Below are 72,089 nucleotides of genomic sequence, written 5' to 3'. Positions count from 1 at the left end.
AACAAGATATAAGATGTTATTATGTTATACAAATTTACATTTAATTAAAACAAAATCATTTACATTTTCAAGTTTTTTATAAAAAAACATATTATCAACAATAAATAAATATGCAGCATTTTAAGAATGCTCCAATTCTATTATATCCTATACATGTTATGATTCTTGCATAACCCCAAAAATATCTTCTAAACTACAAATTCTTCAACTGAAAAAACTACATTTATTATTACCTAGATATAGAAACAGATAGCTTGTACTAAACTTAGTAGTCAAAAAAAAAAAATATATTGAACTTAGTAGTCAAAAAAACAAAAAGCTTGAGGTATGAATGACCTTGCTTATATAAAAGGTTTATTGGAACCAAATGTTGCATAGAACCTCCATATCCATGGTTAATCTCCAGCCTCGTACCTACACAAAAAAGAAAAACATTTTCCTGCATGTTGTTGATAACAAGTGATCCTGTAATTCTATGTGGGTCAATATTTAATACAAATTTTTTATCTGTCTCTAGAATTATCTAATACTTATCAAACATTTATTAGGGCATAAGGATACACTTTTTTTAGTCAAAAAATATCACTACAAAAGGAAGTCATATTTACACATTTTCTGGGGATAGGTTTTATATATTAAAAATAAATTGTCTTTGACTTAATGTGTACCTTAAAGTAAAGATCACTGAATAGATTAAAAAAAGGAAACAGAAAGAGCATCAACACAGGTTCTGTAGAAGACAAATATAGAAAAATTAAACTTGAATAGGCCATAAAAAACAACAAATCATCAAATTGCATGTATATAAGCCTAATAACTAAACTTTGAAAAGACACCAATCCATCCATTTCATGCTGCAGTGTAGAGAAATTGCATGTCCTCCAAAATGTTCACTTAGCCAATAAAGACATTTTATTTGCTTGGTTGTGTTAACAATAAAGAGCATGCCACTCCAAAATCCACACTGATAGCTACACAACTCTATGGCGAAAGAATATGTCAGATACTTTTTCTTCTCTTTTCAAATTTTTTTTCATCTTTCTCTCTTCCCGGTATTAGTATTTAATTTTTGACGGAATTTACCTCTAACAATTGCTTGTATTGCAAAGTTTTTTAGGTGCAGCTTTCAGCTTTGTGTTGTAGGAGTAAATTATACCTTCATATTTTTATGAGTTAAGTTTAAAACTCCAAAAAATATAGTTTTTTTTGTGTTTGATTATTTTTCTGATATTGTTCCTTTAATTTATTTATTGTTGATAAAAAAATTAATTTTTAACCTCTCTGTATCTTATGTGGTGGCTGAGTACGTTTGAATACAAAGCTTTAAAAGATGATTTTAGAAAACTTGAGAGTTATTTTTTTATAAAAAATCTATATTTAATGTTTAAAAACTCACTCAATCAATTAATTTTGACTTGTATCTAAATGGGGTAACACTAAGAATGACATAAGTTTGTTATATTTGTCAATAATTAATTTATTAATATTTTTATTGGTAATTATTTTATTAAAATTTTATTGCCTCTGTGGGGGAAGTTGTTTCGTTTAAACAGTGGTATCCGACCCACAGAAAACATCTTGGGAAGCCTTTTGTCTTGAGAAAGAGGAGAATGTTACATAACAACAAATAAACGATGAGAAATGTTGAAATTATTATGATAGTTTTAAGTGACTTCGGTGTATCCGCACACATCAAATTCATATATCCACATAAATTCTTTATTTGTAAAAATATGAAGAGATAGTCTATTGCATAAAAAAATTATGCAAATCATATATATAATTTTTTCTTTCACCTCTTTCTTTATTGGTGTATCTAAACTACTAGATAACATGGAGGACTCAATCAAGCATTGTTCTGCAGATTTTTTGATATTTCTCAAAATCAAAGAGATCTCTCATGTTGCTTTTTTTCCGATACCATGTTCCTCTTTTTCTTCCACTGCCAAACTAAGTCCAGTGGCAACTTCTGCCAGCAGATGAACTCCAATATTGTCACAATCTGCTTCAAAGTCTTTCACATTTGCATATCCAGAAGCACCTGCATTCTCATCCTGAAACCACTACTTAAACTTTAAGTTTCTGATCAAGAGCAAAGCGTTTTATATCCAGTTACTGAAACACTTACCCATGATTTTTCTTCAGGATTTTGCTTGTTAATATAAACACAGGCAGCAGCAGCCTGTGAATTATCAAGAACAAAAAGAAAAAGAGTACCAAATTAAATATCATAATTAATAAAAGAAATCATTACAAGAAACTTTATCATAATTCATATACCCTTACCCTTAACACTTTCATATTTTCTTGCCAAGATTTAGTCTGCACCAAACATGGCCTTTTAGACCTTGTTCTTCTCCTGCACAATACATATATGAGTTAAATCAGTTTTTTTTTTCTCACTTTCCAAGTCTATAAAATCCATCAACTGTCTCATTGAAGATTATACTTCGTATCAATACTTTTTCATCACCTCACGGATTAGGATTTTCCTAACAGGCAAATATTCCTAATTGAAACTAAAGTTCAATTAGCCAATTCATGAAAACAAACAAAATCTGCTAAATAAAGACTTGTTCATACTCCATTAGGCTGATGCAATATACTACTACTCACATTGTCCTCTTCTTCTTGACTCCACCATCCTTACCACATGCTTTCTCTGGGTTTTCAATTTTTGCCTCGGCATGCTTCTCTTCCTGCAAGAACCATGAAATAATTACACAATAAAATTCCTTACCAAAAGGGGGAAAAGGCAAATATCGATCACATCTTTCTATTGATTTATTAAATTCTGCTGTGACTCTTACAGAAGCAAAAATTGTTATTTGGCAATCTCCTGACCATAATTCATCTCTGTAACAAGCTAAATAATATAATAAAAAAATATTCTTCAAAATTAATCAGCCCCTGTGTGAATGAATTCCAAATGAGTGAGTCAAAGAAATAGACTTATAATTAGATGCATGCAATTACACAAAATTAAGATGAAAGCAGCAATGAATTTTTAGAAATTGAAAATTTGGAACAATTAGCTTATACATCTACCATGTGGAGAGTTTGGTGGAGAGAACTGTTCCTTCCTAGAGGAGAAGGAGGCAGGCGTCTGCTGCATGCCATAGTAATGGAGTACAACAGCTACTTTAGAAGAGGTATGCTGGAAAAAAGAATATGTATTCCTATAGATTAAAGAATGTCAGAGGGAACCATAGATATAGTTATAAAAAGTTTAGCATTATTCAGACAAAAAATAAGTAATGAGAAATAGAAATATAATAAGTAATGAGATAAGATAAGAAAATAAATAAATAAAAGTTGAAAAATGAAATATATTAATATATTTACTCAGATAATTAATATAATTTCAGTTACATTGTTATTACAATTCATAGCTTTAAATGAAAAAGAAAATTAATTTATATCTTCTCTTTCCTCATTGAATTCTCCATTATATTTATTTATTTATTCTAATATCTCTTCCCTCATGTTTAACTTTATACTAGATATTGAGATGTTCTTCAGATTTTTAAACTTCATATAGGTGCCAAACTCATCAGTAGTTCAATTTTTTTGTATCTTTTCTTCTGTCAACATACTAATGTTCTTCTCCCTTCCTTTGATCAAATATACATATAAAATGAGTATATATAAATTAATGTATCAGTGTAAACTAATTTAGAGTTAAATTTCTTCACTATATCTAAGGAAGTGGTCTGGCATGGAAAAAAAATCTTTTTAATTGGGAGAAAAAATCTTTTTAATTGGGAGAAGGACCAGGTTTGTCAACTTTTCGAGATAGTGTATGACTCGTGTCCGGTCTTGGAGAAAGTTGATAGGTGGATTTGGAAAATTAATAAAATTCAAGAATTCTCAGTTAACTCGGTTTATGGAATTCTTAGAGAATGTTTAATTGGTTTTGGAAGATTAAGGCCAGGTTATGGCTTGGAGGGTTCTGGAAAATATAATTGCTACTAAGGTCGAATTACATAGACATGGGATTGCGGTCGAAAGTGTTTTGTGTTGCTTCTATGGGACTAAAGAAGAGGAGGTAAGTCATTTGTTTTTTGAATGTAGAATTTTATGGATGGTGTGGAATCTTTGTTATGGTTGGCTAGGCATCTCTTCGGTAGCCCCCATTCAGGCTCACTCCCATTTTTTGCAATTTTGGTTGCATAATGCTTCCGAGTCGATCTTATTAAGGATGAGGAATATTTGAATTGCGATGATTAGTGAGATTTTGAGTCACAGGAATAAGATTAATTTTAAAGACGGAGTTCTAGATTATTCTGAGATTTTCTCTTTGGCTCAATTGAATGTTTAGTCTTGGATATCTACTAAATATTCTTCTGTTTGTTTTTCTTTTTCTGACTGGTGTATTGATCCTTTAGTTTGTTTTTATCCTCTCTAATTGCACTGGTTTTTGTTTTATGACAATGATAGTTTTTGAGTATTAATGTGACAGACGTTTTGAGGTTAGATTATAATGGTTTTCACTAGGTTATCTTTGTCTATGTAAATGGGTTGGATCACCCTTAAAGTGATATTATATATATATATATATATATATTATTTTATTGTTGATAAAAAAAATTCTCATTGAATAATTAAAAAAAAAGTAAGGTGTTTAGTATTAAGATTAATAATTTTTATATTTTTTTATAAAAAATAAATAAAAATATAAAAGAGATGCTCGAACCTTTGAAAAAAAGTTTGAGACACGAGAACCTCGAATACAAACCACATTTAATCTAGTATTAGTACAAAAACATTCTCATAAAAACCACGATCAGACAAAACAGCGGCAAAGAAAAAAAAATATTACATGCAAAAAGGAAGTCCTTCAGAGTATTTCTAACATCACAACACCCAATTTTGGTGATTTGATGAGCACATGAAAGATTGGTTCCTCCCATTAACAAGTCTGAAATCAAATCCAACATTGGTAGAATACAAGTACAGACACACAATAGCAAGCATTGTCATGAAGTAGATAAAAGGGAATGACTCTTTTAATATAAACTTGCAAACTAAATTGCACATTGAGTAATTTGAGGATGATGATAATTCAATCTCTTGACTAAGATTAATATGTCCTAATTCAAAGATTAAGAGATAAAACCTAATTAACCACTATAAACACAAATAAGAGCATTGGACATGCGCTAATTCTAGTAAAGAAAAAAAGTCCAATAAATATAAGGTAATTCTAGTAAAGAAAAAAGTCCAATAGATATAAGCTAATTCTAGTAAAGAAAAAAGTCCAATAGATATAAATAAAAGAGGTTGTCGATTGATTTTTTTTTTTTTTATCAGCAAAGTAATGACTGTTTTAATTCTAAACTTACAAACTAAATAACACATCGATTAACTTGAATTTTAGAATATTTTTACATGTATATTCAATTTTAAAGTGAGATTAGTCACATAAATTTGTTTGCATTAGATTATTGTGTAGGATAATATAAGATATAATTTTTCATTTGATTAAAAAAAATATGCATTGTCAAATTCTTACATAGTGATGTCTTTTATATATTGTCAACTAAATATCTTCTAACATTGTAATAGTGGTGAGAATTTACTTGTACTAGAAATTTAATTTTTAATTAATATTGGATTTTTTTTTTGCTAAAGATATTATAAAATAAAGTGTCAGATACAATAACACTGCTGATAGAGAATATATTTTGAAAATATTATTTATTTATATATTCTTATTCATCTGTAATTATGTTTTTAGCTCTGTCTTTATTAGATCTGTTTGCATCTATAATAGCTTAAGAAAAAAACAAAGTTTTTGTTGTATTTCTCATTGTTTACTTTATTAGAATATATTTTCTTATTGGTAATTACTTTATTAATATTTTACTTCAATTCTAGATGTTCTCCAATGTTGCTAAATAAAAAGTATTCTAAACAAAATCAAGATCTAGAATTTCAAGTTATTTACAAAATATGTGGACAATAGACAAAATTTCAAAGTGAATGGTAAGAAAGAAATAAAGTATATCATATGGAAAAATTGGTTCCTCACACAAATTAGTTATTTTGGTGTTCTACCATCATTTAAACTCTCAATATATAAATCACTCTCTTTTTATGTAAGTATTGTCTATATAATCTTCTTGTTTTCTCAATTATTCATCACCACCTATACATGTCTCATTCCATATTTAGATATTGGATTTTTATAAATCTCTTTATTTGTTCATCTTCAGCCATCTCATTAGTTTTTCATTCCAGATTACTTATTGTTAATGGAATCCATTCTACTTTAAATACCCACTCTGGAAATCAATATAAGGAAGATTAAATAGATTGAGACAAAATAATCTACAATATTAGAAGTCTTAACTTACAAGAAGTTAATTTAGAATTAAAATGTTACACTATATAATCAAATCTTGGAAGTTCACCTAATCTACAAATATGAAAAATCAAACTACTAGATTTTAAAGGTAAAACAATCTCAAAATATAACTTTACAAGGTAAAACAATCTCAAAATAAATATAACTTTACAAAGATAAGTCAAAGACTAATGTATTTGGTTTCCATTTCAGTATTATAGAATAGAAATATGACTGAAAAATATAATAATATAACATTTAGTTTGAGTTAAAAAAAATTACACTCCTGTCCTGTCGTTAAATAAGCTAACATTTTTAGGTTTATGATAATAGTGAAATTTTTTATATGTCATAATTGAACTATTTTGCACACAATTTATAAAATATAGTTTTTTATTACAATTTTCTAAAATTGTTATTATTAAATTAATGAAGTGATCTCTTATCTTCTCAAGAGTTGGGACTCATCCAGGTATCATGTTCCATTTATAATGTTATTATTCATTTCAAAATATATTTTAATATAAATTTATATATTTTATAGAAATGTGGATGTTAACATGAAAACATTATATTAAATAATCAAGTCGATTTAATTTTTCCTTTTTAACTTAGAATAGTATCAGGTTAGTGATGTTTAAATACTTGACTAAAATAAAATATAGTTGAATAAATATTATAATAAATATATTTTAACAAATTGTGTGTTCCCTTATAAAGTTAATATATTACTTAATTAGATGAAAAAATGATAAAATATTTATTTATAATATTAAGTGCATTTGTGTGCATGTGTATTAATTGAAGAATTCTAATAGGAATTATGAGATAAATAATAATCCAGTTATTTCTTTAACAAAACAAAATAGATATAGTTTTTTTTTCATTTTTTTTCTTTAAAGAGATGATAACAAACAAAATACTGTAGTTTAAAATCATTATATTCTTTTATGGCATAAAACTTAAATGTAATATAACAAATGTTGTTTGATCATAAATAACTTTCATTCATCTACCAACAAAAGAAGTCTTTTAGGAAAAAGGGAAGAAGAAATAATTTGACAAAGATAAGATTTCAAATATGAATCCATCAAAGTTAAAATCTATATGTGCCAATAGAATTATAACATTTAACATTTAACATGGAAAAGCTCTCTCTAGCATTATTTCTCAACACAAGAGATCAGATTGATCTTTTTCACACCTGATTTCACTTTTTTATCATTAGTCCTCTTCAGTTCAGTGGCAACTGCTGCCAGCAGTTGCACTCCATTGTCATTTTCTGCTTCCTCCCTCACATTTGCAGATCCAGGAACACCTACGCTATTCACTTCCTGAAACCACATTTATAAAAACAATTCAGCCAGTACTTTAACTTGAAGTTTCTCCAATCAAAAGCATTTCTCTTTTAAATATTGAAACACTTACCGAGGATTTCTCTGCAGGATTTTGCTCGTTAATATAAACACGAGCAGCAGCAGCCTACGAATCATTATGAATCCAAAACAAGTATGAAGTTATATACCATAATTAATAACAAAAATCAAACTATCATCATTTACATCCTTACCCTTAACAGGTCCAGTTTTTCTTGACTAATTGGTTTGACCTGCATGAAATCAGGCTTTTTAAACCTTGCTGGTCTTCTGCTTAATACCATTGATGAATTTCTTTTAGGAAATGTTTGAAGGAGAAAATGTTAGACAAGACAACAATGCTGTAGACAGTGAAGTATATATAAGTATAAGAATGAGGTATATATATATATATATATATATATATATATATATATATATATATAAATATTCTGGTCAGGTTCAGTTTAGAAACACAAGTGTGTGTAAGCATATTCGTCGCAGCATATCACTTTATCAGACTTATACAGTTCCCAGTGGAATCGACACACATGAATAGAGTGGTTTCACACGATGGCCCAGATTTCAAGGAATAGTAACGTTAAAGCTATTGCTTGTAAAAATAAGCTATACCCTCAGCCTAGATGTCATGTCATGGTGATTAATTTTTTTTAACAGTAGCTTCTACTCTCTGGTTGACTGCATTCTTACAGAGTAAACATTGGTGGAATACTAATAATTACATATATAATTACAAATAAACTATAAAAAAACAAAAATAAATTCTGATCATTAAAGACATTAAATGAATTATTGATTACATATAAAAACAAAAAAGAACGCGTGAAGAAATGAGGTGTAAAGAGGGAGAGCCTAGGAAAACAAAGAAACACTCTTTTCTAGTAAGGTGAAGAGTAGCCGTCATTCATGATGTACTTGTCTTCTGAGTATCTTCTTTGGCCCCTGAATATAAGATAACTGATAACTCTAGCTTAGCTGGTAAAGGTTCACGCAGATTAACCAGTGTTGCTCACCTTCAACTGTACCTGCATGTAACCCTGTGCTTATACCTAATACCTAGCCAGGTCAGTATATTAAAAAATATATTTAACCTTTTGCAGGTCCACCAATTTGTACATAAAGAAATTGTGTATTCCAACACCACTCTATTTTTTGTATCGAAAAGTTACGTTAATGTAAGTCAAATTTTATCTGACACGGCGAAACAAACTTCAGCAGCAGTTTCTGGACATATATGTTTTGTCTGTTTTATATTTAATTATTTTCTCTGGACGCATGCAAAAGATAAAAAAATTTAATTTTTTTCTAATTATCGATTAGGTGTTTCCGTTTCAATTTATAAAATTAAGAGAAAATAATTAATTCTTTTCTAAGTTAAATTTCTTTTCAATATTATTAGTTATCATTTTTGTTTAGATTCTCTAAGAAGATCTCCAGATCATTCACTCCAACTAAACTATTTTTTATTTTGGATTTAATTGTAATGTACTATAATTCACCTACTTTTATCGGTCAATATCATTCTCTTAACTATGATATAAGTTAAAGTAAGAATCTCTGTTATAAGAGTCATAATGTGTTTATGACCTCACCAGTATACATGTATGGTAGTTCAAAATCTTATATCAAAAGAATAAAATTTCAGTTTTGAAAACATATATTACTGTCACTTAGTAAATAAAAGATTTATTAAGTTTGAAACTCATGTGAATTAAAAATATTATAAAAAGGTTGGAAATGTTATAATATTATGTATCTCCAACCCTTTTATATATATATATAACTGAAGGTTGTGAGATTTTCTCTCAACTCAACTCAAGCACCATTGTCTTCAGAACTAAATTGTGAAGAAGTATTAGTCTTCTCCTAGAAACATAATAATGATTTTTTCTAAAGGACTTGATCTCAAAATGACTTAACAAGAGTCTGTTGTAGTGCTACAGTTGAATTGCCACCCTTATCTAGTGATTTGCTGGATGAAGCATTGATGGGAAAGAGAAATACAATCATCCTCGTTATTTAACTAGAATATTCCTCTTTTAAGTTCTTGCACATCAAGAAAAGAAAAACATTTACATCATGCATGTTTTTTTCTTGAGATTCAAGTTTAAGAAATTTTAAGTTACAATTTTCAGTTCTATATAAAAAACTCACTTCACACTACCATGAATGATTTTTTATAGGTATTGTTTCGATATAATTAATAGTTTAAAAGATTAGATGTGACATCAATTACTTCAAAATACTTATAAAAAACTATTTTTCTTTGTCTTATTTTATTTACTCTTAATCTAATTATCTTAATAAATAATTAATCTTTTTATTAGTTATTCTAAACCTACCCTTGTAAAATCTTTTTCATTATACTCATAGAAATATATTTTTCAAAAGAAGATCATTCTTTTGACATTGGAAACGAGTATAACATCATGCAATCCACTTTAAAACCGATTCAACTTCTTCCTTTGTGAATTGTGATATTAAAAAAACAGAAACTGTTGTAAATTAGTTGGGACTTGAGAGCCACTTCTTTCTTTTTCATGTGTTCCTTTTGGCAGCTAAAATTTACAATTGAACATTTAGATTGCTTATATAAATTAAGCTTTGTATTATGCATTATTCCAGCAGTTCAGTCCTTGTTGAGATGTGTTTCTTCCATATATCAAAATTTTCTAAGAGATGTATAGCCCCTTCTTAATAATATATGGAGTGAAGGTTATTGTGATTTTTTTTTTCCACAACTATCTTCATATCATATCCCTCTGCACCTATGGATTTAGTTTTCACTATACTCGCCACAAACCTTATTTAATGCAATATTATACTCCCTTGGGAATGATAATAATTTATAAATTTTTGAAATTTGACTTTAGTAGTAGAGCTTTCAAATTGAATACTACTGCATAGAAAAATTTACTGCATTTATGGTATTATCAGTGATTAAAGAGCCTTTAATGCTTGCTGAGGAAGAACTGGGTAAATTTTAATCTAAGACTGAAATAGAGATCATAAAGTGATACAGAAGAAGTCAAATGGGAAATTTATTTAGTTCAGAACAACAAGACAATAACATTCTCAACTGAAGGAAATGAACTGTTTCATAATTTAAACCACAACAGCAAAAACACTAAACCAAAGAAACACACAGACATAAGCACACTCCTCAGACTTCAGATTTCCAACACCATCACAGAATAATGCTTCACTCGTTGTCATCACAGTCGGACACGACAACATCCTTTTTCACCTGCCTTGAGCTTGTTTCCACCGGCATCAAACCCTAATACCAAAAAAAAAACACAATGAACACATAATTAGCTTCCAACATTTTACCTTAATTTCGCTTTTCCATCAAAGTTAACTAGTAGCAGTATTTACAATTATAACAATCATATAAAGCTAATTAAGAATCGGTCATTCACTAGCACAGTGCTTGTTACACAGATCCTTAAGAGTAAATAGATCTGCATGTACCCCATAAAAAGAAAAGTTCTGATGATCTGCTGAAATAAAAGTAAATCATTATTACCAAATCTAAGAAATCATTTCAATTACCGTCAGGAATATTTTCAGAGCTTCCTCCTTAGTGTGGGAATTGAGGATTTTGAGGGCTGCCTCCTAGAATTTTAAGAATAAAGAAAAAATGGAAGAAATTAATTGGATTTTGGAGCAGTACAGAGAAAGATTAAAGTACAATTATAATAATAATAATTATTATTATTATAACAAAGAGAATGATCAAACCCTGGCATTGTCCATTTCCTCCTGAAGTAAAGTTTTAGGTTCAGCCTCAATGGAATTTTTCCTTTCAAGCTTGGGAGGAGGAGTCAGTGGTGTTAATGGTTTCTCGATCTTGTCACTCTTCTCCACTGGCGGTGCTGCTGCTGCTGCTGCGTGACGCTTCATCTTTAGGCTTTGCACAAAGAACACACAACCTCACTAGAAGTCTTGGAAATTTAATAGAATGAAAGAGATACTTAATTGTGCCTGTTTTTTTCCAATTTGTAACCGATGGGTGCAGAAAATTGGCATCTTTGACTGTCATTATGAAGAGGGTGTGAGGGGCACAGCTGTGGTCTCTACAGATGAATTAACGTGGCAGCCATGGCGAGGAACAAACAGAAATGCACATACAAATGGCAAGGTAAGATGAATATAGGTTTCTTAGGCTCTAGTAACGCATGAAAAACCAAGCTCGGTACAAGCCAAAATCTTTGTTTCTCTTCCTCTCTCTCAGCTTGGAGCTTTACTATGTCACCAGCGGAAAGCAGGCATGTGATCCCTGTCTTTTTAAAAATCATCTCTTTTTTCTAATTTCATAACCCAAATTTAAAAGATAGAGAACATAGGAACTTCAAAATAAAATAAAGGATTTAAAATACCAAAATAAGATATGTTTATATATCATGAACCCAGCCAGTATTTAATTTCATATTGATTAAGACTTTGAAGTTAATTATGTTTCATTTAGTTTCACTTAATAAGTGAAATTTGATTATTTGTTTCATTTATGACTATATTTATTAGATTATTTAATACAAGCCTTTATTCCTTATTGAATGCCCTAATTCTTTAGGTAAATTCAAAGAGAAACAAGGTTCAGGGACTAACATTCGTTCAGAAAAAGCAAGTGTTCAATAACTAAACTGTTCATAACTCAAGGAATACAGAGTCTCAGACCCCAGACCCCAAACCACACTTATTCATTAAACTTTCATCAAACACACTTAAATAAAAAATCATTCCAAAAGGCCAAATCTTACAACACATTAAGAACAAGATGTGGAGAATACTGCTGATAAAAGAAAAAGATGCCAATAATACAAGAAGCAAAAAGAAGCAGACTTTATAAATAAACCAGATGAAGAATATTCGAAACAATTTGAAAATAGGACTGCTTGAGCTCAAGGTCACTGCTTGATACTCTATTATCAGACTGCCACCACCATTGTATTGGCTGTTCAGATGGCAAAACCAAATTCTTTATTTTAATGCTACAAGACATGACATACTCTCTTACAGATAATATTAAGTAAAATAATTCAAATGGATGATAAAATTATATTAAAAACGTTAAAATATCAGGAAATTATCATTTTTAGCTCACTTTTTAAATGCTGGTCGTTAACAAAACTCTATATGCTGTAGTGTTAGAGGAATGTATGCTAGTGGACGTTTTTGGTACTTGTTTTAAGATTGTAACATAACTAATTAATGAAAGGAAATTAAAGAGATGCAGAAGCATATGAAAGGAAAATAGTTACTTCCATCCCAAAAGTATCCATATAAATCAATTCTATATTATAAATCAGAATAATTATTTTTAAACAAAAATATTTTATCCATATTAAGTTATATAACTTTGACACGCCATATCGATAAAGATGAGATGTTAACAGTGGTTTATTGGAAGCAATGAGATTTTACAGTTAACAATGCAGTGCAGTTATGAATCCTGGACACCTAGAAGAGAGGGACAATACATCTTGGCTTCTCTCATTTCTAGTCCTGTGACAATATCTTGGCTTGACATTGATTTGGATGTTCCTCTCACCTTGCTCATCCACTATCCCCACAGAATCCATCACCATATCCTTCCTTGGATTAACCACTGCTGCATTACAATTGTTTGGACCATTATAACTGTAAAAAACTAAACTTTACATTAGTTACCACTGATAAAATAATTGGTCACATTATTACAAATTGGTGAGAATGGGTGAAAAGATTATGTAAAAAACTCGCTCGAATATAGATCTATTAAATTTTTCATTTTTTTTTTCAAAATTTGTAATATTTTATTATTATTATTTCATTTAATCAAAATTGTCTTCCAGATAAAGTGAAATACATGCTCAGAACACACAAATGCACAATATGTATTGAATATAGATATATCATACCATTATTATATTATTTTTGAAGGTTGAAGTTCAAAATTGGGACCTAACCCACTTAGGATGTTAGATGGTAGGTTAGAAGACAAAAATTTCAAAGATATGGTCAAGAAGGGGGAGAGAAAATTAATATTCAAGAGACAATAAGATTTATTCGGAAGGAGAAATTGAAGGGATTAAAAAGAAAGTTGAAGCAGTGGAATAATTAGAGTTTTGGTAATATAGTACATAACCAGTATAAGGAACAGTGGAAATTAGGAAGGAGGAGATACAAAGCTTAACTGAGGAGGATATATAGAACAAAAAGAAGTTGTGTAAGAGATTTTGGCATGTCCCTGTGTACAGGGAATCTCTTAATAGAAAACAAAATATAGACTTAAAGTGGGGGAATTGACTGATCTCCTCACACAACAATTAATTGGAAAAGGAACAACAATTCCTAAAATATTGTTTTATTTTAGTCTTTCAGAAATGTCATGTTGCTTCTAATTCATAAATTAATAATTTTCACTAAACACAACAATCTCATTGAATCATTGCGTAATTAACTTCGTCTATTATATCTTACCACATTCATTAATCGAGATATGTAAATGGAAAAAATTATTTGAGAGCATCATTGTTTGACCGTCCTAAAATAGTCTTATTTAATTTCATTGTTATTTGTTCAAAAAAACCACATTCATTCATCTTTTGTATATGCAGAAACTAATTGAATCCTTCTATTACACCATCTTTTGTATATGCAGAAACTAATTGAATCCTTCTATTACACCTTTTTTTTTCTCATTCAATCTTATCTTATATTTTACTGTGCACTGGTTTTCAGTGAACCAAACTTTGGTTAAGAGAAAGATTTTGATTTTGAAAAGATTGGGCAGAGTTGAAATACGTTCAGGTGTTTTGGAATAACTGAATCAATATCTAAAGGTTTTGATTTTGAGGTTCTTACTGCAATAAGTAATTTGGTATGGAGAACTTAAAACTAACGAGGGTTTCCAACTTTATTTGATGTCAAATATTCGTGTTTAACTATTTCTATGAGCTCTTTGTATCTAGAAATTAAATAAAATGTTATATATATATATATATATATATATATATATTAGGACCAAATTAAGAACAAGTAATATATGTAGAGACTAAATTATACCCTTGTATTTCTACTGATATGTCTCATCTCATTGGTTGGTAGTAATTTGGGTCTGTTATGTGCCTTTGATGATGCTAAGAGTTTAAATCTCGATGATTGGAAATAGAATATCACTTCGAGTACAGAAAAAAATAAACCATGTCTTGGGTGTGTTTAAGATATCTGATTGTGTTTAGTTTGATCTTTTGAAATATTCATGTTCCAGATGTAAAAAAATGGTGGTCATTAAAAGTAGTTTTAGCTTGATTGTGGATTACAAATTTGTGTTTAACTTGACTTAATGCAAAACCATAAGAAACTGATTTTATCAGTAAATACTAATAATGGATATTTTAGTTATATGATTATTAATGAGTAGGAATAAATAACATAATAACTAGTTTGTCATTTTTTATCCACAATAAATAGATAAATTACTATAGACATTTAAGGATGTCTCAGTCCAAATAAAAAAAATAACAAAATTAGATAACCTCGATAAATTAATTCTTTAAAAAAAAATAGTGATACCAAGTTCGTCATATTTATTAATCATTTGTAATTTTTATTTAAATGATTTTTAAAATTATAACAAAGTAAAAATTATTGGTAAGAAATAATTGAGAAATTATTTATAATTTAATTACATTAATGCCATTGCTTGAAATTCATTAGTTACTTAATCGTAAGAGATCTAAATATTAACATTAATAAGTGGTATAACAATACAAACTACTCACAAAATTAATGTGGAACCTTTCCAGAGTGAATCTGTTGAACCTCTCTATTGTGGTATCATCGGAACAAATTCTTGTTCTATGAACTCATCCATGTTTATCCTGTCATTCTGAACTCCTATTTTCACATGAGCATGGTACAGATGCAGCAGTTGCTCCAGATCAGGTAGTATTTTTTTTTTTATAAAGATTTTAGGCAGCAATATGATAGATGGTTTAAAAGATCTTTTGGCTTAGACATCTTTCTGTTTTTTATAACCTTGACTAATACTTGAGCTTAACACTTATTCTATATTTAATTATATTTTTAGATTTCTACTATAGATTTTGCTGGATTCATTTTAAGATTAATTATATGTAAGAAATTTTTTTGCTGAATTCATTTTAAGATTATATGTAAGAGAAATTTTTGTTGGACTACTTCATATAACTTTTTGTATAATTGTTAGAATATCTTTTAAATACTATTATTTATTAATTTTTTATTTCTGATAAAAAAAATGAAAATAACTTACCCCTACATCAGATTATTTTAAGGATATCAGATATCCAAAACATATGTACTAATGTTTCCCTACATTCTTTCAACCAGAACTTATTCACAACTTTTAGACCCTGTTGTGGCTATAAGCTTGTCAGTTTCCCATGATGATATTAGCGTATAAGAAGAATAATATCATATGATGTGTGCTATAAAAATTTAAGAACAACATCGAATGTTTTCTTAGTAGATTTCTTCTTTTTTATCAGAAAAAAATAAATCTTAGTAGATTTCATTCTACGTCTTTATTCACTCTGGATTTTGGGCCCTTTGGGCCCTATGTTATCTAATATCTTAACTGTTACAACCCGCCTAGATGTGTGGTGTCAGATAGGTACATTTTATTACACTGCTAAAAAAGTTGTACCAACTATTCCACCAACATGACATAATATAAAACATACCAAATAAGGAGATCTGGAGCTAATGTTCCTAACATTCATAGTTTTATACAATCAATATATGCAATTTGAGACCATTAACTTTCCTTAACAAGAGATATTTAAAACCTACACTTTGAAGGGAAGTTTATTATCAAAATAAATCCTTTTATAACATTTAATTAGTGAAGTATATTATCCTAACTAGTCAGACTATTAAAGGATATGGTATCAGAGTCATTTTGAACCTATCATAACGAGTGTTTGTTAGATTTATCAAGTCACCTGCAATTGGACCATTATCGGACCACTCATAATATGTTATATGGATACCGAAATTAATAGAAGGATCCTTCTATAACTCCGGTATCTATATCCTTTAATACAGACAGTTCTAAGATTTCCATTATGAAATGAATGAAATCAAGCTATAATACTATTTCTTTTTCATTTTAGTTGGTGTAGTTCTTTTGTTTTTCATTTTAGTTGTTGTAGTTCTTTTGAAAACTTGAGAACTAGTAATTACTTTTTGGTTATTTAATTATTATTTTTTATCCTAAATGTAGGTGAAAAAATTGATAGAAAATATCTCCTTGTTTGTGTGGATGAAAAGCATGTCTAACCGTGAAAAACAAAGGCTATGTAGAAGTGCAGAAAACAAAATAAGATTAGAGGTTTTGGAATTATCACATATATCTTATGCTTTGAAAGTTCTCACACAAAATACCTAGAAGAGAAAAAAAAGATATGAAGAGCATGATGAAGGTATAGGCCCAAAGAATTAGAAGAGTTTTAATATTTAAGTGAATAAGATGAAAAAAATAGTAAAAAAGTTATATAATGAGACTCTTAAAATATATAAATGTTTATATTTAGTTTAATTAAACAATATAATCTAATGCATGTTGATAATATAACTAGTGTTTCATTTGTGTTTCTTTCAAAATGTGATTATTTACTTTTATATTTTATAGATAACAAGACCATTAAAATTAAATTCTAATGTTAAGCAACTTAAAACAAGTATATGTATTTGTATACCATGTTTTTTTTAAATTAAATAAATCATTATTAAAATTGATATTGATTTATTTACCTAATTTAATTTATATATACTAGCGGGAACACAGGCGCTCACGCGCCAGTGTATCCGCATTTCTTATTTTTTCATTTTTATATATATATATATATATATATATATATATATATTTATGTTTAATATTAAAATTTGAATAAATAATATTATTATTTGCACATTTATCTTAACAATATAAATTTATAGTATATTATAAATAAAAAATAACATTATCATTATTATGTAAAATTATTATACTTTGTGAATTGGTTTAACCAATGCGAGTAATTGATCATCATTCTAAGTGTTTTATTCTTTACAAATTTTATTTCCAAAGAATGTCACACACATTAACCACTTTTGCAATTCAAAACCGTTCATCTTCTCCAGTATTTCCACTAATATTTTTCTTTCTCTCAAATTTGAAGAGACATTCTTCTTTCTATGCAACTGTTTGAAAAGTAACAACTTTTTCAATTCAAAACCGTCTCGAACCTCTATTTCAATTTAAAATTGTTCCTCCACATATATTACATATTTTAGAGAAAATAAGAAATGACAATGTCCATAATATAATCAAATATTTATATAAGAATAAAATAGGGAAAAAATTAAGAGCGGTTAAAAAGGAGAATCCCCTTTATATATAAATAAATAGAAGAAGAAGATATAAATATATATATATATTTTTAATTAAATATGTTTAAAATAATTAAATAATTATATTTTTTTATCACAATAAATCAAATGTAATATTATTTTAATAATGTGATTTGTAACATCCTTAATTTTACCCATATATAATGTAATAAAAGTAAAACAAGCAATATCTAATTACAAATAATATATACTACTTTCTCATATGTGTATCTCAAAAGAAATATCCCTCTTCATAGGGATTTAATATATATACATCAAAAGTTTTAACAACAAAACAAAACATTTAAATAAAATTATCTCATTCTCCAGCTAAGGAGCTCTATCACCTGAAATCTCTGCTCCCATGTAAAACACGATCATCACAGATAAAGAAACAAACACAAACAAATAACAGGGTAAGCTATCTATATAAAAAGTTTTGATATAATTTAAATTTCAAATTAATAAGCATAATTCATCAATTCTCATATGATTTCTCAAACCATAGTCTATTACATTCATAAAATTCATCTTTCATATGTCAGACTTTTACTGACTCACAACACATAGACACTTGACTCTACTTCCGGAAGACTCGTGTATTGAAATTAGCATCCAGAGACCTGCACCTGTCATACTACTGCTGTGAAACCCACACAGCCGTGCACATAATTATCTCAATATCTCATCATCTTCATATGACAGGGTAAATCCATTTGATATGCTCTGATCAGTTCTTTCAAACCTCAGAATCAGCCAAATGGACCTCCTTCGACTCTCACCAACTGAATAACTTCATCTATTTGATTCCATTATATCAGTAGAGTCAGGATCGTCTCATTCACAGGACACTCACAAATCAATACACCCTAATAACAATCTCAACATGGTATTTCCTTTCCTGAACATACTACGTCTTGATCACACTTTAACCTCATTACATACATCATTTAACATATCAATGCACCACTCAATCACTTCATATATATATAAACTTTCTAAACAATCCAAATATATCTCAAACTTTACTTAAAACACATAATTAATTCCAAATATATGCTCTTTAAATCAATCATCATCTGAAATCACACAACCACTTCTCATCAAACATCTCACTTAAGTAATTCAACCAAAATATTCAAAAAAGAATAGTTCAACTCATTTATATTATCATTCAAACACTTTCAATTCTCAATCACAAACAGTTTCAACAAATTATTCCCATAACAGATTCAAAATCAACCATTCCAGTCAATATATTACTTTACTCTTCAAGAGAGACAATCCTGCAAGCAAAAACAATTGGAATTGGTGACCACGTCACCTCCACATCCAGAATCTTCTAACCTAGGTTTTATTGAAAATAATAAGACTAGCTTCCCTTACCTGAACTCTAGTTGATGCTCACTGAGAGCTCCAAATCTACCCAAAAGCTTAAAGTAATTAACCTGCACCACAGAGTCCTAATCAAAATCTAACTATATAACTAGGACCTTAAGTTAACAGAGATTAACCCTAAAGCTAAAAGAGTCACATGTAAAACTCATGTAGACAACCTATCAAGTTCAAAATTTGACTCAAAGAAAAGGGTCAAAAATGAACTTACTCTATTTAGGATTTTGATCGGGCAATCTTGTAGAGTTCATTGGCAGGAGTTCAATGCCAGACTCTGATCGTCAAACTGATAACTGAGGATGTCAGAATCATAGAGAGAAGGAGAGGAAAGGAAAAGGGTACAAAAATAAACTTACTCTATCAGATATTTTGATCGGGCAGTCTTGTAGTCTTGGCTGCCAGGAGTCTAATGGCGTACTCTGATCGTCAAACAGATGAACGAGGAGGTCAGAATCTTAGAGAGAAGGGAGAGAAAGGAAAAGGGAAACTTTTAGAGAGATGGTGGTTATTTTAAAATGAAACCTGAATAACTGAATTTTCTATTTATATGTCATTTTCATTTTAATAATAAAATATTCAGGTATCATTTAAAATATACCACTTCTGGTTATTTTCTAGATCCTTACATGATTCTTAATGAGTAAAGAAATTGAAGTTATTAATTTATAAAATAAACTAAACTTCTCTATTGGAAAAAATAAAATAAAATGTATACATTAAAGAAATAGGAAAAGCAAAATAAGATAAATAAAAGAGATGAAATATGAAGAAAATTAGCAATACACATTTCAGAATCTAAAAATTAGAGTTTTTGAAGCATTGAGGAGACAGAATACATAGTGAAGTGGCTGTGATGAAATGTGAAGAGGAACAGTAATACACTGTTTCAGAATCTCAAAATTAGAATTTTGAGGAGGCGGGAGGCATAGTGGCAACCAAGGAAGACTGTGTGTGCTTGCATTTAGATGTTGGAAGGGTCAACAATAAAAGTGTTTGCTCACGCTGAGCATCACAACTTGGAACTTCTCGATTTCTTCTCTATCTCCCTTCTTCCTCTTGTGCTTGAGAAATATGAAAGAAAACACACAAAAATTGAATTTGTTGAAAGAATACCAAAATTGAATTTGCGCGCACTTGGGACTTTGTAGAAAGAATATCAAATAGCATCAGACAATAGTTTTTAAGATGTTTCTATATTTTTCCTCTCTCATAGTTTTCTTATATATAATTTTTTTTGCCTAAAAAAAGTAACCGTGCATAAACCCATATTTCACCCCTCTCTCTCCACTCTTCTCTAATAAAACGTATCAATCTCTCCACTCTCTTGCCCATTAGTGAGAACAAATAAAATAAAATTAAAAAATTAAAAAACGCTTATTTAATAAAGAAGAATATTAGTTTTGAAACAGAAAAGTAACAAATTTCTCCACTCACCTGCCCATGAGAACAAATAAAATAAAATTTTAAAATTAAAAAACGTTTATTTAATAAAGAAGAATATTAGTTTAAAACAAAAAAGTAACACATTTCTCCACTCTCCTGTGAGTTAAGTAGTGAGAAAAAATAAAATAAAATAAAATTAAAAAACTGTTTTATTAACTTCTAAAATTATAAAATGTCCAAATAACCAAAATAAATTGATAAAACAAAATATTAAATAAGGATAAAATAGGAAAACAATTTAGAGCAGTTAAAGTGGAGAATCCAAAATGTCCAAATAACCAAAATAAATTGATAAAACAAAATATTAAGCAAGGATAAAGTAGGAAAACAATTTAGAGCAGTTAAAGTGGGGAATCCCTTTATATATAGGTATAGACCAGTGGGAACACAGGCACTGTGTATCCGCATTTTTTATTTTTGTTTCTTTAGTATTTTTTTATTTTTCAAAAACAATTTCTCTTAATAAAATTAAAATGAGAAGTTAAAGAGTATACAATTAAAGAGTAGTGTGTATTCGCATTTTTTATTTCTCTTTTTTTAGTATCTTTTTATTCTTCAAAAACAATTTCTCTTAATAACATCAAAATGAGAAGTTAAAGAGTATACTGTTAAAGAGTAAGTTAATAAAATAGTGAGAGCGGTAAGAGAATGAATGAATTTATTTATTTACATGAAAAGTATGGTAAAAAAAAGAATGTGTTGGAGAGAGAAAGTGGGGAGTAGGTACCTATACATGAGAGAGAAAGTGGGAAGTAGGATACATGGGTTATGTGTAGTGGAGAATCATAAAATCCGTTTCTTAAATCAATTTTAAAATTCTACAATTTTAATAAAAGAGAATATCAGTTTAAATCAAAAAAAGTAACGTAAGAAATCTCCACTCTCCAGTTAAATATATTTAATTTTTTATTTAATAGAGAAGAAGATACTAATCATTCTCTCCACTCTCCAGTTAAATAATAACAAATAAAATAAATTTTAAAATTATTTTATTAATTTTTGAAATTATAAAATGTCCAAATAACCAAAATAAATTAATACAATAAATTATTAAGTAAGGATAAAATGGAAAAAAAATTAAGAGCTGATAAGAAATGACACAATGACCATAATACAATAATAAAATTAAATATTAATATAAGGATAAAATAGGAAAAAAAATTAAGAGCAGTTAAGAGGGGAATCCCCTTTATATATATATATATATATATATATATATTTAAGAAGTCAGGTGGACATGCCATTAATGCAAAACTTCCAAAGAAAAGAACAAAACTTAATAGCAATGGGAAAAACATTTGACATCCAATTTTTTCTTCTTTATTTTAAGCATTGTGAAAAACATGCAAAATATTTCAAGGCTGAAGCAACTGTGTATAGGTCAAAAAGCTCATTCACAAGTTAAAACTTGGAAAGAGATATCTGAAGATGATTTAACTGTAATGTAAGAACATATGAAGGTGATTGTAACTTTATTCATGTAAGTGTACTCAAATAATTTTTATTTATATATTTAATGTATTTTGACAATATTCTATTTAATACTTTTTTTAACTTCATGACTTTAGGATGCATTATGTTTGATTGAAGAAGATTAAGAACATGCAATGAAAGAGTTGCAAAACCAATATAGAAATGAACATCGTCATTTGTATCAAACGCACATCCAAAATAAAGGTAGATCAAATTATGTATGTCCCAAAGACTGGAACTGGCATAGATAAAACTTATATTTTTTTTCCTTGTTAAAGTTTTACTATTTCAGTAGAATAGAATTTTTAAGTTGAAATATGTAAATAAGATTACATATGAAAATACTTAGAGATATCAAAAGTGATTTTACAGTTTCTTTCATATGTTGACATTTTGAATATCATGTATTACTATTAAATTTACTTTATATTTGAAATCTTTCTTTATTTGATCTAATCATATTTATATCATATTTAATTTAATATTTTGAAATATTCTAAATATTAATTATTTTTTGTTAACATGTGGGTGAAGTGTATGGAGAATAAATTTAAAAAGTACATGCGCCTTTAGTTAAACATTTTTCATTTATACAAGGAACAAAATCAAATCACTCACAAAGTATATAGGAAGTGCATCCATGACAGAAAAAAAATATAAAGAGACAATTTGTTCAAAGTCAAGTGGAGAATGCACAAAAGAACAAATGATGTAGAGTTAGAATAGAAAGATTTGACTAACATTATCCAAAAACAAGAAAAGGCTAACATTCAACTTCAAAGTGAATTGTAATCTCAATGTTAATTAATCGAATATCAACAATATGAAAACTCTACATTATCAAATGAAGCAATAGATTGAAAGGGAAATGAAATGTCAAATGACTACTTTACTAGGAGGTTTATCATTTAGCAATTCAAATGTTCCATCAGATACAATAAGTTGTGTTATTATTTAAATTGTTTCATTAATATATCTATAAGATCTTTACATTTCTAAAAGTATTATTAATTAATTTTTATTGATTTTTTTTATCAATAAGTAAAAAATGAATAAATATAAATCACTTTAGGGGTGACTCAACCCTTATACATGAATATAACACAACAATATCCACATAACCTCTTCCAAACAACCTAATCCTTACAAAACTAAAAACAACAAACAACCTAGCCAAAGGAAGAAACCTTGCAAAAGCTCACTTAATCAAAAACATACAAGCCATACGATCGAAGCACCACTCGAAAAATATAAAGTGAGCAGAAACAGATTTAGATGTTACCCAAGACCAAACCTTTAATTGAGTAAAGGTGAACATTTCTGAATGATCAATCACTCCACCTTTGAAAATATGTTTATTCTTATGCTTCCAGATTTCACTAACAATTGCAATCCAAATACTACCCCAAACAACATTTACCTAGACAGGAGCATTTAACAAATTAAAATGCAAGAAGTGTGAAACAAGATCAAAATGATCTACCAACGTTATCCCCAGCCTTGCATAACATTGTTTCCAAACTAGCCAAGCAATCCTGCATTCAAAAAACAAATGACTTGTTGACTCCACTTTGATCATGCAAAAACAACAAAGGTTGCTAACAACCGAGACCCCGCGTCTTTCCAATTTATCTTTAGTGGCAACCAAATTAAGCAACACCCTTCAAGAAGTAAACTGGGTTGAGGGCAAAGCAAAAGTCTTCCATAGAGAAACAAACAGACTATATCCCTCGTAAGGGCCTCTTAAATTAACATAGGCAAACTTTACCGAAAATCCACTATCCTTACCAACCTTCCAAACCCAACTATCTTCATAATTCAAGACAAGAGCCTTTCCATGCACCTTTTGTAACAGCTGGACTTTCTGATTTTTCTCCCAATCAAATAGACATTTCCTTCAGACTAACTTCCACTCCCAACTATCATTAAACCACTCCCCACAAGACTCTAAATTACCTTCTTTATTACCACACAAAGAAAAAAGTCTTGGAAAATTGCTTTTCAAATCTTCGTTGCCCACCCAAACATTTTTCCTTTTTCCCACTCTCTACTCAAAACAGTTCTCAAAGTTTCTACCTCATTCCTCCATCCCCCAAACCCCCTTCAAATCTCTCCACCAGCTAGAATCCTTAGTATTGATCCTTTGCTCTTCCAATTCTCCAACCTCTGTATTTAGACTCGAGAATTTCCTTCCATAAACCACCATTCTCGGTACCCAGACGCCAAATTCACTTTCCCAGCAGAACCGCATTGAAAAGCCTTAAGTTCAAAATACCAAGATTGCCAGTTTTAGCACAGTAGAAGGCAACTTATACATAGATATATAGAACAACGGAATAGAAGAAAGAACCGACTTAATTAGACAAACCCTCTCGACCAATGAAAGAAATCTACCTTTCCATCTACCTAATATGCTCTTAACTTTTTCTAACACTCTGTCCCAAAATGAGACTCTCTTGTGTTTTTCTCTCAATCTGGCATACTAGGATTGAGCTTCTAGCCCTCTATTTATCCTAGTTTTCTAAGGTTATGTCGCTTCCTGTGTCGCGCTAATGGGCTAAGTGATAAAACATAAAAAAAGTCTCAATCTTTTTCTGCATCTTTTTCCATTATGGGACCTTCCAGCTTTCTCTTTTAGCTCAAAATATTCTCCTTTACTCAAAATCTCCAATTCTCCCTAAAAATCCGCAATTAATACCAAATTTGGGAATACAATGCTCTTATTCAAATAAAGCTCATAAAAATGTAAGAAGGTATTGTTAGGTTTAAACCATCTTCAACAGGTATAAATTCATAAATTAGGGATTATTTTACATGTAAATTAGCAATAAATATTCATAGGTGCTTATATTTTAATATGAAATATTACTGAAATTAAACACTTATCAGTATAAGAGAGTTGGCAATTTGAACTGTTTATTTTACACCCAATGATGCTAGTGTCTAATATTATGCATTTATAATAAAATGTTGCATCACAACAGGTGTAAAAGGGTAATTTGGGTGTGTTATGGTGTGTTAAGAAGTAGTTGTAAAGGATAATCATGATGATGTTGGGGATGTCAGAGTGGTTTGCTATAGTACTAAATGTTTGGTGAAAGTCAAACTAGTGGAAGACATCACATGGAAAAGGAACAAAGAAGGTAAAGAATCATTGATATTTTTATCAAACTCTAAATGTAGTGTAACAACAAATTTATTATGTATGAATCTATTTGGTAGTAACAACAAAGAAGACAAAGAATCTCCCAAAGAAATTTTGGGTGGAAGCAGCAAACACTGTTGCGCTTTTACAAAATCGAATTCCAATAAAGGCAATGAAAGATCAGACACCATTTGAAGTTTGGTATGGATACAGACCATCTCTAAAATTTTTGAAAGTGTTTGGTTTCCTGTGTTTCACTTTTATTCCACGGATCAAATGTGACAAGCTTGACAAGAAGGCAACAACTACATTTTTATTGGATATAGTATTGGTTCCAAGGCTTACAGGGTGTTTCAACCAGAAATTGCACGTATTATTGTGAGCAGAGATGTTTATTTTGTGGAAGATGAACAATAGAGTTGGAAAGACTCAAATAGGGCAAATTAGATTCCAAGTAAATCAAGGCATTTATCCATTGTTAACACTCTAAAGGAACATGTAAATGAAGAATGGTAGAATGAACTAACTTAGAGGTACAAGATTACTCTCTGATATATATATCAAAGATGCAATGTGGTTGTTTGTGAACTTGCTGGATATCATGATGCAAAACATAATAAACATTTGATGTCTACAATGAAGAGGAGTTGTCAATAATTGAGAAAGAAAAAACTTGGGAGCTGGTTGAAAAACCACATGACAGAAAAATAATAGGAGTGGAGTGGGTGATAGTTGTTGTTTTGTTTTCAAATTAAGATGATCTTAATGTAGATTTGTCTAACACTAGAGAGATGATAGTATAGAAGCGGTTAGATAACCTCAAGTTTGGTAAATCAATGTTTAGAATCTTACAAGCAATAAAAGTTAGCAATAATAAAAATAAAAGGGGGTTGAGATAGTTATGCATAAAATATAAAAGAGATTAAAATAGCAATTAAAAAGCGGTTGATCCACAAGTTCTTCCACCATTGAATTCTTCACATGTTCTCTAAAGATTAATCATTTCTCAATCCTCCTACAGAGCTAAACCAGATTGAACATGCGTCAATCTGATTCAACTAACACTCACCAATAAAGCATGTGTTTACTGGTTTAATCAATACCCACTTTGTTCCATGCGTATACTCCATGGGAATGCTTATCTCCTCTCTCTTGAATTATACGCCCAAAAAAATAATTAGAACAATGTCAACTAACTAAGAAACCAAAGTTTAAGATAAGGAAGACTTTCAATTATGTATTCAAGTACAACATCTCACAAAAACCAGTTTTCCAGAAGATTAGAATATTAAAACAACTACTATAAAGAATTAAAAATCGAAACTTTTATTGATCAAAACCTCATAACTAAATGGGAAATTGCAAAGGAAACAACCAAAAAGGTTTAGCCTTCCATGCGGAAACAAAACAAAAGAAAAGAAACTAAGAAAACCCTATGAAGCTCCCCCCTTTCTCCTTGATGCTTGTGTCCTTTTATAGGTTTTTCTGCTCCAAGAATTTTGGAAAAATATTGTAGTTTAAATTTTCTTAATAGTTTCTAAGTTTCCAACTTTCTAGAATTTTTGTATTTTGCAGAAGATTTGCTTCCAATTCTGTTTCTGGGATATTGTAGATTTTATTTTCTCTTTCTTCTCTAGAGAATTTGTTTTCTATTTTGATTCAAGAAGAAACTTGGATTTTTGCATATTTGACCCATTCACAAAGGTAGACACTTCTTTCAGATCATTTACTTTAAAAACACAAAATTAACAAAAATAATAGTTAAGGCCCAAATAAACCCAATTATATGAATATTAATTAAAAAATGGATTTATTTATTATTAAAGTTATTGAATGTGAATAAATATATGTTCACCAGTGGGTATTTAAGACTAAGTTAAATCCCAATGGCTCAGTCAACAAGCTTAAAGCAAGGCTAGTAGTTTAAGTGTTTGGAGTTGATTATTCAAACACATTTGCACCTGTTGCTAGGCTTGACAGAATCAAATTGCTTTTTGCTCTCGCTGCTCAAAATAATTGGAAAGTGTTTCAGTTGGATGTCAAATTAGTATTCCTAAATGGATTTTTAAAGAAGAAAATTGTGTTGAGCAACCTAAAGAATTTGCGGACAAAGAAAATGAAGACAATGTGTACTTACTGAAGAAGGCACTATATGACCTAAAACAAGTTCCAAGGGCTTGATACAGTAGAATAGATTATCACTTTATTAGTTTAGGTTTGAGAAAAGTTTATTTGAACTTACTCTATATGTCAAGCATGATGGTGCAAATATTCTAATCATCTCTCTTTATGTATATGATTTGTTAGTCACTGGAAATAATCTTGATCAGGTCGATCAGTTCAAGTTAAACATGAAGAAGGTCTTTGAAATGACAGACCTTAGCCTAATGACTTACTTTCTTGGAATGGAAATTAAGCAAAGTCAGGATAAAGTATTTATCTGTCAGAAGAAGTATGCAAAAAAATACTTAAAAAGTTTCAAATGTAAGATTGCAAGGCAATGGGCACTCCCATGAATCAAAAGGAGAAGTTGGTCAAAGAAGATGGATCTGCCAAAGTCGATGAAGCTAAATTCAAAAGCTTGATAGGATGTCTAATGTATTTAACAACAACCAAACTTGGCATTCTAAATGCAGTAAGTGTTTTATCCAAATTCATGCATTTCCCATATGAGACTCACATGAGGGCCGCAAAAAAAGTCATCAAATACATCAAGGGTACTTAGAACTTTGGAGTTAAGTTATTGAAGCATAGGAAGAAACTTGGAGTTTGCAGCATTTAAACAAGCAAGAGTGTTAAGTCACGTGTTTAAGAATGTTGTCACTTTTTTTTTCTATTTTGTTAATGTTTAACTTATTCAAAGTAGTACTCCTTGATTTTAGGAGTTAGTTATTTCCTTTCCTTGATCATGTATCTGATTTCTTTGCTTATTTTTAGAATCCAATCATTTTTTCAGTTATGATTAAGGATCATGGATATTAGTATTTAAGTTTCAAAGTATTTTAAATAAATTGATTTCTTCTAGAGTTCAAGTGTGCATTCTACTGTAAAACACCAACAAATAAGCCAAATAATACTATTACATAAGGCACGACAGAAAAAACAACTCAATTACCTTTGCTAATGTATCTCATACATTCCAAAGGTTCCAATCACCAATCTGAATAAGAAAAAACGATTACATGTTCCTTTTTCAGTAACCACGACCAAACCTTCATTTGTGCAAAAGTGAAAACTTCCTCATGATCAACTCTATCATTTTTAAAAATACAACCATTCCTATGTTTCCAAACCTCCCCAATTATTTCTATCCAAATACTCCCTCAAATTCTATTGCTCTTAGCATTCAAAAAAGGAAATTTGTTATGCATGAAATGTGATTTCGCATCATAATGATTAATTGTCGACACCCCTTACCAATTATAACACATTCCCCAAATAAGTCAATCAATTTTACAATTAAAAAACAAATGATTTATAGACTCTTCTTCCACACCACATAAAACACAAATTATTTAATAAAACAACACCATGTCTAGACAAATTATCCTTTGTTGCTAAAGCCTTTTGTAACACTCTCCAAGCAGTTTTTGTGCAGTGGGATAGACTTTATCTTCCAAAATTGTTCAAAGATTAAACTATCTTCGCCTTGTAATTCTCTCCTTAAAATTACATAAGCATACTTAACCGTATACCTCCTAGAATCCCCCTCCTTCCAAATCCAATTATCAACTTTTTCACAATCAGTAGCTTCCTTGACCACTTCCTTATTGACTAACATAGACAACAATTGATCTACTTAATCTGACTCCTAAACAACAAGTTCCTTCTTCATTCCAACTTCCAACTCCAACTAACACCGGACCACTCCCTAACTTGATTCAACGTATTATCTTTATTTAATGATAGACCATACAACCTTGGAAATTCCTTCCTTAGCTCTACTCTCTCCAACCACTTATCTTTCCAAAATCTTACATTTTTTCCCATACCCAAATCCCACGTGCCATTGTCGTCAAAATCGTTTTCCCATTCTTCTAAATTCCAAATCTTTTTCAAATCTCTCCACCACAAATCCTTATTTCTAATTCTATTCTCCTTTAGATCTCTCCAACCCCTGTATTTAGACTCAAAAATATCTTTCTATAAACCTCTTTCCTCTGACTTAAGCCTCTAAATCCATTTACCTAATAAAGCATAGTTAAAATGCTTGTTATCTATTCCACCAAATTCTCTGCCAGTACATTTTTTTCCCAAGACACCCAAGCTATTTTCCTCCCCTCCGAACCTCAGCCTCAAAGAAACAATGACTGAACCTTTTTTAGTTCTTTCATCACTGCCACAGGAACAAGAAACATTCAACAAATAAAATAAAGGTAAGGAGGTTAATACAAATTTTATCATACAAATCCCACCAGCCATATATAAGTCATTCCATTTCCACTTGTCCAATCTTTTTCATACCTTTCCTAACACACATTCCCAAGAATTACATCTCTTATAATTTTCTCCCACCACCATTCTCAAATAAGTAAAGGGAATTTTCATCAAACCACAATTGAGGATTGAAGAAAAACTATTTCAACTACTCAGATTAACACCTTCCCCTCCAATTCTACTCTTAGAATTATTCACTTTCAGACTAGAAGTCAGCTCAAAACAATATAGAATTGACTTTATGATAAATAAACTCTGAAAATTGTCATTACAACAAAACAGAGTATCATCTGCGTAATGCAATATACTTACTTTGACCTTTCTCTCACCTATTTCAATACTTTTCAATAACTGTTTTCCTTTTGCTTGAGTGAGGCATGTAATATCATAACTCACCCCTTAGGTGTTGCAAGTGGTATCCTTGCTTGAGTATATGTCACAGCTTGAGCAATGTCAATCCTGAAAATAACATTTTTAAAGAAAAAATAAACCATTTACAAAAATCATATACCAATACTATGAATGAATAATTTCTAAATCACTAACTACCTTAATAAAAGTATCTTACTAACCAATACTTTCACATAATAGTTACATTATTCCAACATTTTCGTATAAAGATAAAGGTATACATTTCACATGCATATTAATTCAATAATAATCATACATTTAAATAATCATTTTATTGAATAGGTGTCAATATTAACTCATTCTCTAAGAAAATATATATTTTCTAACTTTTAAGAAAATATATATTTTCTAACTTCTAGGCATTAGTATAAAAATGCACTTCGACAGTGGTGTTTTAGGACCTTAGATGCGCTGGTTATAAAATTGTAATTTATGAGCAAGTCATTTATAGTCTTGACTTATAGATTTAAAACCGTAGTATATTAAGTCACTATAGACGCCAATTGTTTTAGTAACCGACGCCTATTTTTTACATAATATAATATTTTAATATACTTATATAAAGATATAAACGACGATTATTATAAGAACTAACGTCTATATCCTTCTCTAGGTTAATCCCTCTTCTTGTACGATCTTTCATAGACTCTTTTTTAGTCAAAATCATAATCTTTGAACCATTATAGACGATAATTTTGTCTAAAAATCTTATCAAACTAATGAAAGTCTCTATTATCCAATCTGACACCAACAAAATTAACCCTCACAAAACACCTAAAAACAAAAAAGATAAAATTCTTAATAGAAAATAACTGACTTATCTCCTCCTCATATATGTAATCAGATAACACAACAAACACTTAGATTTAATCTTAAAGAATCTCATATAATCAAAATTTGAGATAAAATTATAAGGAAATAAGAAGTGATTGCTTATATTGTTTTTTTATTTTTTTTATTTTTTTATTTTTTTATTTAATTAAAAATTATCTTTTAAACTCATGTGTTACATTTATTGATACTAAAATTCCAAATTAATGATCAAACATACATTTAAATAATAAATTATATATGTATATATCATTTTTCATTATTTTTAATTTATTTTTATTAAAATCATAAATATGTTAATAAATGATATTGTAATAAAATTACAATTTTAATAATAATAATAATATAGTATTGATTTTTTCTTGATATTTTAGTTCAAATATACTTTATTTTATTATTTTATTTTCATTTAAGTATTAAATATTTTACAGATGTATATAAATTTATAAAAACTGTGATTGTAACATTGAAAATATATTAACATTTATTCTAAAATTAATTTTTTTCCAAAAAAATAATAATTTAAAAAATTGATTCAACAATTGAATATGATATATAAATTCTTTTTTAAAATAAATTCACTTTCCTTATGTAAAATATACTTTAACTATTTAAAAATATATATGATTTAAAAAATTTGCACAATTTTCTCTAAAAGGGTTCTATTGTTACTAATATTGTACTTATAACAATACATATATTTAAAGTTTTATATATATATATATGATTATAAAAAACAATTTAAATGAATCCGTGCAAGCATGTTCAAAAAGTAGTTTTTTTATGGTATTTTAACATTTTTTAAAGTTTCTTAAAAATGTCTTCAACCTAAATTAAAATAATATTATTTTCTTAAAGTGAAAGTTCTAGAATTTTTCCTATTCACAATTAGTTATTATTGATCATCATAAACTGTTACACATATTTTTTCCTATTTCGATAAAAAAAACAAAAAAAAAAACATATTTTTTCTTACTAAGTTTTAAATTCAATACTGCATCATCTAGGTTTAAGTTGAATTTACCATCAAATGCAACAAATTAATTTAACCATTGGTAAACGAGGAGAGAGCATCTTCTGACTTTATTATAAAAGACATAAAATTTCTTTCAGGTGTATTCATTATTAAATTCTTATTATACACTTATTTAAATTATTGCAAAATATATTAGTAATATATCAACCACTTAAATAATTTAGTTTTATTGATATTTTAGAATAAATTAAAATTAATATCTTTTATAAAAATAAAATAAAAACTCTTATGAACTATTATCATAATATTTTTCCTTAACCCTTGATAAAAATATTTACTGCATAAAATAGAGTCTTAGGAACACATTCTAATATTTTGTTTATGTTTTTATATTCATAGCATTATTACTCACTAACACAACAGTGTTCTTTCATACCTAAATCTCAGAGCATTTCATGTAATCGATAATCCATCACATCCCATCCATAATGATGTCATCTTCATGTTACCATCCACATCATTAATCTCATCCTTCCTATGACATCAAACTTCAGAGAGGAAATTCATGGTCCTTCCAAGTTGGGCTCTCTTGAACTTGGAACCGTTGATCTAGCTATGAAAGACAACATCAATGGCTAAAAAGTGGTGTAGAAAACTACTCAAAGTCAAAAAGGTTAATGGTCCCCTACTGAAAAAAAGAATAAAAGCAATTTATAATCTTTTTTCTTAAATTTAAAATCTCTTGCTTTTATATGATTTTAGTTATCAAATTTCAAGAATTCTAGTTTTGTTATCCAATGTTTAAATTTGCATATATTAGTTTCTTACATTTTTATTTTAATTATTAAAATATTTCTTAATATATATTGTCAAACTTTGGATTCATTCAAATTTAAATAAAAGAAATATAACACATATGTTCAAATAACTACTGGATTAAATTTAAAAATTAAAATTATGAAAATAACAGAAACACTCAAATTTTAAATTAAGAAATAAAGTAATAAAAAATTAATTTAATTAGTGAAGAATAGAGTAAATAAAAATAAAAATATATGACAAATAGAAATGAAAAAAAAAAATTGAAAAAAATAAAAAATAAAAATTGTCCTCTCATATTTTATTTTCTCTTTCGAATAAATTTATTTCGCTCATTCCTTCTTTTATTGTTTATTGCTATGTTATAATTTTAAAAATTCATTTTATTTAAAATAAAATAACAATACATTTTTTGTAATTAATAATAATTATCATAAAATGACAGCTGATTTTTTTTCCTCATTTTAAGTTTTTAAGCCAAATTTGACTTTTGAATTTTAAAATATTTGTCAACCATAACTAGAAATTAATCAATTGAAGAACTTGACAGTTTCCTCCCAAATCATAGTACACAATAATTCCTCTTTTCTTTTGGAACCAGCACAACTTATTATTATGTTTACATAATTTAGATATTAATTCACTAATATTTTCTAAATTAAAATTTTAAATAATCAAAGTTAAAAAAAAAACGTAACAATTTTACTGTGATACATTATCATACTAATAAGTATAAAAAATTAATTAAGGTGAAATAAAATAAAAATAAAAATTTAATTCTTGGATAGCATCAAAAAATTTATTTAAATATTTACAGCACATATTTACTAAAAAAATTATTATTAAAAAACATTCATGCAAATATTTTAACAAAAAATAGATGTTATGTTACTTTTTTTTTTATAGTGTTACTTTTTTATTAATTTTTACTTTAATGAATTAGATTTTGGTCCAAAGGTATTACAGATGCACTTCCCTTTATACATTTTTTTTACAAACATAATAAATAAATAAATAAATGCATTAATTTGTTATTTTCTTAAAAGTAAGATACACTTATGACTTTGTATCCATCCAATTGAATATTTGCAATCATTAAAATGAACCAATACAGAGAAAAGACTGAATGAGAGACATTCTATGTAGTTATATATGGATTGTTTTATGGTACTAATTGTCAGTGTACTCTAGTAGTATACTTTTTGTTTATTGGCCTTATTCAGAATAACAAACTCTTTTGGGAACAAGCTCTTTTGGAAAAATTTAGATTCATAATAAATATCTTGAATCCTTGTTCTCCTATTTTGACTGGTGTATCCATCCAATTGGATGTTTGCAATTATTAAAATGAAACCAATGCAGGGAAGGACTGAATGTCAGACATTCTATGTAATTATATATACTATTTGTCAGTATACTTTAGTGGTAGACTTTTTGCTTCTTGACCTTATGCAAAATAACAAACTCTTATGGGAAAACTTGGATTCATGATAAGTATCATAAATACTTGTTCTCCTATTTGACTGGTCTATCTTCCAATTGAATGTTTGTAGTCATTAAAATGAAACCAATACAGAAGAGGAAAAACTTGGATTCATGATAAGTATCATAAATTCTTGTTCTCCATTCTAACTATGTGTCCATCCAATTGGATTTTTGCAATCATTAAGATGAAACATTCTATGTAATTATATATTGATTGTCTTATGGTACTAATTGTCAGTATACTCTAGTAGTATACTTTTTGCTTCTTGACCTTATCCAGAATAACAAACAAATGAAACCAACACAAGGAAGAGACTGAATGTCAGATATTCTATGTAATTATATATATATATATATAAAATATATATATATAATATATATATATATACTAATTGTCAGTATACTTTAGTGGTAGACCTTTTGCTTCTTGGCCTTATGCAAAATAACAAGCTCTTATGGGAAAACTTGAATTTATGATAAGTATCATAAATCTTTGTTCTCCTATTTGACTGGTCTATCCTCCAATTAAATGTTTGTAGTCATTAAAATGAAACTCATATAGATAAGGAAAAATTTAGATTCATGACAAGTATCATAAATTCGTGTTCTTCATTCTAATTGTGTGTCCACCCAATTGAATTTTGGCAATCATTAAGATGAAATCAATATAAAGAAGGGACTGAATGACAAAACTTATATATAAAAATATACCTTTTGCGTTTTGGTCTAGTGCAAAATAACAAGTTCTTGTGAAAAAATATAAAGTCTTTTTTTTTTTACTTCCTATTACGACTCTCCTTAATAGCACAAATTTCACATTTGTATAAGATATGAATAATTTTTGTAATTGATTTTGGATTAGTAAACTATTTTTTGGTTGATAGTTTTGTGTTTGATAGTTTTGTGTTGGATGATAGCATATAGGACACTAGAGGAAAGTCCATTTATAGGTTTTTTTATTCTTTTATTTTCATGTAATATTTTTTTTTAATGGTATATTATTACCTTTTTTTGACCTTCTTCATCTTTGTTGATAAAATAAATAAAAGAATAATAAATCATACGATAAATTATAGGTCAAATTAAATTATAACACTTATAATGAAATATGTTAAGACTTTGCCTAGTATAAATTATTTTATTTTAATTAAGATGAAAGTTAATATTTGAAGTTGTTTATTTTAGATTTAACAATACTTCAAGGTTTTAGATAGACTAAAATCACCACTTTCCTTGTCACAACCATGATGAACTAAACACTATCTTGTTTTTTTATCATGGTAAAATTAGATACATCCTTGTTTTTTATCATGACAAAATTATATACATGGTGTGATATTATATATTTTTCAAATATATCACCAGCATTTGTGACTGTAGTTTGATTTGATTTTTCCGTTAAAAATATATATGAATAAAAAATAGAAGTTATGTTAAGTATGGTTACAAAAAAAAAATCAAATTATTATTTTTTTGTTTGGTTTGGATTTTTTTATTAATATATATATCCAAATATTTTTTCATGTCAGGCTAATAATATATCATGATGAATATTTCATCCTCTACTTTATTATATTTAAAGATTTATTCTATTAAATATTATGTACGATATTAAACAATTTATATATATATATATGAATGATTTTTTTATAATACCAAAGAAACTAGAATAAAATATAAAAATACAAGATATGTCTTTTTACAATAAACAAAAACAACAAAGAATAAATGCGATTTATGTTGTATTTATATACTGTGATATAAACAGTAGATAACCTTCTAAATTGACCTCTCAAATAAATTCTAACACATCTATGTGTGTCCAATATTGTATGAAATTAAAAACAGAAACATCAAAATGAGTCACTTTGTATTCTTTGTATAGTTTCCTTCCATTAAATATTTTAGTTTATTTCCTCCAAGACTAGTGAATAAGGTTAGCACCACCACCAAAATAAACTCTTCCTCCACATGTTAAACAAAAATTACTCTTATGAGACATATTAAATTAAGTTTGGAGATAATTTTATTAACATGATATGATAGATTATAATGAGATGATTTTTAGATATATTCTAAATTTTAATACTTTTCAAATTTTATTCAATCAAAATAAACATTTAAATTTGGCTATGAATACTCATATTTATTAAAAATAATGTCGTGATGCAAATTACCAATGTTATATTAATATTTTAATTCAAAATATTAGTAAAAATGTAAGGACCGAGAAAAATAGTCTTAGAGTAGAAATTGTACAATTAAAATGACACCTGAATATTTTATTATTAAAAGGAAAAAACTATATAAATAGAAGTTTAGTTATTTAGGTTTTATTTTAAAAGAACTATTACGAAAGAGTGGACTTTAAGCCTAACTCAACCCCATAAAACCGACTCATGAGATTGAGGTTTGCACCCACTTATATACAATGAAAGGCTCTAATCTCTAGTCGATGTGGGATCTCCAACACACCCTCCTCACGCGTGGGACTATATATTATGGGTGGTCCGATAGCGGCCCGATAGCGGGTGGCACGAAGCTCATAGGGTTGAGGTTTGCACCCACTTATATTCAATGAAAGGCTCTAATCTCTAGTCGATGTGGGATCTCCAACACACCCCCTCACGCGTGGGACTATATATTATGGGTGGTCCGATAGCGGCCCGATAGCGGGTGGCACGATAGGCCCAACACAAACACTCGCTAGGATAGGCTCGAAATGGCTCTGATATCATATTACGAAAGAGTGGACTTTAAGCCTAACTCAACCCCATAAAACCGGCTCATGAGATTGAGGTTTGCACCCACTTATATACAATGAAAGGCTCTAATCTCTAGTCGATGTGGGATCTCCAACAAGAACCACCATCTCTCTAAGATTCTGACATCCTTGCTCATCAGTTTAATGATCGGAGTCTGCCATTGAACTCCTGGAAGTGAACTCTACGAGATTTCCCGCAGAATCTTAGATAGAGTAAGTTCATTCTTGGCTCATTTTCTTTTGAGTTAGTTTTTATCTTGTTAGGGTTGCATTTTAGTTTAAGTTTGCATGTGAGGTTTTTATCTTCAAGATTAGTCTCTGCTAGATCAAGGTCTTAGTGATATAGTTAGATTTTTTATCAAGACTTTATGGTGCAGGTTAGGTTATCCTTAAGCTTTTGGTGGGTTGGAGCTCTTAGTGAGCATCTGCTCAAGTCCAGGTAAGGGAAGCTAGTTTTATTTATTTTATAGAACCCTAAGTTAGAAGATCTGAATGTGGGGGTGACGTGGTCACCGGTTCAAATTTTTGCTTGCAGGATTGTCTCTTTTGAAGAGTAAAGTAATATATTGATTGAAATGGTTAATTCTGAATATTTTATATTGATTTTAAGGTGAATAAGTTGTTGAAAGTGTTTGTGTTTGAAAATTTAAAATGTTTGAATGATAATATAAATGAGTTGAACTGTTTTTTAATATTTTGTTGAATTACTTAAATGAGATGTTTGATGAGAAGTGGTTGTTTGATTTTAGATGATGATTGATTTAGAAAGCATATATTTGGAACTTAGTTATGTGTTTAAGTGGATTTTTAGATATAATTGAATTGTTTAGAAAATTTTAAAATGTTTATATGATTAGTGAATGAATTGTTGTGTGATTTGGAAATTCTAAACTTTTGTATGATTTGATTGTGTGATTTAGATATTGTGAGAGTCAGAATATGAATTTTAATTTTAATAAAGACATAGTATTTTCAGGAAAGAAAATACCGTGTTAAGATTGTTTAGGATGTGCATTGACTAGTGATTCGTTTAGAAGGAGATATCATGACTCTTCTGAGATAATGGAATCATATAGATGGAGTTTATTCAGGTGGTGAGAGTCGAAGGAGGTTCATATGAATGGGTAAGTTGTTTGAAAGATAACTAACTTGACTTGTTATATGAATTAAGCCTGTCATACTAGGAGAGAAATGATATTGAGATTATTTATGCGCATAGCTGTGTGGATTTCACAGTGAGATAGTATGACAGGTGCAGATCTCTGAATCTAAGTCAACGCACGAGTCTTTCAGAAGTAGAGTTAAGTGTCTATGTGTTGTGAGTCAGTAGATGACTGACATGAGAAAGATGAATTTTGAAATTGTTGATAGACAATTGATGGTTATGTGAAATGTTTGATAAATTGTATGAGAATTTATGAATTTTGTGTAACAATTTGAAATTTAAATTATATAGAAAATTTTGTTATAGCTAACTTATCCTGTTATTTGTTTGTGTTTGTTTCTTTATATGTGATGATCGTGTTGTACACGGAAGCATATGAGATTGCAGGTAATAGAACTCTTAAGTGAGCCGTCTGTTTATTTTTAAATTTTTTTATTTATATAATAAAATCTTTATGATTTTAGATACAATTATGAGATAGTTATATATATATTCGTACGTTAAGTAGATAGCGTTTGTTTTACTTTTATTTTATTATATATGGATTAAAAAAATTAAGGATGTTAAAAAAAGCAACACTTATTTGAATATATTTTTTAACATTATATTTCTTTGACTTATTATAGTAATTTTTTCAATTGATTTGTAAATGTATGTTAAAATATAATAGTTATTTTAAAAATAATCATAAGTTTATTTTTGTTTAATGTATTGAGTAATTATAAAAAATAATGGTCTAATTTTTGTAATAGAATGTCTTTTTATCATATTTTTGTTACTTATAAAAATGAAAAATATATTTCAGGATTTGATTCTTCTTTTCTTAAATATATTAAGTGGTTATAAAAAAATATATGATTGATTTTTATTTTAATAGAATTTATTTTTCGAATGTCACATTTTCATTTTTCAGATATTAATTATCTATTTTTAAATTTTTTATTTTCAGTAATTAATTCACTTTAATATATATTTACAAAATAATATTATTTTTGGGATAAAAAAATGTACCCCATACTTTTTTTTATTATAATATATTTATATATTAATGGAAAGGAAGTAAGAAGAATAAAAGTCCCAAATGAAGAGTTGGTGATTCAGGAAAAAGAATGAAAAAATTAATAGCCACAAGAATAGCTTGCATAAATTTCAAAAAAACTGGTAAGAAAGAAAGTAACATTTCTTCCAATATCAAGTGATGTGATGAATGAAAGATATATACATATATACCGGATTCCATGTTCTTGTGTTTGGTTTGCGTCCTATCCTATTCTATCCAATCTCGTCCAGGTTTTATAGTTTCTGCATATATTATATTCATCATATTTTCATTTTAATAAATTATTTAGTTCTCTTATAAAAGGATATATATATTCTTAAAAAGAGAACATTAGTTAGAATGCGAGAGTGTTGTAAAGCCTTAGTAACTAATTATTCATAAAAGATGTGAAAAGGCAAATCAGGTTGTACTTGCAATTGTTGATTAAAAAAAAGGTTGTACTTGGCATTGAATTCAACATGTACCAGCTTTTCATAACAAATTTAAAACATTCATTTAAGAGTGTTTTCTAAAATTATAAAAAAATTAATTATTATTTAATTAAATTATATATTATTTTATAAATTATTAATATTTAAATAATTGTATTATTAATACAAAGTTATAAAACAATTTTAAATTGATATCTAACAATTAACTATTATAATTTAATCCATATTAATATTTTAAAGATTAACTCAAAATTTAAAATATTAATAATTAAGATATTATATAAATAATTTAAATATAAATTTATAAAATATTTTATAATTTTTTATTAATAATAAAAGTTATTTTAGATATAATAAATTTTTAGTTTTTAAAATAATATTTAATGTAGTTAATATATTATTTTTAGTTTCTAAATTTATTATTATTTAATAATTCTTTTAGTTATATTTAAAAATTTATGTATTGTATGCAATATATAAATTTTTTAATTTGAGTAAAGATAAAATGTGTGTGATTTGAGATAGAATTAAGTGGAGGGACCTTCAAGACTTGGACGTGTCAATTGTAAAATAAATAAAGAGCAACGTGGACCCACGTAAACCTAATGAGTCATCTTGTTACTTCATGCTTTTATATATTTAAAAATTAATATATATTTTTTTATTATTACTTTTTAATTAAAACTTTTTATCCTTTAATAATTAAAAAATATCTATTTATGAAAATATAATTATATAACCTCTTCATTTATAAAATAACTACCCCATATATCAATTTAATATTATATTGTCTATACTATTATATAAAGATCACATTTTTAATTAGATAAATTTTTCTTTTAATAAAAATAATAATTTATTTATTCAATAAAGTAAATAATTAAATAACTTTTTTTCATTAAAAAATAACTATATAACATTTTTTATTTAAAAAATAATTATCACGTATATTATTTTAATACTATTTTAAAAAATCATATATATTTTTAATATTTATTATTTTAATACTATTTTGATGTGATAAAAATATAGATATATTTTTAATTGTTATTATTTTAATATTATTTTTCATATAACAAGTTCAGTAATGTTATAATTTTATCATATACTTTTTTTATTTTCAAAATCATATTTAGACTATCCTTTCATTATTTTAAGTAGATTATTCCATCTTATGTAATGATAATTATCTATTAAAAATTATTTAAAATCAGAAATATTAATATGATTGAATATTAAGTAGTTTTTTTATAATATGATTTGAATAAAGACAGAGAGTGATGTGAGTAATTAATGGCTATTGAATATTATATTATCCAATTATAGAAGATTGTGAGGTAAAATTTATACTAGCTAGAGCATATTAATACTAGTCTTTTAAAAGTGAGTTGATTATGGTGGTTTGTACCTGTAATATGGTACATATGACCTTAAGTATTAGGATAGTATTTGAGTTTGAATTTAATATGAATATTTTAAAAATATTTGTTATTTTTTATATATTGTAATATGATATATGATATTAGATGAATTTGATTTACAATTATTTATGATTTAATGTTAATTATATTATGAACTTTATCAATTAGTTCACACACAAAATTGACTTTTAGCTATCAAAATAGTTCATCAAAGTTAAAAAAATAGTTGTTAAATTTATGTGTAATTGAAATAATGATTAAATATAAATAATAGTGAAAATTCTAGTTGTACGTGACTTGACGATTATTTTTCTCATCAGTCACAAAATTATAATAGAAAAAATCAATCATTATTTGGTCACTCCAGATTATAGGATATCAATTTATCACTATATTCAATTGATTTGTTTAAAGTTCTTTTATACCATTTTATACCATTATTGATATTTTTATGTAATATTGTGATTATAATTAATAAATTCATACTTGATGAACTTTTATATATATACAAGTTATCCATTTTCATTTATAGTATGTGGTTAAGAGGATAACTATAAAAAAATTAAATTAATTACATATGCATATACATTTAAACATTATAATTTCAATAAAAAAAGACTTGAAAGTGTGCAAGTGAGTAACATAAAAAAACAATAGTTTTAATTATTACATTACTACCCACTTAGTAAAACATGATACTGCAAAAATGAAGATGGAAATAAATATAAAGAGTATAAAAGGAAAAACCCTCAACAAAGATGTATCTTCCATTATTTTTTAAAATATTTGTATTGTATCTTCCATTATTTTTAAAGTTGAAGCAATTATTTCCTAGTACTAATAAACATAATGTAAACAAAATCTTAAATGTAAATAAAAGAAAAAAAATGATATGATTACATTTTTATATTATAAATTATAATAAATAAGATGAAATAGTAGAAGTTTCATTATTATATTTTTTTCATACAAACTTTCATGTTATGCATCACTATACTACTTGACATCTCAGCTGGATTGACACATCAAATAACAACAATCATTTGTCATGAAAAAAAATATTATTAAAAAAAGAAAAAGAAAGAAAATATAAAAATATGGAAAGACTAGATCAAAACTCATATGTTAACAAAAACGATATATAGGTAAACTATACCTATTAATAAATAATTTTAATAACAAACTAGATGGAAGCCTATTATATCATTGAAAGGATTCTCTATGAATAAATCATGAATTAACTAACTTATCAACACACACATTCCCTTCACGAAAAATATGAGTAACCCTAAACCTGTCCACAGTAATTAAGACAAGTATTCCATCGATTACGAAGCATCCAAGGAACATTTGTCCTAGCGGTAAACGCAACACAAACCAAGACAAAGTCACATTTCAGCCAGACATTAGTAAGACCCAACTTTTGAGCTTCCTCCAAAGCATATATAACTCCATAAAATTCAGCAACCAAAGCAGTCTGAACGTCAAGAAACGCAGAGAAAGCTTTGATGGGAAACGCACACGGAAACAACACACATAATCATGAATCAACTGCAGAAAAATAAACGACACAAGATTTAACGTGGTTCGGTCGCCAACTGCAACCTACATCCACTCGGGCAACTATTAGGTTTACATTATATCCCGTTGCACACCAATTACAAGTACAATGATCTCTTTAAATAGAGATAATAAAGGGACATAATAATTAAGCCCACTCACTAAACATGTGTCTAGTCAGCCCAACCTAATTGGTCCTGGCTTCATACCCAACAATCTCTCACTTGAAGCCACGGAACAATGTTCACCTACGCTTCAACTGTGTACATGGTGTCTTGTCAACCCAACCCAATTGGTCTTGACTTCATACCAACAATCTTCCACTTGAAGTCACGGAACAATGTTCACTTGCGCTTCAACTGTGTACATGTACTTCTGTAATTTGTCGATGGAACTCACTGTTCCACCTCTAGTTGCCACCAGCCTTCTTAATCATTTTGAAAACTTCGTTAAAACTCCCCTGAGTTTCAACACGTCAGTCACTGACTTGTTCTCTGTTCCTACCGACTCCCACTTACAGGAACTGTCAGATCCTGGAACAACCTGAGTTTCAACATGTCAGTCACTGACCCGTTCTTTGTTCCTACCGACTCCCACTTACAGGAACTGCCGGATCCTGGAACAACCTGAAAACAAACACTCTCCATATTCAACAAGAATTTTTCTGGAGAAGTTTCAACCGTTGGAATACTGGTTCTCCTAACCCACTGTCATCTAGGAACCTTAGCTGAAGCATGACCCGTGCTCCCACTGTCACAAGTACCTTTGACTGGTCTACCTGAACCTTTCCATGCTCGTTCATCTTGAATCTGACCTGTGGCTTTGGGTTTCTCTCTTGTAAAGACAACCCTATTCTACCCACGAGATTCTGTGAACCGGACTTTGTTTATCTTCTGAACTGGGATGGTCACTCCCTCAGACACGGTAATCTGACTATATACAACGAACCTCTCTTTCTTTCGCAGGTCATGACAAGATTTCCCTTGACGACCTTCCACTGCTGATTTCCGAACTTCACTTCATGTCCCTGTTCGTCCAACTGCCTAACAGAAATCAAACTTTTCCTCAAGCTTGGAACAACTCTGACATCCTTCAAAGTCCAAAAACCAATTGGTGTCTTCAACACTATGTCACCCATGCCCGCATAACATCAAGAGTTCTATTGTCCGCTAGTCTTACCTTTCCAAAGTCTCCAATAACTAGATTCTGCAATGCTTCAGAATCCATGACCCAGGAATCCACACTGCTCTCCGCGCAACAGACTAAGAGGTCCTCGTCCGCGGAATCTTGTTTATCATTTGGGCATTGATTCCTGAAATGCCCCACCTCCTTGCAGTTCCAACATGTTACACTTGAGCAATCCCAAGTCTTTGACTGACTCCTTCTTTTGTTCTTGCTCCCACTATCTCTGATATTTCTCTCCTCTGATGACATAAAGCGATTCACTAGATAATTCCCCAGAACTCCTTCTTTGGACATCCTCGCCAAGAATGAGATCACGAATCTTCTCAAAAGTGAATCAATCAGATCCCGCTGAACTGGTAACTACTGTAACCGTTCCGGACCAACTGTCAGGCAAAGACAATAGCAATAGTAAAGCTTGAACTTCATCATCGAACTTAATGCCCACTGACGTAAGTCTGGATAAGATCGAATATTGATGTGCTCAGTAACTGAACTCGCAAATCCTCAATTTGCACTTTCCACCAACTGAAATTTGTACCATCGAATTTTCAATTTGAAACTTCCCTTCTTCTGCCATCTCAAATGACTAGACGAGATACTCGGTACAACTAATTTCAGATCTTGGCAATCTTTTTTTTTTAAATCAAGAACACAAAAATTGCACCACCCAAAATCACTCACCAACAGACCTGGTCGTAGTCCCCACTGCCCTGGCGCTCTGCACCACCACCGTCGCTGGTCACCGCTGTTGTGAAGCAGATATGGGAAACCCTAAGCCTTAGGACGCTGCTGCAACCCCTGCAAAACCCTAGCTTTGAGATGTTGTTGCCGCCTCTGCGAAACCCTAACTTTGGGACATTGTTCCCGCCTCTGCGAAACCCTAACTCTGGGACGCTACTGCAACCGCAATTTTCACATCTCGTCGATTAATTTCTGCTGATTGGATCTCTAGTGTGTAAACGAACCAAGGCTCTTGATACCACTTGATGGGAAAAACGCACACGAAAACAACACACATAATCACGAATCAACTACAGAAAAATAAACGACACAAGATTTAACGTGGTTCGGTCGCCAACTGCAACCTACATCCACCCGGGCAACTATTAGGTTTACATTATATCCTGTTGCACACTAATTACAAGTACAATGATCTCTTTAAACTTTAAATAGAGATAAATAGAGATAATAAAGGGACATAATAATTAAGCCCACTCACTAAACATGTGTCTAGTCAGCCCAACCCAATTAGTCTTGGCTTCATACCCAACAAGCTTCAATAAACTTCCCCATACTCGCACGAAAAATACTTCCACAAGCGGCAAGACCTGGATAACCCCTAGCAGCCCCATCAATGTTAATTTTAACCCATTGTGGTGAAGGAAACTCCCATCTAACAAGAAGAGGACGTAGAACTTTACCAGTACGAGTGTTAATACCAAAAAACTTGAGCACATTGAAATCGAACATATCATTCTTCATTGAAGCTTTAGACGAACTACCCACTAGACAAGTTAAATCTTTAATAACCAAAATAGCCCTAGAAACCTCAATCTTATCATGAAAATGAGCATAATTCCTCATACGCCATATCATCCAAATAGAAAAAGTTATCACAGCTAGTTTAACCAATTTAACCAACGGAATACCATCACTCTTAATAAAAGAAAGAAGATAATCCTTATTAGAGAAATCATAAGTAGGAAAAATGTGTTGAACCCAACTCCAAATACGCAAAACGTTAGCACATTCAAAAAATAAATGTTGAATAGATTCATCGTGTTTTTCACAAAGCGTACAAATAAAACAAATATGTAGATCTTTATTTTGAATATGTTAATATGTAGGAAGCCAAAGAACAAAAGTTTTGGAAGGCGGAATATATGAAGACCAAATAAATTTACCCAAGAACAGAAACCCCTATGTATATATTCATTATCTTTATTCTCGCAATTAGAATTTCTTTAAACAACATTAATTCTCTCATTTGGATATAATTTTACCTATTTCTTTTACAAAAATAATGAAGATATCTCTCTAAGTCATACTATTATACTTTTAGTGTTATGTATACTAGTATCTTAGTTGCTTCTTGTACGAAATGAATATTAAGTTATTCTATCTAACCAAGTTTATAATAAATAGATATTTTAAAATATATTAATTATAATATTGTTAAATTTGATAATAAATAATTCATATCACAATACGATATTACTTTTATCATTAATTATTTATTGTAAGAGCATCAAAATTCAAGTTAGAAATAAAAGATGTTGTAAATGGTAGATCGAAATAGATAAAACGTGTAAAAAAACAATTAAAAATACTGTCATTATACAGAATGATAACTAATACACTCACAAACAGTTGTTTTAATTTATATTGATTTTTCTGAATATTTTGATTGCTTAAATTTTAAAATAACTATGCTAAAATTTTAATTATTTATTATAAAACTAATATAGAATATTTAATATATTTATTTAGAATTTTAATTGTAATACATTTTATTTAATACAAAAATATTTATTAGTTATAATTACGTTTTATATTATAAGTTTTGATTATCATATAAAATGGAAGTTTTTATTTTAAGAATTATTCTTTAACAAAACGGTTTACAAGGTTTTTTTTTATAAAGGAGATCAGTTTTAGGAGTTATTATTATTATTGCTTTTATTTGGTAACATGCCTTTTCTTAATTTTATGTATTAGATATTTATTGATTTATATATTAATCAAATTTAATTTTAATGTCAAGTTTAATTTGATCAAGAAATTCTTAAAAAAAACTTATTTTCTGAACAGTTTAAATATTTTAATATATATATATATATATTTATTTTAAATTGAACTTCAAATATTCTTTATAATGTGATCAATAATTAAGAGGTGTTTATTTTCGAAAATCATGATCACAATCAATACAATCCTAGAAATTATTATTCCAAGGATATTTGATTGATAAAAAATATTTTTAAAAAATATTTATATAACTTTTTACAAACTAAGGAGTACTATTTTTAATTTTTTTTAATATGTTACTGCATTGAATAATTTAATTAAAGCAATATGATAATTTTTAACTTAATTTCTATTCTAATCTATATAGGAATGCTTTTATGAGAACATTTAATCATTCTCATAAAAAAATATTTTCTGAAAGTTATATTTTTTAAAAGGTAAATCAAATATAAGAAATGTTCTTTTCCAATTTTATATTTTTGAAAAACTAAAAAATTCCTTCTCTTAATAATATCCTAAATATAATCTTATATTATAATATAAATTATTTATCCTATACTGAAATATAACTTATACTTAAAAAATATTTAATATAACTTTTTTTATTGTAATATAAAGATTTATTCATTATAAATTATAGTTATACAGAAATATTTGTTCTGACCTAAATAAAAATATTAATGTAACAAAATGCTTATCTTATAAAAATAGAGTTGATTAAGCTAATCACAGATTTTAGGTTAGGTGAAAGCAATCATCCACCTAATGGTCACAAAGCATGCCACACATTAAAACGGAGAGGGATTACCTCCGTAAAAAGAAGAATAAACAAAGGATATATACGTAATTTAGTATTGCACTAGCTATTAGTATGTGGTAGAGATAATGATGATGATACTGATGCACAAAGATATTGATGATGAGATAACATCATTATGAATGATGATGATGAACAACATGGTGCATGTGCATAACGAGAGTGGAATGGCATTTGACTTCATTGTGAGAGAGGAGGAAGAGAGAGAAAGAAAGGGAATAGAAGCGAAAAGGAAGGACCAAAGAATGAAGAAAATTCAATCTGATCGAATACAATCTTGACGTCCGCAATGACCCTTTCTCTCTTTCTCTCTCTACACTTTCTCTCTCTAGAACACACGCCATGAAGCACCAGCAGCAACAACACCAACAGTGCGTTTCACTGAGATTAAAGAAGATGCTGCTGCTTCTGCACTGAGAAAACCCTAGACACTTATTCTGGATGCGAACTCGGAAACCCCAACTGCAAAGTTCTACGCTTTTCGTTCATTCTCACTCTGTTGATCACTCACCGGATTCTGCCACTATTCAATTTCGCAAATTTCAACTCTCGGTGAGTCATGGCAACTGCTAACTTTACACTTCCGACGTTCTCACCCTTTCGTCTAAGTGTCTGTCCCTGTTTTTTCTCAATACTGCGCCTCATTTGTGTCATTTGTAGCTCTGGATCGCTGATTCGCTTAAGCTAAGCTTCGATCGGCTGCTATTTTTGTCACTACTTTGATGAAGTTTATGCTTTACACTTTTCTCCCCTTTTTCAATTAAGCTTGGGCTTTTAAAAAATGGTAATTCTTCGGGTTTTATTGATTTTGGTGTGAGATGTGTCTTAATTTGATTAATTTTTTTCTTTTAATTTTTAGAGTTTCTTTTAGTGTTTAGTTTGATAGTATTGTTTGTTGAAATTTTCGGGCTTTCTTTTTTGTTAATGGTTTTTCTTGGGTATAATTGTATGCACTGATGGATGGGTTGGATCTGAGAAGTCATGTGTTGTACAGAGATTCATGCGAGAGCTGTTTGGAGGTTGCTCCTTTAAGGGAGGTAGCGCAATTGTAATGTTCAGAATCAAAGAATGTTTCTTGGTTTTGGTTTTCTTTGGTGTATGGCTTGTGTTTGGTAAAACTCAACACCACGTACTTCTGTTGGATCACAGTGAAGACTTTTGCCTTGAACTCGGGGTTGAAGTAGTACTTTCTGGGTTGAGCGTTGTGAACGTGCCCAGTTTCTCACAAGCTGTTGTGTAATTGTACTTTGTTGAACTTGTGTTTTAAGTAACTTAGTTGTTATGCTTAGGTGATTGCTTGAAGGCCGTGACATCGAAAGATGGTGCCTCCGGGGCCACCCACTCCCATTGGTGGTGCCCAGTCTGTTTCACCATCTCTTTTAAGATCAAATTCTGGAATGCTAGGAGCTCAAGGGGGTCCCATGCCGCAGACATCCTTCCCTTCACTTGTGTCTCCTCGTACTCAGTTCAACAACATGAACATTCTAGGAAATATGTCCAATGTAACTTCCATACTGAATCAATCTTTCCCAAATGGAGCTCAGAATCCTGGGCTATCTGGTCCAGGAAGTAGCCAACGGGGAGCAATTGATACTGGAGCTGAAACAGATCCACTCTCCACTGTTGGCAATGGAATGAGCTTCAATAATTCTTCTTCCACGTTTGTACAGTCAAATATAGTAAATGCTGCTTCCTCTGGTCAAGGTCAGGGTCAACAATTTTCAAACCCTTCTAGTAACCAGATGTTGCCTGATCAACAACATCAACAACATTCCCAACAGCTTGAACCTCAAAATTTCCAACACAGTCAGCAGTCAATGCAACAGTTCTCTGGCCCTCTAAATACGCAGCAGCTGCCTCCACAGCAGCATTTTCAATCAATTCGAGGAGGAATAGGTGGTATGGGACCAGTAAAGCTAGAGCCCCAGGTAAGCAACGATCAACTTGGACAGCAGCAGCAGCCATTGCAGTCATTAAGGAACCTTTCTTCAGTTAAATTGGAGCCACAACAAATGCAGACAATGAGAACACTGGGACCTGTTAAAATGGAGCCTCAGCATTCTGATCAACCATTATTTTTGCAGCAGCAACAGCAGCAACAACAACAACAACAGCAACAGCAATTCCTCCACATGTCTAGTCAATCATCTCAGGCTACTGTTGCCCAGATCAATCTTTTGCGCCAGCACAGGCTTTTACAGTTACAACAACAACATCAGCAGCAACAACTCTTGAAGGCAATGCCTCAACAACGGTCCCAGCTACCGCAGCAATTTCAACAGCAGAGCATGCTAATGAGAACTGTGAAACCAGCATATGAACCCGGAATGTGTGCTAGGCGGCTGACACATTACATGTATCAGCAACAACATAGACCTGAAGTAAGAACCAACTATGATCCTATGTATTGACCTTACTCTATTTCTGCATACAAGAAGTCTCATTTAAGTGATATTTTCAATTTGATTTCATGCAGGATAACAATATTGAGTTCTGGAGAAAGTTTGTTGCTGAGTATTTTGCTCCTAATGCCAAGAAGAAATGGTGTGTTTCTATGTATGGAAGTGGAAGACAAACAACTGGAGTTTCCCTTCAGGTATCTTCAAAGAGAAAACCTTATAAACAAAATTGTTTGTCTTATTAATTTTGAGTCATGTATAACCCTATCTAAGTTTATGAATTAATCATCTCATTGCATTATTGATTGTACAGTTGTACTATACTTACTGATTACTGATTGGCATCATGATTTTGTTGTCACTATTTCCATATAATGTCGCTTTAAAACTTCAGTAACAAATTGCTTTGAATGTTGCAATGGATAAATTCTGGTATTCAAGGAACCAAATATAGCAGTTTCATTGTTGCTACTCGTCAGTTTAACATTACAGATGAATTCTTTAAATATTTTCAGGATGTATGGCACTGCGAAATATGTAATCGCAAGCCTGGACGTGGTTTTGGTAAGTTTTGGTTTTTGGGGTTATTTCTTCGTATATGTCCCTGTTCAATCTACTTTTTGGTTCTTTTCTGTTTGAAAATGTTGCCATCTTGAAATATATGTGAATGGGTGTGTAGTGCTTATTGCCTTTCTTAGCTGTCATTCTCTTTTCCCAGAAGCAACTGTTGAGGTTCTTCCCCGGCTTTTCAAGATAAAGTATGAAAGTGGTACTTTGGAAGAACTACTTTATGTTGACATGCCTCGTGAATATCATAATACCTCTGGTCAGATAGTTCTAGATTACGCAAAAGCAATACAAGAAAGCGTTTTTGAGCAACTTCGAGTTGTTCGTGATGGTCAACTTCGAATAGTTTTCTCTCCAGACCTGAAGGTTATATATGAAAATATTAATATTAAAATAATTTGACAGCTTATATTATATTTTATTGTCATTATTGATTTTCTTTATATGAAAGAAAGATTAATTGGCATTTTCATTTGCAGATATGTTCTTGGGAATTTTGTGCTCGGCGCCATGAGGAGCTCATACCGAGGAGATTGTTAATACCACAGGTTGCCATTAATTGCATTCTGATTGGACTTTAATTACAACTATTATATTATCTGTTTATTTAAATAGACAAACATACTTTGCATATTGATATTGATTAATGAGCCCATTTACTCTTTGTTGGTTTTTGTTAGTCTTGATAATTTTTTCTCTATTACTGTAGGTGTGGAATAAGTTTTGAGATTGAAATTGGATGAGATCTTTGCTAGGATCTATGGATTCCTAGTCTTGTTGCTAATGTTATGATTATTATTTTGTTAGGAATGCCTTTTGTAATGCTGGTTTCGTACTGTAGAGATTTTGACAGAATAGTGCTTTGCTATGCATTTAGATATTATATTATACATTATGGTATTTTCTTATCTTATTATTATTGTATGTACAGGTTAGCCAGCTTGGAGCAGTTGCTCAAAAATACCAGGCTTTTACTCAAAATGCAACACCAAATATATCTGTTCCAGAATTACAAAATAATTGCAATATGTAAGTTAATTTTACCATTTATCCTTTATGTTAATTTTTGTGTCTTTTATTAATTTTAATTTAAAACTGGATAATTTTGTTTTAATTATCTTGTACCTTTCTTATTGCAAGACCATGGGATGGGGGCATGACATACTTCCTTTACCCTTTTGAAAAGGGATTCATATGAATGTTTGAGCATGCTTATGTACATTAGCACAACTCTAACTGGAGTTGCTTCTGCTGTTTGTACAAATAAGAACTGGTTCTTTTTAGATTGCACGTTCGTTGAGTTGGACTCCTTATGTAAGAACAGTTCTTACATAAGAACTGTGTTCTTGTCATAAAAAACATTTTTTTTTAGTTTCAGATTCAACGTAAGAAAATAACTATCATTTACAATCTCAGTTGGAGACTCATTGATGACCTTCTCTGTCAGCTTCTTCTTTGTTTGTGAGGCAGTGTTATCAGGATTGCAATTAAAATGGTGATTTTGCTTCATTTTGCAATCTTGCTTCCTGTTAACAAGCTGCATTTTGAGTAAGATCATGAAGTGGTAGGATGTAACAACATCCTAGTAGGATCGGAATGAGTTGGTGTAATTGGTTCTTTTTCTGGTATTGCCAGCTTTGCTTTTTGGGTTGGGTTGCGTGACCTGGTTTTACCCAAATTTGTTTTAATAGTTTTTTTTGTTGTCCTAAATTGATAGTTTCTGCTTCTCCCCCATTTTCAGACCTGGACAAATTGTATTCTTCCCCTCAATCGATTCTGTCTCTTGGCCTCTCTCAGTCTTCACTCGACCCCTGTGTCTATGATCTGCGTTCAGTATCCGGCTCTTGTACTTGGCTCTCTCACTCTCTCTGACTTGCTGGGACTGTGACTGAGTGCTTGGATTTTTGTTGATAAGAGCGATTTGCTGTATTTTTCCTTTTGTATTCTGTTCTTGGCAAACCATTGCATCTGTACTCTAAACACTTATTTTTCATTCTACAATTTGGCTGTCTTCTTTCCCTTTTTATTTTCCCTTGAAAACTCATGAGTTGGGTTCATTTTTGCCTTTATTTGAAGATATTTTCTTATATTCTTTGGGTTTTATGATATATTTGTTCTCTGTTTTTTTTCATAATTATTATTTAGAATAGACTGAGATATTGTTAATACTTTACAATATTTATAAAATTATACAATACTTGTAAAATAGATATTTAAACTTTTAACTGAATTTCAGGGATTTTGTTATATGTATTATCCAATTATACTATCATTATCATACTTGTGTATTGAAATATATTTATATAATTTTGGTAGGATCTTATGATCCTTGTTAGGATCCTACATTTTACATTCTTGTAACCCTCCTCCTGATCTTGATAACATTGCTGTCTGCACTTCTGCTGCCTTCACTGTTCTCAGATCTCAGTTCACCATTTACTTTAACCTCAACAGTGGAATGAGCGATGTGTTTTGTATTTATTTTTGGATTTAGGCATGTGGCTAGACTATGTTCTTGTAACTTTTGCTTTTATCTGGTGATTGCAATTAGTAACATTTGCTGTGTTGAGTAATGTTTGTAATCTTTTTAGCATAGTCAGGTAGTATTTTAATGTTCAAGTGCCATTCTACTTTTAATGTTTTCTGTGTAAAACCCTTTTGTTTTGTTGGGATTTTAGCTCCCCTCTTGAAGTTTGAGTATTACAAAAATTTCCTTAATTTTCAATGTATTTTTTACAACAATTTTTTTGTTTAGTGTGAACAAGTTATTGCACTAATATATTTTTTATTGTCTCAATTAAAACGTAAATGGATTTTTTTTGCGTGTTAGGCGGATCTATTTCAAATGTATAGATTTGTATATTTCTTTTTTGTTTCATTCTCATTGACAATCTTTTTCCTGACAAATATTGGTGCCTTTTCGTGTGAGTCTCACTGTTACAACACTCTGGGACGTGTTTCATGCTTTATACATTCATTTCCAATTCTTATATACTCTACTTTCTTCTGTTTTGTCTACTGTCTATAATTTAGATTGCACTAGTCCTTTTACTTGACTTCTTTTTGTCTTAATTAGGTTTTGCTTTTTATGAAAGTCTGTGTTTTTTCTTTTAATATTTTTACACGCTTCTTTTCCAGGTTTGTTGCATCGGCCCGTCAGTTGGCTAAAGCCTTAGAAGTACCATTGGTTAATGATTTAGGATACACAAAGAGATATGTGCGCTGCCTACAGGTAGTGTTCTATTCTTAAGACATTGCTTACCCCATATATTTTTAGTGTTTAATCTTAATATATATTTTATTGTGGGAAATTATGTATTTATTTCCTTTTAATGCTTCAAATTGCACTTGGTTTCTTTTTCCGGAACTACCATGTCTTTTTGTGTTACCTATCCCTGACTGTTGAATTTGTGATCAGAACACCCCGTTTGCCTTGGTTATTTTAACTGGGAAGCCTTTCTTATTTTTGTTTCTCTCAATTTGACAGCAAATATAGCATTTATGCTGGTTTCTGTTCATGTTTTAATAAGATCTCCTGAGAGGAGTTGGGGCCCAGTAATCACTGGCTCATGTTTGATGGTGCATTTATATTTTTATAGAAAAACAGACTTCTGGAGGAGTGATTATCAAGGGCTAAATTCAGAAAAATTGAGTTTCATTTGGAGAATAATCTCCAATGAACTCTATTCAAACAGAGTGAGCACAACAAACTTAAGTTTATTGTTTCTTGTTTATACTGCAGATATCAGAAGTTGTAAATAGTATGAAAGACTTGATAGATTACAGCAGGGAAACTCGGACTGGACCTATGGGTAAGTCAATAATTTACTTGTTTATTTCTCATTTTTAAGTCTGCACATGAATGTGTCTGTAAATAATACTTTATTAAAAGGAAAAATCTGTTCCTTATACTTTTGTAATTTTGGTTTTACCATTTCTATTTTCCAATTTAAAAATTGCATTGTGTAGAAATTGCGTTCTTTGTGACATGTTTAGTTTCCTACTTGACCTTTATACATTACAGCTTAGAGTTGTTTTCTGGATATCAGTTTTTGTCTCAACATAGTCCTACTTGGTTGATATTTGAGGAGCTTGCATCCAACCTTTCTAAGCTATGCATGGTGATGGAATCAATTCCAGACGAAGTTTCCTTATGACAAAAAAGGTTGTTAAAGATACAAAGATAGAGGATTGATTGTTCATGATCTGGTTAAGAGTTGGTCCTAGAGATTCAAGTTGTAAATGTGTAGTTGTACTTGAAAAGCCTACTAACAACAGTTGTTAAATGTTAAGGGTCCGTCTCTGGATTTTAGGGATAGTGGAGGACACTTTTATGGAAGATTGATGTATGCTTAAGTGTTTGGTTTGGAGGTATGTGAGATGGAATAAAGTCTTCTTGAGCCCGCATGGAATTTACCTTTATGGTCAGGAGAGGAAGAAATAGCCTAGGTTACTTAACTATCAAGCAATATGCATATAGAGAAATTGCAATCCCTCTTGGTATTTTGCTTTGGAATTTGGCTTGGAGATGTAGTTGGTACGATAATAATGATAAATAGATGTTGAAGGGAATCAAGAGTGGACAATTGGAGTTCATCCCCTAAAGGTTTATTTGTTGGAGTTTACTATTAGGCTATTTCAACTTGAGATTCGAGACTATTATTTGGGAGGAAAGACTTTTTCCTTTGTCAGCTGTTTTACTTTGTACTTGAATCCTGTTTCTGTATCTTGGTATTAATGTCTTTGACTTCCTAACATTAAAATATCCTCATGTCTATTTTGGGGGGACACAGATATGTAATAAATCACTCACTTAATATTTTCAAACAGTAAATAGGGTAGGTTTGAGGTCATGATACTGGTGAAAGTTGACTGAACTTCTTGAGGAGCAAGACTTTTTCTTTGTGCTTTTTTGCCCCAAGCATGGAACCGTTTTTGTTTAACACGACATGGATTATATGCAACCAACTCAGCAGTCACATCTATCTTTGATCCCTGCACCTAATCAGGGAAATGAGTTATAATTCTTTCTGTTATTCTCTAATTTTTTCCTCACTTAATTAGACGAAAGTTTAGGTCTTCGAGATAACTTGTATCTTGTTTTCTAAAAGTCTTGTGAATATTTTTTTTTTCTTAATAATTATTTCCAGCTGTTTGATCATGATAATAGGTATGATGAAATTTCTATTCTTTCTATTATTTTTCCATCTCTCAGATAGCTTGGCAAAGTTCCCTCGGAGGACAAATGGTTCATCTGGACCTCGTGGTCAAGCACAACAGCATGAAGAACAATTACAGCAGCAGCAACAGCAACAAATGGTGGCCCATAACTCAAATGGTGATCAAAACTCGGTACAAGCTGCTGCCATGCAAATTGCTTCTAGCAATGGTATGGTCAGTGTAAATAACAATGTCAACTCGGCATCCACATCAACCACCACAAGTACTATTGTTGGACTTCTCCACCAGAATTCAATGAATTCTAGACAGCAAAATTCAATGAACAATGCAAGTAGTCCATATGGAGGTAGTTCTGTTCAGATTCCATCCCCAGGTTCTTCCAATACGGTGCCACAGGCCCAGCCAAATTCATCCCCTTTTCAATCACCGACGCCCTCTTCTAACAACCCCCCACAAACATCTCACCCTACTTTAACATCTGCCAATCACATGAGCGCAACTAACCCAGCAGCTAATATTTCCATGCAACAGCAGCAGCCATCTATATCAGGTGATCCTGACCCTAGTGATACTCAAAGCTCAGTCCAGAAAATCATACATGAAATGATGATGTCCTCTCAGATTAACGGTGCAGGTGGAATGATTGGTGTTGGTTCTCTTGGAAATGATGTGAAAACTGTAAATGGTATTCTGCCAGTGAGTGCCAATACAGGGCTCAATGGTGGCAATGGCTTGATGGGTAACGGGTCAATGAACAGTAATTCAGGCGTTGGGGTTGGTAATTATGGCACAATGGGTCTTGGTCAATCCTCTATGCCTAATGGAATGAGAGCTGCTGTGGTGAATAATTCAATCATGAATGGAAGGGGAGGAATGGCATCTCTTGCTCGAGATCAAGCTATGAATCATCAACAAGATTTGTCAAACCAACTACTTAGCGGGCTAGGGGCAGTAAATGGTTTTAGTAATCTTCAATTTGATTGGAAACCTTCTCCTTGAGAGCCTTTGTAGATGGTATGGATGGTGTGGTTCTTAGAAGCTGCTCATGCAACATGAGCAATGGTATTGCCATCGGCCCCCGATGATGGCAGAGTATTTGGGTTGGGTAGTGATAGGGCGTAGGCCACTGTGCCACTATATGATTTTATATATAAGAAATGAAAATTTGTTGGCTGGTTGTGTGGCTGACGGGGCTGATTTTTCTTGTGAATTCAAGTGTAACGTTTTTTTATTAATATTTCTTACTAGCTTTCACAAACTCATCCTTGACATAAGGACACGCTTGAGGAAGGTGGCAAGTTTTGGTATTCAAAAAAGCAACTGGTTGTTGGGGGAATTGTTAATTATTGTCCCAAGCAATGATCAATTTGAAGTGTTCCTAAGCACGGGGAAGTAATCAAACATTCAAACATTGAATGAGGTCTCTTTATCCAATGTAACCTTTACAAATTGAAAAAATGGTACAAGTATTACTTCAAAGTGTCATGCCACTGATGAGAAGATGGTTCTTACACTTTTAAACAGACACTATCTATTGCCTTATAGGGCATGGAAACAAAATGAAAGAGAATGAAATTTGCAATGTCAATATTATCACTTCTCCCTTTCCAATCCTTTCATTTTTGGCATTGTAATGCTTGCCCTTTTTTTTTATCACTCCCAGCTTATAAATCAATATATTTTTCAACTGTCGCTGACAGAGTAGACTTGGGAACTGCACCAATTATGCTTTCTTTTTTCTCTCCATTCTTGAAGAACAGAACTGTTGGTATGCTTCTGATGCCGTACTGAGTTGCTGTGTTTGGGGAGTCATCTGTGTTAAGCTTGTAGCATGCAAGTTTTTCACCATATTCCTTCGCTAACTCTTCAATAACAGGTGCTATCATCCTGCATGGACCACACCATGGTGCCCAAAACTCTACCAGAACAGGGGTTTCATTGGCAATCACAAGTTGATTCCAGTTTGCGTCAGTCACCTCTTTTACTGCCAAGTTTGAGCACATGTATTATTTCATTAGACAAAACAAAACAGAAAGGGAGTCACTTAATTAAAGCTTGTTTGATTTAGAAATTAGAGCTGCTACTTTAATGCTTTCTTATGCCCTGGAAAATTAGTTTAGAAATCGGTACAAGAAAACAAGCAAACTTATACATAAATTCCAAGATGAAATTGGAAAATCAATCTGCTACTTCATTCGAGTAAAAACATGGCCCAAATGTCAGGTAGAAATCATGCACTATACATTAAAATTGCCGAATGTATATGAAGTTTATATTGTTCTGGAACCTGACACTAGTTTTAATAATGCCAAGTCTAAGCAGCCCAACCATAAAACATAGACAAGTCTTAACATTGTTTCCGATTAAAATTTATTGAAAGTTAGAAATTATAGAATAGTAAGTGAGATCCATTAAATGATAATGAGACCTACAAAATTTCATAATTCCTAGTAAACTGTAATCTGCAATAAATATTTAAAAGAATAATTCTAATTCCTGTACTACTTTCTTATAAAATATTGAATGCGCTTTAAATATTTAAAAAATGAATATATTTCCTTTTTCATTTAATATTTTTTTACAAGTAGGAGAATTTGCACTTTGTACTAGTGGTTAAAACATCTCTCCTAAGGTACTTCGGGAAACTAGACTATCCAATATAACACATTCTGAAATTCCTAATACGAATTAAAATGGAAAAGCATGTCAGAAGATGGTTTACTCAGTGCAGAAAGGTTAGAAGCTTGCATATGGGATAATCACTTACCTTCATTTACTGCTTCACGAGCATTGCAAACAAAACGGGATTTTCGGTAGGTTGAATAGAGAGATTGGTATGAGAGTTTTGCGTTCGGCATGGATTTCTTGAAACCTCTGTGGGTTGGGAAAACAAGCTTTTCCCTTGAAGTTGGAAAGCACGGAGAAAGGCATTGGGGTGTGGCTGTGCCTACTGTTAAACACTTCTCCAGGGCCATGCTAGCTTCCTACCCGCTTTGCTCTAAACTTTGTTACAAAATACACTCCTGGATAATCTTTTCAATTCTTTTGTTTCTTTATGTACTATCTATATCCCTATGTGGATATTATTACAAGATTGTGAGGTTCTAAGAAGGCTCAAATTCATGTGGATCTCATTTTGTTGTCAATAAACTTTTTTATCCCACTAAAACCTACAATTTCTCCAAAAACTTATTACAAGAGGACTGCATCACCATCAAAGTACCCAAAACCAGAATAAAAAATATTTAATACCTTTTCTTTTACTCTTGAAGATGTACATAATCTTATAATATACTAGGGTTTTCTAATTCTTATTTTGTTTTTGCTAATATTCTAAGATTTGTCAGCCTGTTAAATCCCACCAACTTTATTATGTTTTTTTCATCAAAAATACAGGAACTGATAAGTTATTTGCTCTCACAAATGCAAATAAAATTGAAAACCAGTGACATATTTTTAGGAATATTGTTTGAGTAAATTAGTAATTTAGAATTGATGTGACATGACCTCCATGAAATTATGTGGTTGTGAAATGAAGTGCAAGAATACAAGGTCAGAACTAGTTAGGATAGGAATCAACCAATCCACTATTTTCCACTCTCATTATTAATAAGCAACCTTATCAAGCCACATCATATACCGTCTTTTGATAATTCCTTCTTCTATCAGCACATATACAAAGTCTATTGTTAACTACACTTTATTCAAACCTCTCTAATGGTGGTTCTGGGATAAAAGAAATTGTAAACATTTTTTTTTCCATCACTAATTAACCATCTCATATTTAATAATATCATTATTAGTTATTATTATCATGAAAAAATTAAGACGTAATAGGTGTTAAATCACATTATTAAATATTTTTGTTAATATTTTATACAAATAAGTAATTAATAATGTTGTTATTGATAACATGTCAAAAAAAATTATTAGCAATTGACACCAGAGTAATGATAGACGATAATGGTTTAGTTTTAAAAAATAAAATAAAAATAATGTGTAATTAAATTTTTATAAAATCAAAGTGAAGTTTATTAATAATTAAAGACAATCCAGTAAGATATATTTTGAGATTTAATTGATTATATGTCCTTGTATTTGTGTCAACCTTTTAGTTTTTTATATTTAAAGTTTTTATGTTTTAATTATCATAAGAATATCTCCTTTTATATCTTTTAATTCTTGTTAGTTTTCTGATAATATGAAACTGTTACACAATTGGAGACATGAAATGTTAAAAAAAACTCTAAAATGTAGTTTTTAAGTATAGGAAGAAAAACTTTAACATGTATATAGATATTAACAAAGAATAAAATAAATGAAAATATCTGTTTTGATGGGTACAAAAAGCAAATATCTGATATGTGGAAAATGTTCATCTGTTTCAAATTCTTCACATGATTGTGACCAAACCACTGAACAAGGCAACAAAATGCTGATAATTAATCCACATAACATGTGAATAAAAACCTCCTATCGTATCAAATAACTTGTAATAAATTTGACGCTCTTGAATCTTAAGAAAGAAAGGAACTTTGTCTCATTTGTTTTTGAAAAACTCTCTTCTTTGGGCAGACAAATTGGTACTCTTCAATGAGTTAACTTGTTTTTCAACCAATGTGCAAGGTTTTTTCACAAGTTGTTGTCCATGGTGGACCAAGATGATAACTTCATCAGTCACGGTTTTGTTTATTTGTATTATAAGAGGCGAAAGGAAGATACATTTTTTTGGTGATGTTGCAAAATAGTTAACCAAACCAAGTGTTAAAAATATCCATTAAATTGGTCTAGTACCAACCTATTAACATGCATTGTTGGATTTATTTATTCATGCAAATTACTATTTTTTTTATATCATCTTGTCACTTCAAGTTAAAGAATTAAAATGTATAATTTTTCTTCAATTTACTAATATGAGTATTGTAGCGTCCATTTATATACGAATGTAGATATTTATTTCATTAGACGTTCAAAGAATAAATTAAACAATTTTATAAGATGTTTTCCTATTTCAATTCAGAATTTAAAATATGTTATTTCTTTATAAGCTATATCTAAATTTAGGTTTTGGAAAAAGTTTCTTGAACATAAGAATATTACTAGCTATTTTTAGTTTCTCAATTTAAAGATTTAAAATTTATTTAAAAAATTCGCAAGATACCATGAATTAAATACATTAATGTAAGTGAATTAAATACATTAATGTAAGAATATACTTATAATCCAAATTATTTACGGAAGAATTTTGTAGGTAAAATAGCAAAAATACATGGGTAAATCGGAATTATTGATTACACTATGCTCAAAGCCAAGTTTCTTGAGAAATGTCCAAAGAAGTTTTAAACATTACACCAGTCAAATTTTGTTGTCACATTATGATTATTATTATATTTATTAGTAAGATTAATAATATTAATATAGTTAATAATATAAAAATTATTAACATTATTAAAAATTATTAACATTATTAAATATTATTAATATTATTGAATATCATTAATATTCTTAAATATTATTAAATATAATTAATATTATTAAATATTAAAAATAGTGTTAATATTATTAATAATATTAATATTATAAGTAATATTAATATTATAAATAATATTAATTTTATTAATATTTTTATTAATAGTATTTATATTATTAATGTTATTATTACTAATATTATTAATTTTATTATATCATTAATACTATTAATATTACTAATTTTATTATTATTATTATTATTATTCATATTATTAATATAATACTAATTATATTATTATATTAATATTATTAATTTTATAATATTAAAAATATGTTATACTTATTAGTTATGATTATTATTTATTATTATTATTATTTATGATTTTATAATTAATTATATTATAATAATATTTTTAATATTATGTAGATAATTATTATGATAATAGTTGGTAGTTAATAGAGATCTGTGGATAAAAGTTCGTAGGTAATAAGATCCGTGAGTAATAGTGGGTAGGTAATGCTGAATTTACTTACGAATTCAGATTTGTAGGTAATATTAGTAAATAATGTTGTGTGTAGGTAATGCTGAATTTACCTACGAATTAAAATCCGTGGATAAAAATTCGTAGATAATACTGATTTTATTTGTAGTGAAATCAGTAGGATTTCTCTTAAACATTTAATGTGTCATTCAATATGAACTAAAAAAAATATCAAATTTTAACTATACCAAATTTTTGGTAGTTAACATTTTTTTTTAAAAATTTGTGCTTTGATATTGTATTAGTAAAGAGTTGCTAAGGCTAAATGAATTATAGTTTATGCGAGAATCATGATCTAAGTATGGATGGCGACATTTGGTGAAACATTTAAATGATATGATTTTTTCCCTTGAAACTAACTTTTAAGAGAGGAATCTTCAAGACCTTAAATATTTATCATTTGTACCATTATGAAGCATTGTTGAATGTAAGCCTATGTTATAACTCTTGAATCATTTAAAATAGGGCTCATTTAGTAGAATGGTTTAGTTTGATTATCCACCCTAACAACTAGCATTAAAAAGGAGTAACTGAGTGCATATTTCAAAGGAATTATGAGGAGGAAAAAAAAAGAGAATACTTTTTTAACTAAAAGAACTATATAATATTTATTATATTAAATAAAAGACAAACACATTATGTTATATTAGTTAATTTTATTTCTGAAAATTTTCAAATTAAAAAATATTTATTACCTTAAACATAAATATGGCCATTACTCCACCCATGTTAGATAAAATGAAAATTTGGTTATTAGATTAAGATTGTAAGTTAGTAGTATAGCAAGCAAACGCTACAATAGATATATCAGGATTATTCTACACACTAAACAAGCAAGCAAAGACTACATTACCAGTACTACAATAAGTGTGTCTACTAATTAACATAATTCATTATCTTGGTAACTTCCATGCCGATGCAACGATCAAGTTTTTGTCTTCCCACCCAAAGTGAAGTGCACCCATTTCCTCCTTTATCTTGTACCTGTCACAATACATCACCTTAATGAGTTTTCGGATTTCATCAGTCACATTTGTGCTCATTGGAGATGAAGTGAAGCCAGCCATTGTCATCCTTGCTCTCCATTTTCCTGCCACTTCATACCGTTCTATCCTATCCTCGCCCTCACATGCAACAACATTGACAATGTCCCTGGCCAAGCATTGCCTTTCAACATTCATCCTATCCTGGCTTTCTCTAGGAAGAGTAACATCAAGTGACTCAAACACAGCAGAGTAGTAATTGTAGGATTCAACAAATCTAGGCAAGAAGGGGGTGGTGTTTGTGTTCACATCTTGCTCCACAACTGTCACAAGCTTTGGGTTCAAGCTCTTCACCAACCGAAGAAGTTGGTCCCGTTCGTTTACTGTAGAAACACTCTCATCAGGCATATGATGAAGCTGGAATGCAAAGTTCACCACAAGTGCTTCCCCAGGACTACAGTTGAGCATTGATGGGGTGACAATGGAAGTCCTTGATGCCACTGCTCGGAACTCAAATGGTAAACCAAGTGCCTCTGCTAGTTTTTCTAGTCGTTGTCCTATGTTCTTTAGGCCTCCAATAGATCGCTGCACGGACTCAGGATCATCAACACCAGTCAATCTAACATGGGGTGGCTTACTTGACCTTGAAGCAAGTGTTTGGATTAGATTAATGTACTGGCTTCCTTGATTGATGTCAAAGTCTATGATATGAATGTTCATGTCATCTTTCACTGCTTCTGTAATTGCATTGTTAGCAGCAATAAATCCAAATTTGAAACATGGGCAAACCTCAAACAGTATCTGCATAGCTGCTAGACGGTCTGAAGAAGGAGGTTCCTTGCATCTCAGAGCTTTGTAAATACTTTTGCCGGATTCGGCTAGGCGAGCTGCAAGTCCCTCAACCATATAGGCTGCAATTCTTTGAGAAGGCTCTCCTTGAATTGAGACCATCTGCCTGAGATTGTTTATCATGGATGATCCTTCCACTTCGTTTCCTTCTGAAAGTGCAATAGCACATTCATAAAGCAGCTGCTTGGGGGTCTGAGAAGTTAGTGATATTTCTTTGGTGCTGCTGATGCTGCTGATGCTGGAATCTGAAGAAGAGTACTCCTTTGGTGAGTCATGGAGGACTACATTCTGCATGGAATCAGCCCACTCAGCAAGGTCTGGATCAATTTCCATGCTTTGAACAGCCTCAAATATGTCTTCCTCTTCCAGCTCCTCCTCCTCAGCCTCACTATCATCAAGCAATGCCCTCTCCAATGCTTGTAGTTTTAAACTCATTAGACCGTCAGTTTTACGGGAATCGAGGCTTCCATTATCCATCAAATCTGATCCAAAGTTGGACTGATAACCATCATGATGCATTGTAGACATGAAAGAACAATCAAATGGGTTATTGGCAACCACAGAAGCTTCTGAACTGGCTGTAAGCTGGTAAGAAGAGGCTACATCAGGGGGAATTGAGCTTCCAGAGATGCTGGAATTAGATGGTTCTATCAGTTCTTCTGTTTGACAGTCATGGAAATACTTCTCATAACTCTCGCTGGAGTAAGAATCTGCCATGTCCATGCTCCTATGCTTATCAGGACCAAAAATTTGGGAGGACAAACCTGGTCTAACATCAGTTCCCTTTAGTGAGAAGAGCTTGGCATTTTTATACGATGTAGGAGCTAGATCAACAGACCTAACTAATGACATAATTCCCCTGTTATACAATTCACGCAGAATTTTAGGCTGTATAAAAAACATGACTAATTAATTAGCCAGTAAAATTCTTTGAAATCTGTAATAAATAAAACCTATAAATATATATATTTTACCTTTCCCACCTTGAGAAACAGTACGGCAGGCAGAGTTGCTCAGCGATAAAATCTTGTTGAACCTTAAAGGATGACTATGCCCTGATAAGAGAAACAAAAGGATAAGAAGAAAAAAACATTAGGTGAACTTTCAGGTAGAACTATAAATCCATGTGAACTGAAAAAAAAAATAAAAATACTAGATACACTACTGAGTTTTGTTGCCTCAGTCAAGAGATAAATATAGTAAAGTCATCCTAAATCAGTTGGTTTGATGATCCATCATGTTCAAATTCACAAAAGTTTTTTATCTGAGAAAAATAATGTTCCAGATTAAGAATATCTCTCGCATAACTTGTGCAATTGAACTAATCATATTCAGTGTGGCAACGGAAAGAGGATTTGGTGCTACTTGAATCTCGGATGAACCACCATGGTTGAAATTGTTCAAGTACTTAATGTTTTCCTACTCGGCAAACCACGCGAATGAATTTCAAATATGCTTCTAAAAATAAAAGTTAGTTACTGGATCCAGTCAAACATGAGTTGACAGCTTAAAATTCCACCTTAGCATAGCAAAGACCATTATCCCTGTCATAGTGGCCTGCTCTGTATTTGGAAAAGTAAAATAAATATTAAAAACCTCTTGTGTGCTTTATCATTTAAACTATGATCTTCTTTCTATCTGCAGATTCTAGATTCTAGATCCGATCCACATAAAAACAAACTCTTGAAATCAAATCAAATGCTCCGGAAACAAAAAGAAAAAAAACCCCAAATTGTTCGATGATTCTTTAGACATTCAAATTGTAGAGATATGACATTTGCTCTTCCAAAGTCATATAAGATAAATCTAACCAGAAATCATATTGATAAGAAATTCCTACTGCAAATACTAACTAAGATGTTATTATCAAGAGACTCGTAAAACAAGGCTTCAAATAAGTTTGGCTAAAACTGATAATCTTGCACAAAACTCTTTTGATAGTATCTATATCTTTATTTGTGTTTAGATGGGAGAATCACCGGCCTCAAAATCCACAGCATATTTTGTAAGACAAAAGCAATACTTCGAACCAAAAGCCAATTCTTATTTGAAATTGTAGCCCAATATACGAGTAGATAGATCAAGTGACAGTAACAGAAAAGGCTTAACAAAAACCCTTTGGGACCAGAGACCTATACAAGGAAAAGTTAAAAACTTTCTTAGAGGAAGAACTGAGGATTGGAATCATCTGCTGCAATCACATGCATGCATCACACTATAACACGTATCATCTGCTGCAGATTGAAATCAGTTTACTAGGACTGCAACAGATAGTAGCATTCATCAAAAGGAGCAATAAGTTACAGTATTTGAAACATATCATCTAGATTTTGTGGATGGAAATTAAGATGAATCACCACAGGGAGGAAGTGTACCTGCGAAATTAGAAACCAAGAAGCACAAGAATCATAGCACTCTTCCTACCCTGCCATTTTGTACACAGAAAGATGAGTACGAATCTGAGAATTGTGTTTAGAGAGAGAAGAGAGGTTAGAACTGGTCTTTGACTAGTGTCATAGAGATATAGCCAAGCCAAATAGCAATAGCAGCGTTTGACAGTTTTCTAAATAAGAAAGTTGGTGGATTAGGAGTTCAGGTTGGTAGAATCGCAACAAATAAGACAAATGCCAGTATTAACAAGACTCAACTTGAGAACCTATATATACTGTTAACTAACTGTTTAAGAGTGAAGAAAAAACCTTTGAATCTCACAATGATTGGACCAAAATATGGAATTCAGTTAAGAGGAATTCAACAATCTTAATAAAAAAAAAGCAGTGGAAATTACACTCCATGTTTCTTTAAGGATAGTTTAAATTATATTACAAATTATTCTAATTTCAAAAAGAAAAAGATCTTCTCTATTAAAAGATAAAAGCTAAGAAAATCACTTAATAAGAAGTATTTTTCATTTTAGTCATGTTTACTGCCATTCGTTGTTGATCTCCATGATTAATTATAGACTTTAAAAAATTAAACAAAGTTTAACATACACCATTGGAGACTTTATCTAAATTTTTTATTTTATTTTTTGTTATAATATAGATAATATTTATTTTGATAAAGTACATATTTTTATGAGTAATTTAAACGATTCATTGATTCTTTGAGCAGTCTGTTTATGAACAGAACTCTGATTTATAATTTACTAAAAGAAAACCTGAGGTTCTGGAAATTGGTAGTGGGAAGCAAGTGGAAAAGTGATGAAAGACTTCCATAAAAAAGTAACAAGACTTTGATGCATTTAGCACAATATTAATATTTCTTCTCCTTTACCCCTACGTTTCTTTCATTCTAAATATATATAGTCTTAATGTTAATACTGAGTTCAAATGTTCTATTATGGAGGAAATTCCCACTCTGTTATCCTTGCTTCTAATTTATCTTTTGATTTTTGAGAATTGTGGGGTCAAATAAGTCTTTTAAAGGAGTTGCTTTAAGATAGATATGTATGATAATTAGAATACATTTATTTTACTGTGCGTATTGACGTAGGGTCTCACGTCATATAACGTCAGTGATCTATTTTTAGGCGTGGAATGTGATGGAATGGGAATGTTGCAAGTTTCAATTTTATAATAGATGAAACATTGGAAATAGTAAAATGAATTTAGCAAGATTTTGTACTTGTTGACAGAGTCAAAGTTTCGCAGGCTCATCTACTTTCCCAAGTTTGGACTTTGCTTCCTGCATATAGCAAGATTTTGTCTACAGAAAAATCTACATTTCATTTTCCCAAAATACATTTTTAAGAATACAAGTTTTATTGGATTGAATTTTGGTTTCAATGATTTAATTATTGTTGGAAATTTCAAGTCTCTTAAATATTAAAATATTTTATTATATATAAATAAGTGTAAATTTTATTTTATGAGTTGATTTTAAAAGATTGAGTTATGTTTAAAGTTCACTTCTTAATATGTTATCAGAGTCATTTAAAATTTATCTTAACATATATAAGTGGATGTAAATTGAGTTTTAAGTATGTATATTATTAAAAATGGTTTTAGTTTAACTTTTAATTCAAATTTTAAGTATATAACTAAATAAAATACTTAGAATACAAGTTTATCTTTTGAAATATTTCTTATTTATGCTAAACTGTTAAACGTATATTTTAATATTTTTAAAAAAAATGGGTCCATCTTGTCTAATTAAGGATGAAAGTTAATGTAGTAGTTTTGTTGTATGAAACGAATCAAAGAGAAGTTAATAATAATTAACTGAGAATGATTATGTAGTTGAAATTGAAGAATGACTCCAAAGAGTAATACCCACTAGCTTTACTTTTAATAATATAAAGTCCTAATCACTTGGTCCCATCTTATCCAAATAAACCAAATAAGGGGACTTAGATTGTGGGATAAGCAATAACAACAACTCACTAAAATTAAAAACTTATTCATTGTTTTCTCTTTCCATCATCATTATTATACTTTCTATAAGAGGGATCCATCATCAAACCTTTTAAAATTCGATCTTAAGATGAGTTTGAAAACATACACATATGTTGTTAATGTAAAGTGTTTAAGGAGATAGTTTCTTATTCATTGGTGTGGTTAGTTTGGTCAGGCAAGGTTGATGACATTGAAGTTTCAGTATTTTGTATGATATATATTTTCATTTTAGAAAATTGATGCAGACACAGAGAATTAGAGAATTTGAGCACAGTATTCAGCATAAGCAGCTGTTAACAACAAAACAACCCTTCAAAACCTTAGTCTTCATCAAGATTCAAGATTTGGGTTGAACCAAACCAACCATATTTGAACTTAAACCAGCATTGACATTTAGGAATGGAAATAGATCAGGCCAACGGCCAAGTTTAAGGACCTATGGCTTCAATACCTAAAGCTCTGGTCTAATTCGTTTATTAAGAAGGACATAATTTAATTATTACATTAAATATATATATATATATATATATATATATATATATATATTTTGGAGATTCCACATCGACTAGAGATTAGAGCCTTTCATCGTATATAAGTGGGTGCAAACCTCAATCCTATGAGCCGGTTTTATGGGGTTGAGTTAGACTTAAAGTCCACTTCGTAACAATATTTCACAAGTCAGACTTTTACGGACTCACAACACATACACACTTGACTCTACTTTCGAAAGACTCGTGCGTTGACTTAGACTCAGAGAGAATCTCTAGTCAATGCACATCCTAAACAATCTTTACACGCTATTTTTTTCTTGAAAATACTATGTCTTGATTAAAATTCATATTCTGAATCTCGCAATATCCAAAATCACACAATCAAATCATACAAAAGTTTAGAATTTCCAAAACACATCATTCAATAATCATATAATATCTAATTAAATAAATTTTCAATTTAATATACATAAAATAAAAGTTTACATAATGTATAAGTAAAAATTACAGAAAGAAATAAACCAACTTTTAAAAGCAAATATTAAATATTCAGTTCTTTTTTTACAATTTTTTTTGGCTTGAGCGAAAATTTTTTAGTGTGAGCAAAAATAGACCTACACCTAGGATTTTTTTGGTTTGAACGAAAAATTTTAGTGCGAGCGAAAATATACCCGCGTGCATCAAGAATTTTTTGGCTTGAGCGAAAAAAATTGGTTTGAACTAAAATGGACTAGCGACACTCTAGACTTTCCCCATTTTCAGTTGAACAAAATTCCATGTAGTTTTAGCGAAAATGGACCAGAAAGTACTTCAGAAATTATCCCATTTTTGCTTTGAACAAGATCCCATCTTATTTTAGCGAAAATAGACCCGAGAGTACCTAATATTTTCATTCAAATTTTTATTTTATCAAATATACTAAACCAAAGTACAAAGTCCTGGTTAAAGTTGAACAATTACTCTAAATCAAAACCAAACAATCAATACTTAACAACATTATCCTTTAAGTGATTCATCAAACTACTTAAATACATTCATTTACTTATTCAAATAAAAAAAAATATAATTTTATAACATCTACCATATATAAAATTTCACATTCAAATCTCAATCAACTTCTAATATACTTAAAACAAACAATCCTACAAGAAAGTTTGAGACTGGTGACCACGTCACCCTCACATCCAGATCTTCTAGCCTAGTGTTCTATTGGAAATTAAGGCTAGCTTCTCTTACCTGAACTTGAGCAGATGCTCACTAAGAGCTCGAAATCTACCAAAAGCTTAAAGGTAATTAAATTGCACCATAGAGTCCTAATAAAAAATTTAACTATATCACTAGGACCCCGAACTAATAGAGATTCACCTTGAAGCTAAAAGAGTCACATGCAAAGCAAAGACAGAGACAACATTCTTTTTATCAACAATAAAGATTCAATAAATAGGAACCACTTTAGGGGTGATCCAACCCTTATACATAACTATACTCATCCTCTGAGCACAAAACAGAGGACTAAGCCAACATCCAACCAAACATCTAAGATAAATCCAACACACAAAAACAACACTAAATCATGTTCATGCAAACCAGAGGATCAAGACACCAGTCAGAGTAAGAAAAACAAGCTAATGGTACCTTGGAGACGACCACAAAGAAGCCTTTAATTGAATAAGAGCAAATACTTCTGAAGCATCCACCACCCCTCCTTTAAAGATTATCTTATTCCTGAGACTCCAAATATCACTTACTACAACAATCCAAATTGTCCCCCACACCGCATTAACGGATTCAGATGCACTACACAACCTAAACTGTTGAAAATGAGCACGCGAATCAGAATGATCCACGAACGCCAAACCTAACCAAGCGTAACACTAACTTCAGACAAGTCAAGTTAATCTGCACTCGAAGAACAAATGGCTGCAAGACTCCTCTTCCAACCCGCACAAAACACACATATTGCTCTCGGTCATTACTCCCCTCCTCACCAAATTATTCTTGGTGGTTAGTTTATTTTCTAACACCTTCCAAGCAGTGAAATGGGCGGATGACAAAGCTTTAGTCCTCCAAAACTTGACATACATGGAATTGTTCCCCCTTCGAACTCACCCCTTAGGAAAGCATAAGCAGAATTAACCAAGTAAGAAGACAACTTGCTATCCTTCCAGACCCAACCATCATCCAAATCTCACTCCATCCTCAAACCTTGGATCTTCAAAAGGAGTTGACTCTCTGAAACCCTTTCCCACTTAAACAGGTTCCTTCTCCAAGCTAAATTCCACTCCCAAATACCATCAACCCAAACCCCAGACTCGACTAACTTAGACTCGGAATGCATACTCAAAGAACTCAGCCTCGTAAAAACCCTCTTCAAAACACCACAACCCGCCCAATCATCATCCCAAAAACTGATTTTCTTCATGTTACCAATCTTCCACTGGAAACGATTTTCAAAACTCCTTCCCCAACTCTCCAACGCCCAAACCTCCTTCAAGTCTATCCACCAAAGAGATTCCTTAACATTATTCCTTTGATCTCTCAGACTTCTCCAACCTCCATATTTGGACTCAAGAATATCCTTCCACAAGCCACTCTTGTCCGTCCCAAGACGCCAAATCCATTTTCATAAGAGAGCAAAATTGAAATCTTTCAAATCAATGATACCCAACCGCCAGCCTCTCGAGACTCACAAACTTTCTTTCAAGAAGCCCAAACGATCTTCCTCCCTTCCGACCCCCACCCCTATAAAAAATGCCTCTGGATTCTCACAATCTCTTTTAAAATTACAACAGACAATTTAAATAAAGACATATAAAATAGTGGAATTGACAAAAGCACAAACTTAATAAGGCAAATTTTCTCGGCTAGGGAGAGAAGCCTACCTTTCCATCTACTTAGCCTTGACTTCAATTTTTCAATCACACCACCCCAAAAAACATCTCTCTTGTGACTCCCCCAACCAACAATTCCAAATATTTAAAAGGAGTTGTCATCATCTCACAATTAAGAACAGTCGCAAACCGCTGCAGTGTAATCTGATCAATTCCCAACCCGCCAATCCTATTTTTCAAGAAGTTCACCTTAAGGCCAGAGCACAATTCAAAACAGTTTAACGCCACCTTAATGTTAAACACACTCTTAGAATTGACTTCACAAAAGAACATAGTATCGTTTGTGTACTGTAGCATATTAACCTTCACTTTCCTGTCCCCAATTTCTAGACTATCAATCAAACCTTTCTCATCTGCCATCCTTGACACGCCTACCAAACCTTCAGCCGCAATAAGAAATAGAAAAGGCGAAAGACAAAGACAACCTAACAAGTTCAAAATTTGACTCAAAGAGAAGAACAAAAATGAGCTTACTCTATCAAAGATTCTGATCAGGCAGTCTTGTAGTATCCACTACCAAGAGTCTGATGGTGGAATCTGATCGTCAAACTGATGAGCAAGGAGATCATAATCTTATACAAAAGACAGATGAAAGGAAAAGGAGTTTTTAGAAAGAGGATGTATTTTT

At 30.3% G+C, this 72,089-nt stretch overlaps 4 protein-coding genes and 1 pseudogene across 13 annotated transcripts; 1 reads left to right on the top strand and 4 right to left on the bottom strand.

Annotated features, from left to right (window-relative positions):
• Window positions 1-1,697: 1,697 nt before the first annotated feature.
• On the bottom strand, window positions 1,698-8,056 carry LOC137822293 (uncharacterized; annotated as a pseudogene). Its single transcript, XR_016515799.1, has 9 exons — window positions 7,920-8,056; window positions 7,778-7,831; window positions 7,554-7,683; window positions 6,487-6,499; window positions 3,049-3,157; window positions 2,617-2,699; window positions 2,287-2,359; window positions 2,129-2,182; window positions 1,698-2,054 (listed from the first exon to the last, which is right to left on the bottom strand). The product of XR_016515799.1 is annotated as an uncharacterized LOC137822293 (transcript).
• A 2,683-nt stretch (window positions 8,057-10,739) lies between these two features.
• Window positions 10,740-12,695, bottom strand: LOC137821039 (uncharacterized). The gene is made up of 3 exons (XM_068625451.2): window positions 11,470-12,695; window positions 11,281-11,343; window positions 10,740-11,005 (listed from the first exon to the last, which is right to left on the bottom strand). The coding sequence occupies exons 1-3, from the start codon at window positions 11,629-11,631 to the stop codon at window positions 10,928-10,930; spliced, it is 303 nt and encodes a 100-aa protein (XP_068481552.1). The 5' UTR covers window positions 11,632-12,695; the 3' UTR covers window positions 10,740-10,927.
• Window positions 12,696-47,849: 35,154 nt separating this feature from the next.
• Window positions 47,850-57,097, top strand: LOC137820970 (transcriptional corepressor SEUSS). Of its 3 annotated transcripts, none has more exons than XR_016515609.1 (10): window positions 47,850-48,244; window positions 48,982-50,073; window positions 50,169-50,288; window positions 50,607-50,655; window positions 50,810-51,024; window positions 51,138-51,206; window positions 51,590-51,687; window positions 52,400-53,890; window positions 54,401-54,470; window positions 55,874-57,097. XR_016515609.1 is itself a non-coding variant. In XM_068625332.2 (10 exons), exons 2-10 carry the CDS (start codon window positions 49,012-49,014, stop codon window positions 56,836-56,838), a joined length of 2,742 nt encoding a protein of 913 aa, XP_068481433.1. In that variant the 5' UTR covers window positions 47,863-48,244; window positions 48,982-49,011; the 3' UTR covers window positions 56,839-57,097. The 3 variants fall into 3 exon arrangements, 2 of the variants coding, with proteins under 2 accessions (XP_068481433.1, XP_068481434.1); XM_068625332.2 differs by having other exon boundaries at window positions 47,863-48,244; window positions 53,797-53,890; XM_068625333.2 differs by lacking the exon at window positions 47,850-48,244 and having other exon boundaries at window positions 48,687-50,073; window positions 53,797-53,890.
• Window positions 57,098-57,232: 135 nt separating this feature from the next.
• On the bottom strand, window positions 57,233-59,161 carry LOC137820971 (thioredoxin). Its single transcript, XM_068625334.1, has 2 exons — window positions 58,607-59,161; window positions 57,233-57,823 (listed from the first exon to the last, which is right to left on the bottom strand). The coding sequence occupies exons 1-2, from the start codon at window positions 58,812-58,814 to the stop codon at window positions 57,504-57,506; spliced, it is 528 nt and encodes a 175-aa protein (XP_068481435.1). The 5' UTR covers window positions 58,815-59,161; the 3' UTR covers window positions 57,233-57,503.
• Window positions 59,162-62,579: 3,418 nt separating this feature from the next.
• Window positions 62,580-66,475, bottom strand: LOC137820221 (scarecrow-like protein 1). 7 transcript variants are annotated; one of them, XM_068624173.1, is made up of 4 exons: window positions 66,058-66,468; window positions 65,815-65,943; window positions 64,657-64,737; window positions 62,580-64,541 (listed from the first exon to the last, which is right to left on the bottom strand). In XM_068624173.1, exon 4 carries the CDS (start codon window positions 64,532-64,534, stop codon window positions 62,744-62,746), a length of 1,791 nt encoding a protein of 596 aa, XP_068480274.1. In that variant the 5' UTR covers window positions 64,535-64,541; window positions 64,657-64,737; window positions 65,815-65,943; window positions 66,058-66,468; the 3' UTR covers window positions 62,580-62,743. The 7 variants fall into 7 exon arrangements, with proteins under 7 accessions (XP_068480274.1, XP_068480278.1, XP_068480279.1 ...); XM_068624177.1 differs by having other exon boundaries at window positions 62,580-64,570; window positions 66,058-66,314; XM_068624178.1 differs by having other exon boundaries at window positions 64,666-64,737; window positions 66,058-66,314.
• Between the last annotated feature and the right edge of the window lie 5,614 nt (window positions 66,476-72,089).

Source organism: Phaseolus vulgaris, chromosome 9, assembly GCF_051622355.1.
Source record: "Phaseolus vulgaris cultivar YP4 chromosome 9, ASM5162235v1, whole genome shotgun sequence".
In the NCBI taxonomy this organism is placed as follows: Eukaryota; Viridiplantae; Streptophyta; class Magnoliopsida; order Fabales; family Fabaceae; genus Phaseolus; species Phaseolus vulgaris.
This window is presented reverse-complemented; position numbering and strand designations above follow the sequence as displayed.

What these genes read in the sequence shown, in the direction of transcription:
- LOC137821039 (XM_068625451.2), bottom strand. Translation starts at nt 11,631, where the DNA reads ATGAAGCGTCACGCAGCAGCAGCAGCAGCACCGCCAGTGGAGAAGAGT. An exon ending in AGGAAATGGACAATGCCAGG is followed by an intron (nt 11,344 to 11,469) that starts GTTTGATCATTC and finishes TTAAAATTCTAG; the next exon opens with GAGGCAGCCCTCAAAATCCT. An exon ending in CTCTGAAAATATTCCTGACG is followed by an intron (nt 11,006 to 11,280) that starts GTAATTGAAATG and finishes TTTTGGTATTAG; the next exon opens with GGTTTGATGCCGGTGGAAAC.
- LOC137820970 (XM_068625332.2), top strand. Translation starts at nt 49,012, where the DNA reads ATGGTGCCTCCGGGGCCACCCACTCCCATTGGTGGTGCCCAGTCTGTT. An exon ending in CAAGCCTGGACGTGGTTTTG is followed by an intron (nt 50,656 to 50,809) that starts GTAAGTTTTGGT and finishes CTCTTTTCCCAG; the next exon opens with AAGCAACTGTTGAGGTTCTT. An exon ending in GGAGATTGTTAATACCACAG is followed by an intron (nt 51,207 to 51,589) that starts GTTGCCATTAAT and finishes TTGTATGTACAG; the next exon opens with GTTAGCCAGCTTGGAGCAGT.
- LOC137820971 (XM_068625334.1), bottom strand. Translation starts at nt 58,814, where the DNA reads ATGGCCCTGGAGAAGTGTTTAACAGTAGGCACAGCCACACCCCAATGC. An exon ending in TCGTGAAGCAGTAAATGAAG is followed by an intron (nt 57,824 to 58,606) that starts GTAAGTGATTAT and finishes CAAACTTGGCAG; the next exon opens with TAAAAGAGGTGACTGACGCA.
- LOC137820221 (XM_068624174.1), bottom strand. Translation starts at nt 64,534, where the DNA reads ATGTCATTAGTTAGGTCTGTTGATCTAGCTCCTACATCGTATAAAAAT.